The 67,715-nt window shown below is 42.7% G+C and overlaps 1 long non-coding RNA gene and 1 pseudogene across 1 annotated transcript; one reads left to right on the forward strand and one right to left on the reverse strand.

Annotated features, from left to right (window-relative positions):
- The first annotated feature begins 37,451 nt into the window (after nucleotides 1-37,451).
- LOC115619136 lies at nucleotides 37,452-44,160 on the forward strand. Its single transcript, XR_003994930.2, has 2 exons — nucleotides 37,452-38,141; nucleotides 43,796-44,160. It is a non-coding gene; the product is annotated as an uncharacterized LOC115619136 (long non-coding RNA).
- Nucleotides 44,161-49,474: 5,314 nt separating this feature from the next.
- Nucleotides 49,475-60,168, reverse strand: LOC115619059 (annotated as a pseudogene).
- Between the last annotated feature and the right edge of the window lie 7,547 nt (nucleotides 60,169-67,715).

Genomic DNA, 67,715 nt, shown 5'->3' on the forward strand with positions numbered 1-67,715 from the left:
GTACCACAGGTCCTTAACTAATGAATCTGATGAAACAGAGATGATATTGTCCAATGATAGATATTTTCATGGGTCTAGACTCAAGTAAAGCACACTGACAACATTTGCTTTGGGCAGCCAGGTGTTGTTTATCCAAATGTAATAGAAGTCACGTAAACTGCTTTACCAATGTGCCTCTAGGACATTAGCATTCTACTGAATGCCATTAAGATGAAGTTTCTATTTTTAGCAGTCCAGAAAGCATATTCTGCCAGAATTGCCTTAATATTCAAGCAGTCAGGGAAGCTGAAATTGCATTTGTTAAAATCTAAAGCCTGACAGTACAAATGTCAGATGCTTATAGCGACATGCTGATGATTCTGACAAGTCCTCTCAATCTCCCGTACATAATTTTTGCTTTCATGGTGGAAATGTGTAATACTTACTCAGACCGAGAAATAACACTAGCTAAAAAGGGGCCAAATGAGACAAGTTTCCAGTCCAAAAGCAGTTTAAAAATGAGCAATGAATGATTAAATAAATGAAACAAAAATGAGAATAGAGCCACTAGTGTACAAGGAATGTAAGCATGAAGTATATTTTTAAAATTTTTTCCATCCCCAGAATGGTGCAACACCTTAAATAAGGCAAATGTTTGCTCTGGAACTGAAACAGAGGCTTGTAAGCACCATGTTGATCTTTTCAATTGATGTACAAATGCATCTATATTGACAAAGTTCTGTTAGTCTAATCTGCTCAGTAAACCAGCGATGAGCCATCAGTATCCAATTTGTGGAGATATGAATATATGACTAGGTGTACACATGGATACACATTTCCATTTTGCATGTACCTACAAAAATACACATATTCATGTTCCCATTTCACAAAGATATGACTAGTTAGCCTAGTAAGTACACTCAAGTTGAAATCTGTGATAAGAAAATGCATTCACAACTCCTCTGGCAAACGTATCGCCTCCAAGTTTAAATGAAAAGTCAGGTTATTCAAGTATACCCTAATCTTTTGGATTGCTACCTATTTAGATCAATGGTTTCTTTTTTTGTTTGTGCAGTTGGGAACCCAACAAGGCTTACAACCTCAATTGAGGCATTTGCATATGAAACTAATATAAAAATATTTCTACTACTTCTAATCCTAGTACTTAGCAGGCAAGGTTAGTGTAATAATGGTAAAACAAAGGTTAAACCTGGGAAATTTTCTTCTTGTTTGTATACAACAGAGATAACATTCAGGCTTTGATACATAGTGTCACATGCAAGTAAAAGGCAACAATTTTAAATGGAAATGCTATACATTTAAATAATTTTATTCTTGTAATCAGTTAGGGAAAGAAAACGAGAAATCTCCTTATGAAGTACCTGCTTCAAGAGGCAAAATGTTCTCTTGGAAGCTTTCTCCTCATTTTCAAAATTACTGTTCAGTTCCTTCCACCTCTAGAAATATCACTAATTACATATTTCAGTCCTAAAATGCACAATTGCCCTGAAGATGTGTAGCCATACAGACTGCTAGTAAACACAGCAATTACATTGCTATCCAATCCATCCATCTATTCTGCATATATATGCACTCTAACATTTTTATTTAATGTCATTATTTCCTTGAAAGCTACAGATTTCATACATTTCATGAGAATGTATTTTCTCTCTGAATTGTTTAGTAATAATTTGTATAGTTGTAATACCCCATCTTGCTTCCCCCCCCGGAAGCAGGTGGGGAAAAGAACAGCCATATTAGGTCAAATAATACATTCACTGAGACAAATAACCTGGGAAAATTACAATAGGGCTGCATGTAGAGAGATCGCTGAAGTATATTCTCCAACACCAAGGAATTTGCAAGACTTCATATATGTTTGACTCTATGATCTAAAGGGTCTTTTCCAACCTCTATGATTTCTTTACCAAAAGTACCTGGGACTCCTATTCCACCCATTTAACAAAACTTTAGGTAATTTCATTGCCTCCTACTTGCTGCAGGAAAACAGCATGCACCAAGACCACTGCCACTGCTTAGCTGCAGTGTGGTAGCTGTTATTCTGCTGCTACTTATGTGAGCCATAACACTGTCAGAAGGGCTTCATACAGTGAGAAAGAGATTAAGGACCTAAGTCTAAGGTTACCCTTGCACAAATGACTTGAGGTACTAAGCACTGAGTTAGAAGGAGCATAAGGATTGAAGGTATAATTTACCCTGTAGAACCCCATCATATAACATTAGATCTTGCTCTTTGGTAAAATGAAAAAGCTTCTTTTAATTCACACATAGACTGGTTTCCTGAAGAACTGAAGCTTATGAATCTATGCACTTATGTATTTATATATAGTTACTTGCGCATCTGTCAGTCTCAAAACAAAGCTTTTATCTGGTGGACAATTTCACATGATTTGCAGGGCTGTTACAGAAAAGTAATACTGTTCCTAAGTTAAATTTATGAGGCATGTGTCCAATAGAATAAAAAACATGTAATCCCTGGACACCAGACTGTTCAAACACCATGTATACGGCTTCAGATCAGCTACAGCACATACTGTGTGTAACTCAGCCAGCTGGCCAAAGACAGACAGGTGGAAAACATGGGACAATAGATTGTACTGCAATGAAAAGCTAATGAAGGGTAGCAGAGAACCCTAGAAAACATGAGAAGGATCTGGGGAATTGCAGTGAAGGTTATGGGAATGTAGGAGAGCTGAAGATATGGTGAGATGAGGAGGCTTTGTGTTTATAAACTGATGCCTTTCAGGCCTCCCCAACTGCAATTCAGCACATGCCCTGCAGGTTTCATGAAAATAGATAGCAGAAAAGTAGAGAAAGGACAGATGACTGCCATTTTTTTGGGGTTTATTGTTTTGGGTATTTTTTTTCCTTCCCTTTTTAGTTTTATATTCTCTCCCCTTGTTATTTCCCTTATCATTATTATTAGTAGTAGTGGTTTTGTATTATACCTTAGTTAATGGACTGTTCTTATCTCAACCTCTGGGATTCACATTCTTTTGATTCTCCTCCCCATCCCACCGGGGGGGGGGGAAGCAGGGGAGCGACTGAGTGGCTGTGTGGTTCTGAGTTACCGGCTGGGCTTAAGCCATGAAGGAAAGGTGTCCTGCTAGGGAAAGCATCAGAGATGGAAGGCAGCTGTATGGAGTCCCCTGGGACAAGTTGCAGAAACTGCTGAAGGAGAGGGTGAATCGAGTCAGTTTGCAGAGGTGAAAGCCATCCAGCTGGCCTTGGACATTGCTGAACGAGAAAAATGGCCAGTACTTTATACTGACGTGGATGGTGGCAAATGCCCTGTGGGGGTGGTTGCAGCAATGGAAGCAGAGCAACTGGCAACGCAGAAGTAAAACCATCTGGGGTGCTGCACTGTGGCAAGATATAGCTGCCCGGGTGCAGAACCTGGTGGTGAAGGTACGCCATGTAGATGCTCATGTATCCAAGAGTCAGGCCACTGAGGAACACCAGAATAACCAACAGGTGGATAAAACTGCTAAGATTGAAGTGGCTCAGATGTATTTTGATTGGCAACATAAGGGTGAATTATTTTTAGCCCAGTGGGCCCATGACACCTCAGGCCATCAAGGCAGAGATGCAACATATAGATGGGCTCGTGATCAAGGGGTGGACTTAACAATGGACACTATTGCCCAGGTTATTCACAAATGTGAAATGTGCTGCAATTAAGCAAGCCAAGTGGTTAAAACCTCTCTGGTATGGAGGACGATGGCTGAAGTACAAATATGGGTTTAAACCACAACGAAAGGAAATACCAGCAATAAAAAAGTAAGCAGTCAAAAACAAATAATCAGACATCAAATTACAGTTAGTCGATCCCCAGTGTAAAATCAGATTTACCCAATTGATTTTCTTATCAATTCAGTTTGTTTCTTTCCTGTTAATCTTATTGTGAATAGAAAACATTTACTGGTTAAATGTGAAGGTTCAAAACTCAGTAAACTTTAAATTGTAATCAGCAAAAGCTCCAATTCACCCATTGCATTTTATAAATATAGCAGTTTAAATTTGTTATTTGGAATGTTATTCAGAATGTTATTCAAATGGGAAAGGAAAGAAGGAATTTGAAAATCAATGTAAATAGGCAGATGAAAAATTTAAAAATAGTATGTTAGAAATGTATGAGCCTTGATTAAAAAAAAAAAGCCATCTCCTCAAAATGCATCACAAACTAATTAGATGAAGGTATATGTGCAGCAAATAATTTGATCTACTCTTTAAGTTTCCCAAACCAAGGCAAAGAGTTTACCCACATCTCTTAGTCATTAGGATGGAGAGATATTGTTTTGTCAACCCATTTACAAAAATAAAAAGATTAATTTTGGTTCAGATTTTAGAACAAAGATGGGGATGATAACAAGCAAGGGCTAGCTAATGTCATCAGGATCTGCGAGTACAGGATCAGATCTCCAAAGGGTGTGACAGAAGCCACTCACAATTTGTGCCTCAACTTTTCTGCCTGTTGGCTCTGAATTCCCCCCACATAGGTGGGAGTTCCCCCTCTAAGTCACAGGGTAGCCTGGCAGCCTTCCTCATTCCATCCCACCCACAGATCCTCTCAAAGGGAACACTCCCTGAGCAGCTTCCTTTACCAAGCACACTTACTACAGTTTTTCTGTCAACACACTGTGCCTTTGTGGGTGTAAGGCCTCACACAGGAAATGCTCTGTTGTGTGTTTGCTTGAAGTTGTTCAGAAGTCCTTGCATGGCCCTCACGGATTGTGTAAACTTACAGACCATAGCTATGGTTAAACTTTCCATATGGTGGAGGAAAGGAGTACACATTAAAAAATCCTAGGTTCTTAACTTCAAAAGGTGATGCCTAATATCCACACACAAGAGCTTCTTGGCTCTCACTGGGAATATGTGTCAGTGGAAACTCGCATTTTGTACTTTATGCTTCCCTATGCAGCACACTGGGTGGCCTCATTTCAGACCACATCACTTCAGTCCCAGGAGCTGGTGGAATTAACAGAATGCCCTTGCCATCTTAGCAGAGATGACAGAAACTAAGGAGCTGCAGGACTGTGACAGAGGCAGCTGGGTGCAGTACGCAGGCTGTGCTGTCCTTACTCAGCAGTGATACAGGAACTCTTGATCTCTAGAGTCCTCCTTACAACAACTTTAGCCAACAGTCAATGTTTACTGTGTAAAAAAACATTAGTCAAATTTTGGATGCTCCAGGTCTTTGGTCAAGATGCTTCTAAGCAGTATTCCAGAAATAGCACTAGCTTTTATTTACTGTGTAGCAGTCCACATTAATTTGACAAGTGCCATTACATAACAGCAATTAACTACATTATTTCTTCATTACTAGCTGTGAGCATAGACTGTTTCCACAATGTGCTGAAATGTATTCAGTAGCTCTGAAGGGAAGATAAATGAGGACAAGCAGAGTGCCTAGATTAATAACAAATGATAAATCCAGGCCCCTTCATTGTAGTCAAATTAAATATTCTGTTGTAGGCCTTGACCTAATTCCAGCTACTCATTATTTTTCTTGTAGTCTTTAATTAAACAGATTTTTTTTAAATATCTGGGTGTGCCATGTGAATAGGCTACACACTTCCTTTAGACATATGTACCTTCAGAAATTATTCTTGCAAGCTATGGGTAATTTCAGATGGCTTCAAAAGTTGCCACTAATTTTGCTGGAACCAGAATTTAATTCTCTATCTAAAAAGAAAAACTCATGTTAAGAACAGTGACCTTGGTTTTACTATTACAAGCTATATCTGTTTGCAAACAACTCCAAATATTACTCTCAGGACAGGATTCTTAGTTTTAATCTTAAAAAACAAACAAACAAAAAACAACCTTCCTTTGCTTCCTTTTTAATTTTTTTTTTGTTGTTATTCCTACATTTTATTATACTCAGGTGTCCAGAAGACATGTGTAAGCTAGTGTGTTGTATACTATGCTAACATATATACTATATGTACTATACTGATTCATTGGAATTGTACTACCTTTCAAGCACTTGTAAATAGCAGCCAACACTGTATTGAATCACTTAGAAGTATTTAATTAATTTAATCTGGTCTGGTTTTGCAGCCTTAAAATCTCTTGAATTTATTTTTTTAGAACTCTTTCATATCTCTCTACATCTTCCCTGTAAAAACTGACCTCACTGTCCCTAGGATTCAGCCTCCTGTATTAGAAAAGTCTCCTGTGTCTCCTATCTCATAGCTTCAAAAGCAACCCTAAACTACACTGACCTATTTTACCACTGTATCATTGTCAGAGAGGAGATTTGCCAGATGTCTTAGATGTTTCATTATTCCCTCAAGGAATCTGACCTATCCTGGAATAAAACTGAGATTGCACAGGAAGGATCAAATTGAGTTTTTGGGGACAATGAATTTACTGGGTGGCATGGTTTAAGCCCAGCCAGTAACTCAGAACCACGCAGCCTCTCGCTCACTCCCTGCCTTCTTCCCTCCCCCCCACTCCTGGAGGGATGGGGAGGAGAATCGAAAGAATGTAAAACCCACAGGTTGAGATAAGAACAGTCCAATAACTAAGGTACCATACAAAACTACTACTACCACCACTAATAATAATAACACTAAGGGAAATAATAAGGGGAGAGAATATAAAACTAAAAGGGGAAAGGGAAAAAAAACCCAATAAACACAAGTGATGCACAATGCACAATCAGCCCTGATTATCTTCTCTTCCATATCACAGTTTATTTCTCTTGTGTAGCCCATATCTTTTGGCTTTGACTGGTCCCCCAGCTGATTTTATGTTCAGAAGGAATTCCTTTCTCTTCTTTGGCCCTGACCATCACAGCCATGTGCACCTTGCAAGCCACCACTGCCACCTGATCACTCTTGTTGCTCTGCTTTGCTGCGCTTGCTGACTCCACATGTACTGAGGAGCTCAGGGAAAAAACAATTCTACAGCTAAAGCCAGGATACAAAGATGTTTCAAACTATCAAAACATAACTTACTGCTCTGTTGTTTGTCAATATTAATTCCTCAGTTCAACTCAAAAGAAATAATGATGTGTACAGAAATAAGAGAAAGTGCATTTTTCATCCTCCCTACCATCTGTAAGCTTCTATGGGTATGTAACTTTTTTTTACTGATCTGAGTTAATAACAGAAGATACACAGATAAGGTAAGTGACAGGACAGGCTTGAAGGCAGAATAACCTGATCTTTCTCCAAGATGGCAACTCTAGCAAAGCTTTTAGCATAGGGCCTGACAACAAAGGGAAGCTTACCCTAATTATTCTTCTTTCATACAAGTTATTAATATGACACCCAATACAATTTACCCATCTAATATAATGATAAACAAAAAATCAGTTCATAGGTGTCGTGGTTTGAGCCCAGCCGGTAACTCAGAACCACACAGCCGCTCGCTCACTCCCCCCCCCACCCCTTCTTCCTCCCCCCGCTCCCGGAGGGATGGGGAGGAGAATGGGAAGAATGTAACTCCCACGGGTTGAGATAAGAGCAGTCCCGCAACTAAGGTATAATACAAAACCACTACTGCTACCACCAATGATAATAACGATTAGTGAATTAACAAGGGGAGAGGATACAATTGCTCACCACCCGCCGACCGATACCCAGCCCGACCCGAGCAGTGATCAGGCCTTCCAGGTAACTCCCCCCGGTTTATATACTGGGCATGACGTGCTGTGGTATGGAATACCCCTTTGGCTAGTTTGGGTCAGGTGTCCTGTCTCTGCTTCCTCCCGGCTTCCCCTCCTCCCTGGCAAAGCATGAGACTGAGAAAGTCCTTGGTTGGAATAAACATTACTTAGCAACAACTAAAAACATCAGTGTTATCAGCGTTGTTCCCAGGCTGAAAGTTAAAAAACACAGCACTGCACCAGCTACTAAGAGGAGAAAAATGACTGCTATAGCTGAACCCAGGACAGTATCCACCCCTTATTCCATACCATTCACGTCATGCTCAGATCCCACATCTCTCAGCACACCATCACCCCTGTCCCATATATATACACACATATATATACACCCACACCCACACACAGAGAAAGATATCATTCCCTAGTCCATGGACCAATCCCTGTAAAATTGCTGAACTCATCCAGTCCATGATGTCAGGCTCCATCTCTTGTAATAGTCTTTCAGGGCAGGAGGGACGGTACGTAGTGTTGGGTTGTTGCCTGCTGATGATACCGCCAAACTCGTCTGGTCACTGCTGAGCTCGTCTGGTTTCCTCAAAATTCATTCTTTGTTGAGGTGATGATCGGAGGGAAGTCAGGGTCAATGGCTGGCAACCTGAAGATATCTAGCTGGTGGGCTATAAAAGTGTTATAGGGCAGGCAACAGCGTACAATTGAGTTCATTGGCTGTTTTCCCCCAAAATCAAATCCCCTTGAGGTACACATCGGACTTCCCCATCTTCCCGCATTACCCACCAAGTATATCCAGGTCCCTGAGCAAAAGCAACCCCACGAGTGGGTTTGCCTTTACCTGAAGCAGGAATAACCCAGACTGTCTTCCCCAACAAATTCTTTATGTGCACCACAGGAACTTTATCCCCCTCTACGGTACGTAAAAGTTCTGATTGGGCTGGGCCAGCCCTGTTGGCAGATCCCCTACTGTTGACCAACCAGGTGGCTTTTGGTAAATGTGTATCCCAGTGTTTGAAAGTCCCACCACCCATTGCTCTCAGTGTAGTTTTTAACAGCCCATTGTACCGTTCGATTTTCCCAGAGGCTGGTGCATGGTAGGGGATGTGATATACCCACTCAATGCCATGCTCGTTGGCCCAAGTGTCTATGAGGTTGTTCCGGAAATGAGTCCCATTGTCTGACTCAATTCTCTCTGGAGTGCTGTGTGGCCACAAGACTTGTTTCTCAAGGCCCAGGATAGTGTTCCGGGCAGTGGCATGGGACACAGCGTATGTTTCCAGCCAGCCGGTGGTTGCTTCCACCATGGTAAGCACATAGCGCTTGCCTTGGCAGGTTGGTGGGAGTGTGATATAGTCAATCTGCCAGGCCTCCCCATACTTGTACTTCAGCCATCGTCCTCCATACCAGAGAGGCTTTAACTGCTTGGCTTGCTTAATTGCAGCACATGTTTCACATTCGTGAATAACCTGGGCAATAGTGTCTATCGTTAAGTCCACCCCTCGATCACGAGCCCATCTATATGTTGCATCTCTGCCTTGATGGCCTGAGGTGTCATGGGCCCACCGGGCTAAAAATAATTCACCCTTATGTTGCCAATCCAAGTCCATTTGAGCCACTTTAATCTTAGCAGCTTTATCCACTTGCTGGTTGTTCTGGTGTTCCTCAGTGGCCCGACTCTTGGGTACATGAGCATCTACGTGGCGTACCTTCACCACCAGGTTCTGCACCCGAGCAGCGATATCTTGCCACAATGCAGCAGCCCAGATGGGTTTACTTCTGCGTTGCCAGTTGCTCTGCTTCCATTGCTGCAACCACCCCCACAGGGCATTTGCCACCATCCATGAGTCAGTAGAGAGGTAAAGTACTGGCCATTTTTCTCGTTCAGCAATGTCCAAGGCCAGCTGGATGGCTTTCACCTCTGCAAACTGACTCCATTCACCCTCTCCCTCAGCAGTTTCTGCAACTTGTCGCAGGGGACTCCACACAGCTGCCTTCCATCTCTGATGCTTTCCCACAATACAGCAGGACCCATCAGTAAACAAGGCATATTGCTTTTCACTCTCTGACAGTTCATTATATGGTGGGGCCTCTTCAGCACGCGTCACCTCCTCTTCTGGTGACATCCCAAAATCTTTGCCCTCTGGCCAGTCCATGATGACTTCTAGAATTCCTGGACGACTGGGATTTCCTATTCGAGCTCGTTGTGTAATTAGTGCGGCCCACTTACTCCATGTAGCATCCGTTGCATGATGTGTAGAGGAGACCCTGCCTTTGAACATCCAGCCCAGCACAGGCAACCGGGGTGCCAGGAGGAGCTGCGCTTCAGTTCCAATCACTTCTGAGGCAGCTCGAACCCCTTCATAGGCTGCCAGTATCTCTTTTTCAGTGGGAGTGTAGCTGGCCTCGGATCCTTTATATCCCCGACTCCAAAAGCCAAGGGGTCGACCTCGAGTCTCCCCTGGAGCTTTCTGCCAGAGGCTCCAGGTAGGACCATTCTCCCCAGCTGCGGTATAGAGCACGTTTTTCACATCTGGCCCGGCCAGGACTGGTCCAAGGGCTACTGCATGAACTATTTCTCGTTTAATTTGTTCAAAGGCTTGTTGTTGCTCAGGGCCCCATTTGAAATCATTCTTCTTCCGGGTCACGTGGTAGAGAGGGCTTACAATCAGGCTGTAATTTGGGATGTGCATTCTCCAGAACCCCACAACACCTAAGAAAGCTTGTGTTTCTTTCTTGTTAGTTGGTGGAGACATTGCTGTTGTCTTGTTGATCACGTCTGTGGGGATCTGGCGGCGTCCATCTTGCCATTTTATTCCCAAAAATTGAATCTCCTGTGCAGGTCCCTTGACCTTATTCCATTTTATGGCAAAACCGGCCTTCAGCAGGATTTGGATTATCTTCCTCCCTTTCTCAAAAACTTCTTCCGCTGTATCACCCCACACGATGATGTCATCAATGTATTGCAGGTGTTCTGGAGCTTGCCCCTGTTCCAGTGCAGTCTGGATCAATCCATGGCAGATGGTAGGGCTGTGTTTCCACCCCTGGGGCAGTCGGTTCCAAGTGTACTGGACGCCCCTCCAAGTGAAAGCAAACTGTGGCCTGCATTCTGCTGCCAAAGGGATTGAGAAAAATGCATTGGCAATGTCAATTGTGGCATCCCACTTGGCTGCCTTTGACTCCAGTTCATACTGAAGTTCTAACATGTCCGGTACGGCAGCACTCAATGGTGGTGTGACTTCGTTCAGGCCACGATAGTCTACTGTTAATCTCCACTCTCCATTAGACTTTTGCACTGGCCATATGGGGCTATTAAAGGGTGAGCGGGTCCTGCTGATCACTCCTTGGCTCTCCAGTCTGCGGATCAGCTTATGGATGGGAATCAAGGAGTCTCGGTTGGTGCGATATTGCCGCCGGTGCACTGTTGTGGTCGCAATTGGCACTTGTTGTTCTTCGACCTTCAGCAACCCCACAACAGAAGGATCCTCTGAGAGACCGGGTAAGGTGGACAGCTGCTTAATTTCCTCTGTCTCCAAGGCAGCGATACCAAAAGCCCATCTATACCCTTTTGGGTCTTTGAAGTACCCTCTCCTGAGATAGCCTATGCCAAGGATGCATGGAGCCCCTGGACCAGTTACAATGGGGTGCTTTTGCCACTTCCTCCCAGTCAGGCTGATTTCAGCTTCCAGCATAGTTAACGCTTGGGATCCTCCTGTCACTCCAGAAATATAAATGGGTTTCACCCCTTGATACCTTGATGGCATCAGAGTACACTGCGCACCGGTATCTACTAGAGCCTTATACTTCTGTGGGACTGATGTGCCAGGCCATCTGATCCACACAGTCCAGTAAACCCGATTATCCCTCTCCTCCACCTGGCTGGAGGCAGGGCCCCTCTAATAGTGATCACAAAATTCTCCACTTCTGTCTTGTAGAAAGGGATTAGTATTCCTTATCACAGGAGCTGGAGTAAAATCAGCTCTTTCGCTCCATCTGGGAAACTGCTCGCCAGAGACTGGAGCAGCAGCTTTCCTGGGAGGATCATCCTTGACCATTGTTCTCCTCTTCAGTTCACGCACCCGTTGCTCCAGAGCTGAAGTAGGTTTTCCATCCCACTTTCTCATGTCTTCTCCGTGATCCCGCAGGTAAAACCATAGGGTGGCCCGTGGCGTGTACCTCCTATATTTTCTTTCTCGAGCAGTAGGGCGCCTTCTGTTAATAGCTGAGACATGGGTTGGTACGCGTGGGGAGCTGGATAGATCGGATAAATCGTCTCTCAATTGTTTGAACTCCTGGGAGAGTTTTTCCACAGCTGAAATGATGGAAGGGGTGAGATTGTCTTCAAACTCTCGGAGTTGACGAATCAGGCAATCCACTGTTGGTGATATTCCGTCATTCCAGGTCATTGATGCCAATGTGTGGGCATATGATGATGGCACACTCCGTGTAAGTTTCCGCCACATGGGTCGTGTACATTCGACTTCATCTGGATCTACGGATGTGTTCCTGGAATCCGGCCTACGATAGATCATCTCTAGAATGGCTGATTCCCTCAGGGACTGGATGCCTTTCTCTATCGTGGTCCAGTTGGCTGAGCGATTCGTAATATCGTCTTTGTAGGGAAACCTTTCCTTCACAGCTGCCAGGAGCCGCCTCCAAAGACTGAGGGATCGCTTCTCTCTTGCAATCGCTTTGTCAATTCCTCCTGCCTTAGCAAGTGATCCCAGCTGCTTGGCTTCCCTACCTTCTAGTTCGTGACCGTCGGCCCCATTGTCCCAGCACCGGAGCAACCAGGTGACAATGTGCTCCCCTGGAAGACGGGTGAAATCTTTTCGCATATTCCACAGTTCGGTTGAGGTCCGGGGTCGAGAAGTGACCTCTTCTTCTTCTTCCTCTTCCTCTGACCCACGTAGTAGTAACTCTTGTTCAGATGCTGTTGCATGTAGTAATGGCACTGGGTCTTCATCTTTCTTCGCTTCGCGGGTTGCTCTTTGTGCCTTTCGTCTGCTTTTGCTTACAGGGGCAACAGACATTGTCACAAACTGGCCATTTGGTTTAGCTGCAGTGTTTGTCACTGTGGTTGGAGTGGCTGCAGTGTCTGCCACTAGGATTGGAGTGGTTGCAATGTCTATTGCTGGGGTTGGTGCAGCTGTTGTGCTTGGGAGTTGAGTAACACCAACAGCTGCATTGTCTGTTGCTGTCGGGGTTTGAGTAGCTACTGTGCTTGTCACTGGGGTTGGTGTAGCTGTGGTGCTTGGAGTAGCTATATTGTCTGTTGCTGTCGGGGTTTGAGTAGCTACTGTTTGTCACTGGGGTTGATGTAGCTGCTGTACTTGGAGTAGCTGTGTTGTCTGTTGTGGTCAGGGTCTGAGTAGCTGGTGTGCTTGTAGTTGGCATAGCTGCGTTGTCTGTTGCTTTGCCATCAGATCCAGAGACATTTTTTTCCCTTTGAAGGTGCTGGATAGTGTTGAGCAGGGCTCTGTAGGCATAGGCCAAGCCCCAGCACGTTGCCAAGATTTGTCCCTCTCTGGTATAACCAGGACGACAGCACACCTCGTTTAAGTGTTTTACTAGTTTTTCCGGATGTTGCACTTGTTCAGTGGTGAAGTTCCAAAGCACTGGAGGGGCCCACTGGCCTAGGTACTTGCCCATACTATCCCACACACCCTGCCACTCATGACTGTCCAGCCTCAGGGAAAATCTCCTGGTGGTCCTCCTATATCGTCGTCTAACCCTAGACCAGATTCGAACCTGATACTGCTGAATTTTTGAGATTAAACGAAATAGGATGTTCCTACGACGGGATGGCCGTGGGTAAAACACACTCCGTATGTTTGCCAACATGCTGATCCCCAGCACAATCAGCAGGCAGGTTTCAAGGGTACTCAAAGGCCATCTAAAACCTTCAGAACTCTCAATTGCTGTTGCAAATAGGCTGGTGGGGGAACAGGGGGTGAAAGAGAATGCTTCCTTCGTAAGTTTACCCCCCGAGGAGAAAAAAAAAGATATGCAATTGCTAAAATATTTCATTATATACCTCCCAATGTATAGTGGTGATGGCCACGCTGGAAGCACAAACCAGACCAGTTTCATGATCAATGAGTCTATTGTATTACAAGTCATTACCATGAAGTACAGTGAAACAAGAACCTTAGCCCAGGCCCTCCAGCCGATAAACACTAAAACAGCAAATAGTGGCTGTAAGTAAGGTACAACATGCTGAAATTCTGAGATCAAGCGCAACTAGTCTGAGAGCCAAATAATCACCATTGTGATGAGTAGTAACAATGAATGCTTATCACAAATATGATTAAACACACTCTGGTCAGATCTGTCGTTATCTCAACCTTTCGTGCCCCACGTTGGGCGCCAAAAAGAACTGTCGTGGTTTGAGCCCAGCCGGTAACTCAGAACCACACAGCCGCTCGCTCACCCCCCCCCCCCCCTTCTTCCTCCCCCCGCTCCCGGAGGGATGGGGAGGAGAATGGGAAGAATGTAACTCCCACGGGTTGAGATAAGAGCAGTCCCGCAACTAAGGTATAATACAAAACCACTACTGCTACCACCAATGATAATAATGATAAGTGAAATAACAAGGGGAGAGGATACAATTGCTCACCACCCGCCGACCGATACCCAGCCCGACCCGAGCAGTGATCAGGCCTTCCGGGTAACTCCCCCCGGTTTATATACTGGGCATGACGTGCTGTGGTATGGAACACCCCTTTGGCTAGTTTGGGTCAGGTGTCCTGTCTCTGCTTCCGCCCGGCTTCCCCTCCTCCCTGGCAAAGCATGAGACTGAGAAAGTCCTTGGTTGGAATAAACATTACTTAGCAACAACTAAAAACATCGGTGTTATCAGCGTTGTTCCCAGGCTGAAAGTTAAAAAACACAGCACTGCACCAGCTACTAAGAGGAGAAAAATGACTGCTATAGCTGAACCCAAGACAATAGGTAAAAGCATGTTTTTAGGCATGCTTGCAGTAAGCAATTTACAAAGTGCTAACTAGATTTCCAGGAATGGAAATAAATATAATCAGATCAGAGTTAGTAGGTCTAGAGCCCAAATAGAACAGTAACTGTAATCTCTAACTATTCCCTGTGGAAAACTTGGGGGTATATTAATTTGACGTGTCAGTATTGAAAGGAAGAATCCTCTGACTTATGACAGTAATGAATGCATAGTCCATAGTCATAAGGTCTGAAAAATCTGTCCACTGCTTGTGGGGAAAGGAGATACCACTAATACATTTCCTCTGAAGGAACCTCTCAAGATAAAAAAGGAAGCCCTGCTCTGCTCTGTAAGTGAATGGGCAGAAGTGGTATTATTCAGAAGAGAAATCAAAGCTGGGGAATCTGAATGAACAGAAGATCCTCCTGACTGAAGAGAATAAAATTTCTTGCAACTCAGAGTGTAAGATCCAGCTTGTATCCACTACTTCCCTAGAAAACAGCACACAACTTCCTGCTCAGTATGCGAGTCTCCAGATCCCTTCTGCTTGCTCTTCCAAATTCTCCTGTAGCACTGGATTATGAAGTCTACTCCTGAGAACAAGCACTTAAACTTTAGGAATAGATCTGTTACATGAATCCTTCAAGGCTAGTCATAATTCCACACAGGTTGAAGCTCTCGTAGAATATCCGATAAAGTACTATCATTTGATAACTTGCTCACCTGTTTCCATAAGACTTCATAATGAGTTGGGTAAGACTCGGTAGAAATAAGCAGTGTCTCAGGTTGTGTTATAACGCCACCATTTCTGCTGTTACTGGTTTGCAGATGTCAGATAGAAGAGGGGTTGTCCAAGCAAAGCTACTGTTTCTTTCATGCTTCACTCATGTACTAATCCCATAATGCTACATATGTATAAAAGTCAAGGGACATAGATCCAAATGAGTCATTCCCTGTCCCAGATAGAATATAATTGCAGTTTATATTCTGCAATATATAGGAGAATATAGTATATATCTCCTAGGATATATTCTCATAGGAGCTTATCTTGTTTAAAATAGCTAAAAAATGATCCAGATTTATTCATGCTATAAACAGAAGTAAATTGTAAATCTCTCCACTGATTCAATTTTGTCTGCAAGTAAGGACAGCAATTAAAGATGCTATTAGCCTAGTGATGGGTATGTTTCTGTCCTCCATGTGACTCTTACTTGAGCATCTGTGTTCTTGTGAGCAACCCTGTGATTAAATTCATGATCTCCATAAAGATAATCTCCTAATTTCTGCTTGCTTATTTTCTCTGAAAAATTATGTTTGTCTGTAACCTGACGACCATAAAATTAAGTATCTGTAGCTTAATGTAAAGCCACTTTTTCAAAATTATATAAATTGTTCCATTGAGTGATGTTGTTGATCCAAAAGAGATTTTTGTTAGGATGGGCCAAAGAGATTTTCAAAATGTTATTGCTTCAGCTCTGTAGGACAAAAGGAAATGCTTCCTATATCTGCATTATAAGAAATCTGAATAATAGCAGTAAAAACATTTTCCAGAGCAGAATCTCCTGGAATAGGAGCTGTTCTTTGTATCAGTGTTTGGCAGTATAACCATGTAGGCTTAAATTTTAAATTAATAATAGTGTGTGTGCCTTTAACATAGTAGAATAGGCCAAACTGCTCTAACTTACTAACACGTAGAGAGAAAGGAACGTTTGGCTGATGGGGGAAGGAGCATCATGGGACTGATAACAACTAAGGAGACAATAAATAAGACCAAGGATGCCAGCCTTCAAGATAGCAGAGTGGCGCCCAGCGTGGAGCGAGACTGGAACAGAACAGAAGCAAGGACATACCAACCGCTAACTCGGCACTAGGACCTTGCAAGCATGCACAAGCACTGAGGTCATTCAGTAAACACAGTGAGGAAGACTACTGGCGACCACCAGAGAGCCCCCACTCAACAAGAAAAGGCATGCTTAATTAGGATGCAAATACTATAATTAGTTCCTGGGAAATCTCATGAATATGCAAATAGTTTCTTGAAAAAGCTGTGCATATGCATGAGTATGCTAAATATATAGCTGCTGCTGGCAAGTAATGGGTGCACTCACCTTTGCGAAACGATTCATGTGTGCGCCCAGCGCTGCAATAAAGAATGACTGCTTTCTAAAACTCCAAATTGAGTCTTAGAGAGTTTCTCTGACTGACTTTTACAGTAACAACCACACACTGCTTGTAAAACAAAAAATCTAAGGGAAGTCTCAGCACTTTTCTTGGAAGAGGTCAACAAATGGTAGCTCTAGAGAAGACTGAAGTGTTTACTGTCTTTTTTCATCACCCTTTTAGAAAAGATCATTTGCAAGAGCATGGGCCTAACACAATTAGTACCATAAGGGAGGGATAAGATCTTAACCTAGAAGAGGAAAAATACAGATTACAGAGTTTTCATATCAACTGGGCCCAACGAACTTTGTCATCCTAGGGTATTTGAAAAAAGTAACTGAAGCAGTTCTGCAGCTCATAATAGCTCTTTTTAAAAACTGGTACACAAAGGTACCAAGTGAAAAAGGAAAAAGAAATGTAGTTCATATTCTAAGAAAAAGTGAAGCAGTTAGCAGCTGGGGAATTATAAATCACACCTCTTAATTAAAATTCCTGGAAAAATACTGAAATATTTTCCAACACATTATACAAGCACATGGGAAGCCTCAAAGATTCACAGACATCATGTATTTATTTATTGAGAACAAATTCTGTCAAGACAATCTAATTCCCTTCTGTCAAATTTAACTGGCCCTGTGAATGGAGAAGAAGCAGTAGGAGTCAAATGTCTGGGGTCCAGTAAAGCCTTGGCCATTGTCTCATATAGATAACATACACAGAAAGAAGTGTCCTCTGGATGAAGCTGCTGTAGGATGGGTGCAGGACTGCTTGGAAACTATATTGAGATTGCAATCATCAATGATTCCAAATGAAAACTGAAGGACTGGATTCTGCAGCAGTCTGTCCTGTACAAGTGCTGCTCACTGTTCTCAGTAGTGTCTTGGAAGATGGAATAGAGACTGTTCTTATTAAATTTGCAATTGCTAGCAAGCTGGGAGAGACTGCAAGTGCATAGTACAAATTTGGAAAGCAGTCTGAAAAGACACGCAGGTCGATGGGGATAAGTGATATAATGTTCCAAACAGAAATAGCCAACTGCAGAAATAAAAGATGGGGAATAAATGATAAGGCAACATGAATGCTGAACCTGGGAGTCTCAGTGACTCACAAGCCGGACATGAGTCAATATTGTTAATGCAGTCACAAAAAATGGAAGATAGCACGATGAGAGGTTTAAATTGAAGCGTAGTATAGAAGACAAGATATACATAAAGTAACCTTTTACTCTGCAATGGTGCAACTTTGGCCCAAATGAAGAAATTAAGAAAATTCAGAGGAGGGCCACATGAGGCTTCTTTTAATTTCTATGCAAGAATGAACAAAATGGTATTGTATTGCTTAAAGCATTGAAAACTGGGAAAGCAGTGAAATCCTGCCCAGGATGGACAGGAAAAGAAAAAAAAAGTAGTTCAGGTTAGACATTAGAAGAGCTTTCCAATGGTAATAGTGAAACTCCAGAACAGTTGACCTGCATGCCACTGCAGGGCCAGGCATGCCAGGCAAGCCTACCAGCCTTGTTAAGCTGCTGGGCACACTTGAATAAGTCGTGTCCCTGTGTGATTCAGAGGGTGCCTGACAGTCATACCTGTGGGCTGATCGTTGGCATAGTCAGTGAGTTTGGTCTAGATGGTGCTGTTGGGCCACCCTGGAAAGAATAGCATTGATCTGCTATGGCCAATGAGTATTATCTTTGTGCTTTCACAAGAAACATTGAAAGCCATTTCCTACCTCCCTCCAGACAATTTTTGCATCTGATTTCCGTGCTGTTATAAACTGCAAAGTTTCACCCATCTACCATTCCTTAACACTTAATGTTCTGTTAAAGACAAAATCTCTTCCTAATGCCTTTATTTAAAATGTATTATCTTTCATTACAATCTTTATCTAATTTCAGGATGATGGATAAGAATTATCCAATATATTGATTGTAAAAAACATAAATTACCTTTCATAATGCAACAAAGTGGACATAAACTCAATAGAGCTGCGTGCAAAGATACTTGGACATAAATATGTTGTGGAATTTAAACAGACACAAAGAGCAAGTTGTATAAATGCTTTAAAGAAATAAATCCTTGTTATTTAGGTGAGAAGAAAAATGCTGCAACATTTCTGTTTATGTTATGAGTGAGTTTACTTGAAACATACTCTCCTTGAGCTAATAATCTCAGAAATGGATCAAGCCTCAAGTGGCAGAGCTTTTCCCTGAAGTCAAAACTGGCAACTTCCCCTTATATTATGCAAACCAGATAAAAGCAGTGTTGCAGCTGCACAAAATATTCTTTGAAAACTTCACTTCTAAATAACACCAGAAAAAAAAGTTGAAAAGGTTTATACTAGTACAATATCCCTCAAAAAAACTTTCTACGTGTTAGATACCTTCTTGAATTTAACCTGAAATTATTTCATTTGCTCTTTCCTATCAGCTAGGAATTTGCAATAAAGACAGTGACATAGAATCATAGAATCATAGAATAGTTAGAGTTGGAAAGGACCTTAAGATCATCTAGTTCCAACCCCCCTGCCATGGGCAGGGACACCTTGCACTAAACCATGTCACCCAAGACTCCATCCAACCTGGCCTTGAACACTGCCAGGGATGGAGCATTTATCACTTCTTTGGGCAACCTGTTCCAGTGCCTCACCACCCTCACTGTAAAGAACTTCTTCCTTATATCTAACCTGAACTTCCCCTGTTTAAGTTTAAACCCATTACCCCTTGTCCTATCACATCTATGTATAAATGGACCATATAACAACTTAATAGTTCATTTCCAGTATAAAATTATTTCTATCAGAAACACTGATTTAACAAAGTAAACTCTTCCTGTTGTTTATTTTTCAAAGGAATCTTTCAGAAAACCAGAAATCTATTAATTATAAAATGGTCTATTTACGTGCTTATTATATGTTTACCTCTATTTGTCATGGTTTAAGCCCAGCTGTTACAGCTGAACCCAGGACACTATCATATCTGATAGCCTCATAAATTGCCTATTAATCTAGATTCTCATCTTGTCTGAAAGTCACATGCACTCACAAGTAAGCGATTACTCCCCTACTACTCACATTTCTCCATATCTACTTCATAGCTGCCTTCTGCTATGTGATAGTACACATGTATATTACAAATATCACTGATAATTTAGTGTTACTAGCCACTTTTCATACACTCCCTCCAAAATTATAACAGTAGAAAATATTATATGAAAGTCAAATAAGAGTTGTTAAGAAAAAACAATGTACAAATCGAGACTGTTAAAAGGCACAGGATTTTGTTTTTGACTTCTCATGTGCATTAGAGATTTCTGTTAACTCCCAAATTCTTCTGAAAAATCAAATAAAATGGTTGTTTATGATCTGCTCATGGGTCTAAGCACAGACAACTGGAGGAAATACTGGGTTACTAATCAAGGATAGAATCATAGAATCATAGAATAGTTCCAACCCCCCTGCCATGGGCAGAGACACCTCGCACTAAACCATGTTGCTCAAGGCTCTGTCCAACCTGGCCTTGAACACCGCCAGGGATGGAGCATTCACAACTTCCTTAGGCAACCCATTCCAGTGCCTCACCACCCACACTGGCTTTTCTTTCTCAGTACTAGCCAAGCAATAATTCTGAAGAAAACAGTAGCTTCCTAGCAATCATGGCTCATCAATTGAAGTAAGAAATTCACTCTGGCTTGGGCCCTGTTACAAATACAACGTGAATGAACTACAATGTAAACACAGCCAGAACTGATAAAGAACACAGTCTTTGCTGTCACCATTGCCAAAGACCCTCAGCAAAATACAAAAATACTCAGTGTACAATGAATGTGATGAGAACGTCCAAAGCTGGGTACAATAACATTAAAAAGAAAGACTTAGTTTCAATAACCCTGATTAACTCTCATCTCTTTTAGCAATAATGAATTTTTAGTACCCATTCCTGCTTCATGTGGGAAATCTCTCTTTTGGTTACAGCAACCAACTGACCTTCTTTGAAAAATTATATACAGGATAAAATGGAAAAGAATATGTTCTACTTAGATATCAGCCTCTTGTCAGCCACATGCTATTTTGGGAATCACACTTCCAATACTGTAAGTCAAGTCAAGATATTGGCTTCTGTCAAGGATACAGCTTTATATGAGTTTATAAGGACTTCAGGTTTTCTAACAAGATCTTAAAAAACTATTACTGTAAAGCTATTTGAATCAAGATTATAGTAATTTAGTAGATTAATTATTCTTTAGTGAATAATATTATGTGTGTCTTTTTACGGTATTTGGATATAGTTCAGCAAGGTACTTAAACAATTGTTTACTGCTAGTTTATGCTTCAGTTTATACTCATGCCTTGCTGAAGTAAAACTTAAATTACTAAAGATAATCTTCAGGGTAAAATTTTCAAAAGCCGCTTTTCATTTCATTGTTTGACCAAATTAATTTATTGCTAAGAGCCAAAGCATAACACTAGGGGAGAATTCCAGCATCTTTTCAGGTCTCCAAATTTCGTAAGGCTCTGCTGTTTAAAGACAAACTCGTCTTTGAGCACTGGAAATAATGAGAGGCCTGCTTTCTATCAATTTGTGTTCTTTATCTCCACAAATGCTTACAAATACACATCATTGTATTAACAACTTCTCTCTCTGCATGTCTAAAACATCCTCAGACAGCACTTGCCTGTAGATTGGCTAGCTGGCCTCTGCTAAACAGAGTATGTGTACCTCTGCTTCCCTCAGTGATGGCACTAGTGCAGATTTTCTCTTCTGTCCAGCCTTCAGTTTTATTGAAACTTAATTATGAATTAGACTTCCTTTTTTTTGTTTTGTTTTGGTCAAATTTGGCTAAAATTATCCCAGGGGTATCTTCAGGGAGACAGGACTGTATTATTGCTAATAATATGATAGTATACATCTCATTTTCATAAGAAGCTAAGCTATAAAGAAAATGACTGTCAGCATTAAATAAATGTTCTTTTAGGAGAAAGTCCTTTCCCAGAAAGGAAACAGGCTAAGAGAGTAGTTCTCAACATTTTATTTATTTATTTACTTATTTATTTATTGGGTATTTGATTATGGAGACTATATTCTCAGTGGACAAAACCTGCTGTGATTAGAACTTCTCTGTGCTCAGTGGAGTTCAAGGAGTTCAGCTGATTCCTCCTCTCAGAAAGCAAATCTAGGAGTAGCCTAATTTCTTTCTTTGGCTGAGAATATCCAGTGATTGAAGTCACTGTCCTCGAAGAGAGCATTTTTACCATCTTGCCTAACAAATTCCAGAGACAGTGACCTCCAGAGTGTAAGATGTTTCTGCTGTCTGTAGATTTTCCAGAGGCACTGACAAAAGACAGATGGAAGGGAAAAGTTTAGTGTGTACCATGGGAAGGTCTGGTGAAGATTTTCTGGATCCAGCTCATGTTTTCTTTTTACTTTTTTACCTTTCATGGATATTGGTGGGAAAACAGATTAAAAGTCCCCAGAAAATGTGTGGTTAGATATAAAAACTGAACAGTCCCTGACACTAGAAAGTGTCAAACAAGTAAGTGCTTGTTGTTTGCTATTTTTACTGGACTCCTCAAAAATGTCTTACAATTAGCATTTGTGTCCTACCCAGTAGCTTACTTTCATAAATGGAAACAGACTTTGTTCTTATCTCTTCTTAGAGTTTAACAGTGTTATGACTTATTTTTACTAATCCCCTGAATGACCCAAACTGCACATTAATGTCACATTTCTTCCTCTTTGGCCTCACAGGAAATATTTTTTCCATATGTGATTCAATGCAGTATGCAGTATGTCAGGGGTTCTCACAAGCCTTTCCAGTTTTGTTTCAGATATAGCTTGTAGGTAGAATGGAAGTCCAGGCAGCTGAGGTTTACTGCACACAACCAGTGAATTTCCTTTCTCGGTACCTCAGCCTGCCCTTTTTGTACCGTGGGGAATGTTTTCCTGCCTCTCAAAGGGGCTGTGAGACTTTTGAAAGAGCATGAGCTCATCAAAGAAGATACACTGGGAAGGTCCAGCTGCACGAAGTGCTACCATATGTGAGGTTTCAGAACAGCGAAGGGAACTGAAAATGTTAGAGCCCCTCTGCGATTTAGGTATTTCTCTTTTCTAAGTTCAGCTGGAACTCCAAATTCCATTATTAAAACACCTCAACATTTTTATTCCTTTTTACTTTGGATCAAATTCAAAGCATTATACCAATGAGTAAGAGAGTAATCTACCTAGTCACTTACTAAAAGCAAAAAGAAGAAAAGTTTCTGACACTAGAGTCCCCATCTGATTTTTTTTAAATGCAAATGACAGAAAATTACTAGAATTAGTAAGAAAAGAATAATAAGAGGTTCCAAGAACATAGTTTGTTTGAGGTTATATTTTACAATAACTTTATGACCACACAGAATGGGATAATGCAACATCACTAGGATTTTCTGATTTGAACAGGCTAGATCTAAAGAACAGGGCTGACAGTCCTGGCTCTACAAATGTTTCTTGGGGCTTCCAAACCTTCAAAATAGTCAAGTATTTCACTGATTTATTTTTCAAAATTGTAAATCATACTCAATTTAGAGGCAAACTTTTACATCTTTTACTCTAGTGACTCTTTCATAGTAGCTTAGAATTGTGCTTTACGTACAAGCTCTTCTTTCTAGAGGTGGGATTTTTACAAGACTCATTTGAAATTGGTGGCTGATTCTGAGTTGCATGCGACCGAAACAATACCAAGCTGTAAAAAATACCAAAATTCCTCCTAGTTGCAACCATGTGTCTGGAAACTGTTTCCAAACATATTTATGGAGTTTATCCATATCTTGTAACATCATTCCAGAATACCGCTGTAGTCTAGCTCACATATGAGCAGTTTTGCAGAAAAGGTCTTATGTTCCCTCTGGAGTTGGACATTGCTCAAGTGCACCCAAGAACAGGGTGTAGTAGGGTAAGATTTGCTTTCAGTAATGCCAACTGCCAGTAAACTTAAGAGGACTATTAAAAACAGAAATTAAGACAAGTGGTGTAGCCACACAAAATTTTCCTGGTTTTCCATCTTGTCGTGGTTTGAGCCCAGCCGGTAACTCAGAACCACACAGCCGCTCGCTCACTCCCCCCCCTTCTTCCTCCCCCCGCTCCCGGAGGGATGGGGAGGAGAATGGGAATAATGTAACTCCCACGGGTTGAGATAAGAGCAGTCCCACAACTAAGGTATAATACAAACCACTACTGCTACCACCAATGATAATAATGATGAGTGAAACAACAAGGGGAGAGGATACAATTGCTCACCACCCGCCGACCGATACCCAGCCCGACCCGAGCAGTGATCTGGCACTTCCGGGTAACTCCCCCCGGTTTATATACTGGGCATGACGTGCTGTGGTATGGAATACCCCTTTGGCTAGTTTGGGTCAGGTGTCCTGTCTCTGCTTCCTCCCGGCTTCCCCTCCTCCCTGGCAAAGCATGAGACTGAGAAAGTCCTTGGTTGGAATAAACATTACTTAGCAACAACTAAAAACATCGGTGTTATCAGCGTTGTTCCCAGGCTGAAAGTTAAAAAACACAGCACTGCACCAGCTACTAAGAAGGAGAAAAATGACTGCTATAGCTGAACCCAGGACAGTATCCACCCCTTATTCCATACCATTCACGTCATGCTCAGATCCCACATCTCTCAGCACACCATCACCCCTGTCCCATATATACACATATATATACACCCACACCCCCACACAGAGAAAGATATCATTCCCTAGTCCATGGACCAATCCCTGTAAAATTGCTGAACTCATCCAGTCCATGATGTCAGACTCCATCTCTCGTAATAGTCTTTCAGGGCAGGAGGGACGGTATGTAGTGTTGGGTTGTTGCCTGCTGATGATACCGCCAAACTCGTCTGGTCACTGCTGAGCTCGTCTGGTTTCCTCAAAATTCATTCTTTGTTGAGGTGATGATCGGAGGGAAGTCAGGGTCAATTGCTGGCAACCTGAAGATGTCTAGCTGGTGGGCTATAAAAGTGTTATAGGGCAGGCAACAGCATACAATTGAGTTCATTGGCTGTTTTCCCCCAAAATCAAATCCCCTTGAGGTACACATCGGACTTCCCCATCTTCCCGCATTACCCACCAAGTATATCCAGGTCCCTGAGCAAAAGCAACCCCACGAGTGGGTTTGCCTTTACCTGAAGCAGGAATAACCCAGACTGTCTTCCCCAACAAATTCTTTATGTGCACCACAGGAACTTTATCCCCCTCTACAGGACGTAAAAGTTCTGATTGGGCTGGGCCAGCCCTGTTGGCAGATCCCCTACTGTTGACCAACCAGGTGGCTTTTGGTAAATGTGTATCCCAGTGTTTGAAAGTCCCACCACCCATTGCTCTCAGTGTAGTTTTTAACAGCCCATTGTACCGTTCGAATTTCCCAGAGGCTGGTGCATGGTAGGGGATGTGATATACCCACTCAATGCCATGCTCTTTGGCCCAAGTGTCTATGAGGTTGTTCCGGAAATGAGTCCCATTGTCTGACTCAATTCTCTCTGGGGTGCCGTGTTGCCACAAGACTTGTTTCTCAAGGCCCAGGATAGTGTTCTGGGCAGTGGCGTGGGACACAGCATATGTTTCCAGCCAGCCGGTGGTTGCTTCCACCATGGTAAGCACATAGCGCTTGCCTTGGCGGGTTGGTGGGAGTGTGATATAGTCAATCTGCCAGGCCTCCCCATACTTGTACTTCAGCCATCGTCCTCCATACCAGAGAGGCTTTAACTGCTTGGCTTGCTTAATTGCAGCACATGTTTCACATTCGTGAATAACCTGGGCAATAGTGTCCATCGTTAAGTCCACCCCTCGATCACGAGCCCATCTATATGTTGCATCTCTGCCTTGATGGCCTGAAGTGTCATGGGCCCACTGGGCTAAAAATAATTCACCCTTATGTTGCCAATCCAAGTCCATCTGAGCCACTTTAATCTTAGCAGCTTTATCCACTTGCTGGTTGTTCTGGTGTTCCTCAGTGGCCCGACTCTTGGGTACATGAGCATCTACGTGGCGTACCTTCACCACCAGGTTCTGCACCTGAGCAGCGATATCTTGCCACAATGCAGCAGCCCAGATGGGTTTACTTCTGCGTTGCCAGTTGCTCTGCTTCCATTGCTGCAACCACCCCCACAGGGCATTTGCCACCATCCATGAGTCAGTATAGAGATAAAGTACTGGCCATTTTTCTCGTTCAGCAATGTCCAAGGCCAGCTGGATGGCTTTCACCTCTGCAAACTGACTCGATTCACATCTGGCCCGGCCCGGACTGGTCCAAGGGCTACTGCATGAACTATTTCTCGTTTAATTTGTTCAAAGGCTTGTTGTTGCTCAGGGCCCCATTTGAAATCATTCTTCTTCCGGGTCACGTGGTAGAGAGGGCTTACAATCAGACTGTAATTTGGGATGTGCATTCTCCAGAACCCCACAACACCTAAGAAAGCTTGTGTTTCTTTCTTGTTAGTTGGTGGAGACATTGCTGTTATCTTGTTGATCACGTCTGTGGGGATCTGGCGGCGTCCATCTTGCCATTTTATTCCCAAAAATTGAATCTCCTGTGCAGGTCCCTTGACCTTATTCCATTTTATGGCAAAACCGGCCTTCAGCAGGATTTGGATTATCTTCCTCCCTTTCTCAAAAACTTCTTCCGCTGTATCACCCCACACGACGATGTCATCAATGTAGTGCAGGTGTTATGGGGCTTGCCCCTGTTCCAGTGCAGTCTGGATCAATCCATGGCAGATGGTAGGGCTGTGTTTCCACCCCTGGGGCAGTCGGTTCCAAGTGTACTGGACGCCCCTCCAAGTGAAAGCAAACTGTGGCCTGCATTCTGCTGCCAAAGGGATTGAGAAAAATGCATTGGCAATGTCAATTGTGGCATCCCACTTGGCTGCCTTTGACTCCAGTTCATACTGAAGTTCTAACATGTCCGGTACGGCAGCACTCAATGGTGGTGTGACTTCGTTCAGGCCACGATAGTCTACTGTTAATCTCCACTCTCCATTAGACTTTTGCACTGGCCATATGGGGCTATTAAAGGGTGAGCGGGTCCTGCTGATCACTCCTTGGCTCTCCAGTCTGCGGATCAGCTTATGGATGGGAATCAAGGAGTCTCGGTTGGTGCGATATTGCCGCCGGTGCACTGTTGTGGCACTTGTTGTTCTTCGACCTTCAGCAACCCCACAACAGAAGGATCCTCTGAGAGACCAGGCAAGGTGGACAGCTGCTTAATTTCCTCTGTCTCCAAGGCAGCGATACCAAAAGCCCATCTATACCCTTTTGGGTCTTTGAAGTACCCTCTCCTGAGATAGTCTATGCCAAGGATGCATGGAGCCCCTGGACCAGTCACAATGGGGTGTTTTTGCCACTTCCTCCCAGTCAGGCTGATTTCAGCTTCCAGCATAGTTAACGCTTGGGATCCTCCTGTCACTCCAGAAATATAAATGGGTTTCACCCCTTGATACCTTGATGGCATCAGAGTACACTGCGCACCGGTATCTACTAGAGCCTTATACTTCTGTGGGACTGATGTGCCAGGCCATCTGATCCACACAGTCCAGTAAACCCGATTATCCCTCTCCTCCACCTGGCTGGAGGCAGGGCCCCTCTAATAGTGATCACAAAATTCTCCACTTCTGTCTTGTAGAAAGGGATTAGTATTCCTTATCACAGGAGCTGGAGTAAAATCAGCTCTTTCACTCCATCTGGGAAACTGCTCGCCAGAGACTGGAGCAGCAGCTTTCCTGGGAGGATCATCCTTGACCATTGTTCTCCTCTTCAGTTCACGCACCCGTTGCTCCAGAACTGAGGTAGGTTTTCCATCCCACTTTCTCATGTCTTCTCCGTGATCCCGCAGGTAAAACCATAGGGTGGCCCGTGGCGTGTACCTCCTATATTTTCTTTCTCGAGCAGTAGGGCGCCTTCTGTTAATAGCTGAAACATGGGTTGGTAAGCGTGGGGAGCTGGATAGATCGGATAAATCGTCTCTCAATTGTTTGAACTCCTGGGACAGTTTTTCCACAGCTGAAATGATGGAAGGGGTGAGATTGTCTTCGAACTCTTGGAGTTGACGACTCAGGTAATCCACTGTTGGTGATACTCCATCATTCCAGGTCATTGATGCCAATGTGTGGGCATATGATGATGGCGCACTCAGTGTAAGTTTCCGCCACATGAGTCATGTACATTCGACTTCATCTGGATCTACGGATGTGTTCCTGGCATCCGGCCTACGATAGATCATCTCTAGAATGGCTGATTCCCTCAGGGACTGGATGCCTTTCTCTATCGTGGTCCAGTTGGCTGAGCGACTCGTAATATCGTCTTTGTAGGGAAACCTTTCCTTCACAGCTGCCAGGAGCCGCCTCCAAAGACTGAGGGATCGCTTCTCTCTTGCAATCGCTTTGTCAATTCCTCCTGCCTTAGCAAGTGATCCCAGCTGCTTGGCTTCCCTACCTTCTAGTTCGTGACCGTCGGCCCCATTGTCCCAGCACCGGAGCAACCAGGTGACAATGTGCTCCCCTGGAAGACGGGTGAAATCTTTTCGCATATTCCGCAGTTCGGTTGAGGTCCGGGGTCGAGAAGTGACCTCTTCTTCCTCTTCCTCTGACCCACGTAGTAGTAACTCTTGTTCAGATGCTGTTGCATGTAGTAATGGCATTGGGTCTTCAACTTTCTTCACTTCGCTGGTTGCTCTTTGTCTGCTTTTGCTTACAGGGGCAACAGACATTGTCACAAACTGGCCATTTGGTTTAGCTGCAGTGTTTGTCACTGTGGTTGGAGTGGCTGCAGTGTCTGCCACTAGGATTGGAGTGGTTGCAATGTCTATTGCTGGGGTTGGTGCAGCTGTTGTGCTTGGGAGTTGAGTAACACCAACAGCTGCATTGTCTGTTGCTGTCGGGGTTTGAATAGCTACTGTGTATGTCACTGGGGTTGGTGTAGCTGCGGTGCTTGGAGTAGCTATATTGTCTGTTGCTGTCGGGGTTTGAGTAGCTACTGTGCTTGTCACTGGGGTTGGTGTAGCTGCGGTGCTTGGAGTAGCTATATTGTCTGTTGCTATCGGGGTTTGAGTAGCTACTGTGCTTGTCACTGGGGTTGGCATGGCTGCGGTGCTTGGTGTAGCCACATTGTCGGTTGCTGTTGGGGTTTGAGTAGCTGTTGTTGTGCTTGTCACTGGGGTTGGTGTAACTGCTGTATTTGAAGTTGGAGTAGTTGCGTTGTCTGTTGTGGTCAGGGTTTGAGTAGCTGTTGTGCTTGTCACTGGGGTTGATGTAGCTGCTGTACTTGGAGTAGCTGTGTTGTCTGTTGTGGTCAGGGTCTGAGTAGCTGCTGTGCTTGCAGTTGGCATAGCTGCGTTGTCTGTTGCTTTGCCATCAGATCCAGAGACATTTTTTTCCCTTTGAAGGTGCTGGATAGTGTTGAGCAGGGCTCTGTAGGCGTAGGCCAAGCCCCAGCACGTTGCCAAAATTTGTCCCTCTCTGGTATAACCAGGACGACAGCACACCTCGTTTAAGTGTTTTACTAGTTTTTCCGGATGTTGCACTTGTTCAGTGGTGAAGTTGCAAAGCACTGGAGGGGCCCACTGGCCTAGATACTTGCCCATACTATCCCACACACCCTGCCACTCATAGCTGTCCAGCCTCAGGGAAAATCTCCTGGTGGTCCTCCTATATCGTCGTCTAACCCTAGACCAGATTCGAACCTGATACTGCTGAATTTTTGACATTAAACGAAATAGGATGTTCCTATGACGGGATGGCTGTGGGTAAAACACACTCCGTATGTTTGCCAACATGCTGATCCCCAGCACAATCAGCAGGCAGGTTTCAAGGGTACTCAAAGGCCATCTAAAACCTTCAGAACTCTCAACTGCTGTTGCAAATAGGCTGGTGGGGGAACGGGGGGTGAAAGAGAATGCTTCCTTCGTAAGTTTACCCCCCAAGGAGAAAAAAAAAGATATGCAATTGCTAAAATATTTCATTATATACCTCCCAATGCATAGAGGTGATGGCCACGCTGGAAGCACAAACCAGACCAGTTTCATGATCAATGAGTCTATTGTATTACAAGTCATTACCATGAAGTACAGTGAAACAAGAACCTTAGCCCAGGCCCCCCAGCCGATAAACACTAAAACAGCAAATAGTGGCTGTAAGTAAGGTACAACATGCTGAAACTCTGAGATCAAGCGCAACAAGTCTGAGAGCCAAATAATCACCATTGTGACGAGTAGTAACAATGAATGCTTATCACAAATATGATTAAACACACTCTGGTCAGATCTGTCGTTATCTCAACCTTTCGGGCCCCACGTTGGGTGCCAAAAAGGACTGTCGTGGTTTGAGCCCAGCCGGTAACTCAGAACCACACAGCCGCTCGCTCACTCCCTCCCTTCTTCCTCCCCCCGCTCCCGGAGGGATGGGGAGGAGAATGGGAAGAATGTAACTCCCACGGGTTGAGATAAGAGCAGTCCCACAACTAAGGTATAATACAAACCACTACTGCTACCACCAATGATAATAATGATTAGTGAAATAACAAGGGGAGAGGATACAATTGCTCACCACCCGCCGACCGATACCCAGCCCGACCCGAGCAGTGATCTGGGCCTTCCGGGTAACTCCCCCCGGTTTATATACTGGGCATGACCTGCTGTGGGATGGAATACCCCCCCTTTGGCTAGTTTGGGTCAGGTGTCCTGTCTCTGCTTCCTCCCGGCTTCCCCTCCTCCCTGGCAAAGCATGAGACTGAGAAAGTCCTTGGTCAGAGTAAACATTACTTAGCAACAACTAAAAACATCGGTGTTATCAGCGTTGTTCCCAGGCTGAAAGTTAAAAAACACAGCACTGCACCAGCTACTAAGAAGGAGAAAAATGACTGCTATAGCTGAACCCAGGACACATCTCCTTATCATCCTCCAATTTTATTTATACTTCAGCAGTGTTTAAGATTAGGTCTTTTGATACATTGGCGTTTTGGAGAAATTGGATAAGATAGACTGATTTTTTCATTTCAGCTTATTGGGAATGAAGTCTTCACAATTATTTGATGACCTGACTGAGGAGCATTCACAGAAGAGAATGAGAAGGAATCAACTTTCACAAACAGAGGTAGTAGAAAGACAGGAAATAGGTATGTATTTCAGAACTTTCCATAATTACAGCAAAAGCACATTGTTGGTCTGGATTCAGGAAGATTCAAAGGAACAGACCTAAGGAAGACACAAAACATTATGTGATCACAGATCTGAGAAAGTGAATAAGAGCCACCTTCTTCCTCCAAAATGCCCTTCAAACATTGGCACACAAGGAAAAAAGTAGTAAACAAGAAACAATCAACCAGACAGAAATCTGGACTCAGACACTGATTCTTGCATTGCTGTTTTCTCCTCTCCCTGTTCCTAGCAAGCCTAGAGAGGAATGGAGTCCCCTTGCTGGGAGCTTCACCTCCTGTTAGAAACTGGTGCCTTAAGAGGGCTGTAGTGGTCTCCACATGGCTCCTTCCTGTGGAAGACCTAACCACCTCTCCTGTCAGCAGCTGTGAATGGCACACAGAAATAGGGTGAAGGTACAATTGCTCGCTTCTTATGTCCTTTTTACTCTGTGTTGTGAAGGTTCAGCTCTTTTCAGTGGCAGACCTGCTGGTACCAACAGGGACCCAATAAAGACCATAACTCAGTGTCTCACAGACCTTCTTGAACAGTCAGTCTGATCTCACTGTGGGGGAGTATCTCAAACTGGAGATATAAACAGCCTAGTAAAAGGACTGAAACCAGTTACTCAGCAGAAGGGAAACCTCCTTCCTCCCCCACTCCTTCTAGTCTGAAAAGTCACCTTGCACACTGCAGGAAATTTCTTTGCCTATCTGACAACTTGGCAGCCCTGACGAGCAATTTGACTTTGGATTGAAGCTGCATCTGTGGCAAGCATATAGTTACAAAATAAGTCATGCTTTCCTTCCTTTGAGTGCATGTTCTATTTATAGCACATTCCAGATTATGCAAGGATTCCTGGAACACTGCAGATTCTAGTTGAAAATTAGACCTGCAGAGCATGGAGTATATCAAGCAATATTTTAAAAATTCCATTGTTAACAGAATGAGCATCTTGCAGAAAAGCTGGGGTAAATTTAGAAAGATACAGCATGGTAATGAAGAGTAGTTACAGTTCATTTGATTTTGTTTGCCAAATCATTTTGATTAACTGTATCTTTTAAGAAAAGCAAAACAGTAACTGCATAAAAAGCGCCTGAAAAGTCAAGGTAGATAGTTCACTTGACTGAAAAGTGAGATTTTTCTGATGTTTCAGAGAGTATATATTTTAGAAAATATGAAGGAATGTTTTAGAATATGTATGATTTAGGACAAGAATATCTGAATTCTAACAGTTTAATGTCAATGTCCTCTCAAAGTTGTGATAGAATACAGTATTTTTCTATCCATTCAGCCATGGGATAGAAACTTTCAGTGAAAGTTTGGTTTGTGATGCAAATATTACAAATTTCTTAAATTTCCATGTTGAGAATACCAAATAATAAAGTTGGAACTTATAGAATCATAGAATCATAGAATCGTAAGGGTTGGAAAGGACCTTAAGATCATCTAGTTCCAACCCCCCTGCCATGGGCAGGGACACCTTGCCCTAAACCATGTGGCTCAAGGCTCTGTCCAACCTGGCCTTGAACACCGCCAGGGATGGAGCATCCACAACCTCCCTGGGCAACCCATTCCAGTGCCTCACCACCCTCACTGTAAAGAACTTCTTCCTTATATCTAATCTAAACTTCCTCTGTTTAAGTTTGAACCCATTACCCCTTGTCCTACCACTACAGTCCCTAAGGAAGAGTCCCTCCCCAGCATCCTTGTAGACCCCCTTCAGATACTGGAAGGCTGCTATGAGGTCACCACGCAGCCTTCTCTTCTCCAGGCTGAACAGCCCCAACTTTCTCAGCCTGTCTTCATATGGGAGGTGCCCCAGCCCTCTTATCATCCTCGTGGCCCTCCTCTGGACTCGTTCCAACAGCTCCATGTCCTTTTTATGTTGAGGACACCAGAACTGTACGCAGTACTCCAAGTGGGGTCTCACGAGAGCAGAGTAGAGGGGCAGGATCACCTCCTTCGACCTGCTGGTCACGCTTCTTTTGATGCAGCCCAGGATACGGCTGGCTTTCTGGGCTGCAAGTGCACACTGCCGGCTCATGTTAAGCTTTTCGTCAACCAACACCCCCAAGTCCTTTTCTGCAGGGCTGCTCTGAATCTCTTCTCTGCCCAGCCTGTAGCAGTGCCTGGGGTTGCCCTGACCCAGGTGTAGGACCTTGCACTTGGCTTGATTAAACTTCGTAAGGTTGGCATCGGCCCACCTCACAAGCGTGTCAAGGTCCCTCTGGATGGCATCCCTTCCCTCCAGCGTATCTTAAAATATTTCAGTGATATTTAAGAACTTCTAAATTCTCAAGAAAAACAACATAGCAGGAGGCCATGCAGATATAGAAGTACATATACCATTGAACATACCTGTTTTCAGTGCAAATACACTGTAAACAGCTGCATCTACTTAGTTTCCACCAGCTCTTACGTCATGTGAACTTAAAGTACTCTTAGGCTTTGAAATAGGCCAATTGGCAAAGCTTATTCTGAATTTTCAAAGGACTTATCACTCCTAAAGCGTGGATGCAGTGGTTTGAGCCCAGCCGGTAACTCGGAACCATGCAGCCACTCGCTCACTCCCCCCCTTCTTCCTCCCCCTGCTCCCGGAGGGATGGGAGGAGAATCGGAAGAATGTAACTCCCACGGGTTGAGATAAGAGCAGTCCCGCAACTAAGGTATAATACAAAACCACTACTGCTACCACCAATGATAATAATGATAAGGGAAATAACAAGGGGAGAGGATACAATTGCTCACCACCCGCCGACCGATACCCAGCCCAACCCGAGCAGCGATCTAGCCCTTCTGGGTAACTCCCCCCAGTTTATATACTGGCCATGACCTGCTGTGGGATGGAATACCCCTTTGGCCAGTTTGGGTCAGGTGTCCTGTCTCTGCTTCCTCCCGGCTTCCCCTCCTCCCTGGCAAAGCATGAGACTAAGAAAGTCCTTGGTCGGAGTAAACATTACTTAGCAACAACTAAAAACATCGGTGTTATCAGCGTTGTTCCCAGGCTGAAAGTTAAAAAACACAGCATTGTACCAGCTACTAAGAAGGAGAAAAATGACTGCTATAGCTGAACCCAGGACAGTGGAGCAGGAATTTCTGAAAGTCAGACTCAATAACAGCCATTTTGAAAATCTGGCTAAACAGTGAAGATTCATAAATCTATTACAAAGTTTATTATCACTGAGTCATCACAGGTTTTCAGTGAAACATCAAATACAGACAAAGCTTTGGGTCAAAACTATTTAAAAATATCAACAACAAGGACCACTTTCATGCCAGTGCATTCTGTCAGACTTCACAGTCTTGCCTAATTTTAAAAAATGGATTTATTGATTGGATGTCCCAGTCTATTTTAGACAGCAGATTCACTCTAAACTCTGGTAACTAGTGTGCTGGCTAGCTAATCAACCCCAGAACACACCGTACTCTTTCAATATATTTTTTAGTTTACTACACAACTGACAAGCCCTGTTATGAAGTGAACATTGAAGTCTAACAATAAAATACACCTATAAAGAAAGTCTGCAAAGTTCTCTTCAATAATAGGTTAAATTAGCAATACGCCTGGGTTTAACTGTACAATTTTATGAAGTGTTTAATGTGTTACAAAGCAGAGTTTATACAACTAGAATTAAATAGCTGTCCTGGGTTCAGCAGTAGCAGTCATTTTTCTCCTTCTTAATAGCTGGTGAAGTGCTGTGGTTTTGACTTTCAGCCTGGGACCAATGCTGATAACACTGATATTTTTAGTTGTTGCTAAGTAATGTTTATTCCAACCAAGGACTTTCTCAGTCTCATGCTTTGCCAGGGAGGAGGGGAAGCCGGGAGGAAGCAGAGACAGGACACCTGACCCAAACTAGCCAAAGGGGTATTCCATGCCACAGCGCGTCATGCCCAGTATATAAACTGGGGGGAGGTACCCGGAAGGCCCAGATCACTGCTCCGGTCGGGCTGGGTATCAGTAGGCACGTGGTGAGCAATTGAGTCCTCTCCCCTTGTTATTTGCCGTATCATTATTATTATTATTATTATTATTATTATCATCATCAGTGGTAGCAGTAGTAGTTTTGTATTATACCTTAGTTACTGGACTGTTCTTATCTCAGCCCATGGGAGTTACATTCTTTCGATTCTCCTCTCCATCCCTCCGGGAGCGGGGGGAGGAAGAAGGGGTATGTGTGAATGAGTGGCTGCATGGTTCTGAGTTACCGGCTGGGCTTAAACCACGACAATAGCTTACCCTCAAAAGCCCCTTAGAAACTGGGGGTCAACAAAGTAATAATGCTGTTGCCTTTGTTAACACAGCATTCAGGCCTCTGTATCTATGTATTAGATTCTGCAGAGCTTCAGTCCATTAAAAATATAAAATAAATGGGAAGAGGGGAGAGAAGAAAGGGGGGTATCTCTAGACCCCATTGTACTGTGGAAGGGCATTTCTGTGGTATTTTTCTTTAGTGACATCAGCTATACTTCTCATGTCACTTGAATTTTAATCACTGAAGTGCTATTTTTCCATCAACAAACCATGGAAAGAAGGTGATGTGAGCTCCTCAGTTGTCAATCCAATTATTCATCAGTAATGGGCTGAATCACAATGTAAACCTTCATGCGCAACTCTAGAGTCAGAAAAGAGCCAGATTAGACAGTTTTAATTACCCAAGTCATCATTTGAGCTCTCTCTTCTTGTACCCTTTCAGTTTTAAATAAAACCTCTGGTCTCACATGTTAGTTTTTGCACATCATCCACTAGATACTGGAATAATTTACACAAGGTGTGAAGTAGTCTGTTTTTAGCTATCTGTTACAAAGTTAGCAATGTTACTATTCTTACTGGGGACAGTGTGTAAGATATATTCCCACACTAGAAGAGTATTTAATAAGGTCACAAGGATGCCCAGTCCTTATCAAACACATTCCCTGGAAACTTGGCAGGGGTTTCATTTTACAAGAATTCAGGGGCAAATTAATGGTGTTGGGTTTAGACTTATTTAATTTTTTCAGTGTTTGTGCAGAAGAAGATTTATATTACCAACCTGTAACAGAAAATTTGTGGTCAGCGGCATTCAAAGTCAAATTTTGCTTTGAGTAAATTGATTTTAGATTCATTAAATTCATTAACTTCAGTAGAGGTGCTTCACATTTGCACTAGAATCGGGCTGTATTCACACTACTAAGATTTATTTTAGTCTGTTTAATCATTTTATAGGGAAGAAAACCAAGCTTTTCACATAATTTAAAAGATGGTAACATCAAGACTGAAGGCAAACATAGGGTAATATATGCAAGGACTGGATGCAAATATTTTCAATATTTAAAAAGGATTTTATGTAACCCAGAGGAACAGAAGCTCTAAATGGAAACAGAACCCTGCAGAAAGACAGAACTCAGTCAGAGAGGTATGCCTCTACTTCTAATAATCTGTGGGAAAGAGGGAAGTCACACACGCACTTCATTTCTTGACGTTTTTCTGACATTTTCCTTAGCCTCCATCCTGTCGACAGTGTCTGTGCATGGCGGGCTGTCCTGGGTTCAGCTATAGCAGTCATTTTTCTCCTTCTTAGTAGCTGGCGCATGCTGTGTTTTTTAACTTTCAGCCTGGGAACAACGCTGATAACACTGATGTTTTTAGTTGTTGCTAAGTAATGTTTATTCCAACCAAGGACTTTCTCAGTCTCATGCTTTGCCAGGGAGGAGGGGAAGCCGGGAGGAAGCAGAGACAGGACACCTGACCCAAACTAGCCAAAGGGGTATTCCATACCACAGCACGTCATGCCCAGTATATAAACCGGGGGGAGTTACCCAGAAGTGCCAGATCACTGCTCGGGTCGGGCTGGGTATCGGTCGGCGGGTGGTGAGCAATTGTATCCTCTCCCCTTGTTATTTCACTAATCATTATTATCATTGGTGGCAGCAGTACTGGTTTTGTATTATACCTTAGTTACTGGACTGTTCTTATCTCAACCCGTGGGAGCTACATTCTTCCGATTCTCTTCCCCATCCCTCCAGGAGCGGGGGGAGGAAGAAGGGGGGGAGTGAGTGAGCAGCTGCGTGGTTCCGAGTTACCGGCTGGGCTTAAACCACAGCAAACAGACAACGTGGTTACTCCATCTCCGACCACAAGCACAGCAGCCACTCCAACCCCAGTGAAAGACACTGCAGCTGAACCAAAGGACCAATCTGTGCCACTATCAGTTGCCCCTATAAGCAAGATGAAAAGCAAACAAAAAGCAACTCGTAGTGAAGGAATATGAAGACTCAATGCCAGAACTAGAAGAGGCAACACCTGAACGAGAAGAAGAATTAGTACAAGAAACAGAAAGAGGCAGAATAAGAGGTAACTTATCAGTCCCTGTCATTAACTGAGCTGCAAAATATGCAAAAAGATTTCAGCCGTCTTCCAAATGCGCACATCATTACCTGGATGGTCCAATGCTAGGACAATGGGGCCAACAGTCACAAACTAGAAGGTAGGGAAGCCAAGCAGCTAGGATCACTTGCTAGGGAAGGGGGAATTGACAAAGCAACTTGTGAGAAACTATGGACTAGGATATTGTTTATTAAGATTTATGTTAAGCTCAATGTAAAGGTTAGGCAACAAAAGATGTGAAATCGCTTATGCAAACAGCTACCAGACACCGCTTGCGTAAGATAAGATAACCACAATCGCGAGATAACCGCCAGACTTCCAGGAACCGACAGAAACAGGACAAACAACCCCATATAAGGACATATGAATGAGGGGTCAACTATGGGACAAAGGAGGAAGACTTCTTACTTCGGCCTCAACGACCACCAGGAGGCAGAAAACGACCCCCTAACAACAACTGAAGCATGCGCAGAGTACCTCCACTACTTCATGAACACGGAAGTAAAGATGTATAAAAAGGGACTGTTTGAACTGCTCAGAACGGCAGTTGGCGGAGCGCAGACTCCCCTGTCGTCCAGCGCTGTTTTTGCTCATATTCTACTTGCTATAATTAATAAAATTTTAATTGGATTATGATCCGTTGTGGTCTCAATTTATGACAATTTCTGGTGCCGTGACTCGGATAAGGAACGGTGGGCTTTGGTCCTCCGGGGAGGCGCCCCGCGACATTTCGCGGCCCCGCGACCAACAGCTCACTCCAACCTTACCGACGAACCTAAATTCTAGGATATTGAGCAAAAAAAAAAAGACCGGTAAAATCCCATAAAATTCTGTGCACGGGAGTCCGGACGAAGACGCAGGACGCGTAAGTATATTGCGAAGTTGTTCGCGGGTTTGCCGTTCGGGCGGGATTGGGTTTCCTGGATTATAACGAACGAGAGGTTCGATATACTGAACCAAGTGAGTGTGGACCCTTTAGTACTGCGTTTCCCACCTCCCGCGAGGGACTGGGCCAGGAACAAGGGGAGCGAGTGAGTGTGTGTCTGTGGATAATCCAGAAGATGGGGGCGAAGGGCAGCAAGCCTTCGACTCCCATGGGGAGGGTACACACTGTACCTAAGAATACCCCTCTGGCATATATCTTAGACAATTGGAGATATTTCCCTGGAACCCTAGGGAAAGATAAGCAAAAAATGATAGAATATTGTACTAAGATATGGGGAGGGAAGAAGATTTCTAAAAATGTCTTTTGGCCAGTCTATGGGTCAGAAGAAGATTGGGTAAGACAGCAATTAAACCTCTGGGTTAATAATAAAAAACCTCTTAACCCGGAGGAGAGTCAATATGCGGAAGTGTGGCTAGAAAGACCGGGAGCTAGACTCTACCCGCTGAATGAAATAAAAACTAAACAAAAGAAAAAGAAGGAAGAGTTAGATGAAACCCTTCTAACCCCCCCTCCTTACATTCCTCCTCCTGCTCCCGCAGAAGTCCCCAGAGCGCCCACTCCCCCACCAGAGTCGGAACAAGGGTCTCCCCCTCTTCCTAGACGCGTAACTAGAAGTCAAAAAGGGGCAGCTCAGATGTACCCCCTAAGGGAAATACCCATGGGGGGACCTCAACCTGTGATCGGATATATTTCCGTACCCCTAAACTCGGCTGACCTACGAGATTTTAAAAGAACCGAGATGGGAAACTTAATTGAGGACCCACTGGGAGTGGCAGAAAGATTAAATCAATTTTTGGGACCAAACCTTTATACTTGGGATGAGATGCAATCTATCCTTGGTCAATTATTTACTACCGAGGAAAGAGATATGATTAGACGAGCAGGAATGAGACTGTGGGATGCTCAACATGCCCAGGGACCCCAAGCAGATATTAAATGGCCACTTCAAAGACCTAATTGGGATAATCAGGATCCGGTGCATAGAACTCATATGCAGGACCTGAGAACTATAGTAATTCAGGGAATTAGAGAAGCAGTACCCCGTGGCCAGAATATCAATAAAGCATTTAATGAAATGCAAAAGAAAGATGAAAGCCCTACTGAGTGGCTGGAACGACTGAGGAAAGCCCTTCAGCTGTACTCTGGGGTAAATCCAGACGACCCTTTAGGGCAAGCGCTCCTCAAAACTCAGTTTGTGGCAAAATCATGGGAAGATATCAGAAAGAAGATTGAAAAGTTAGAAGACTGGCAGAATAGAGGGTTGGATGAATTATTGAGGGAAGCTCAGAAAGTCTACGTAAGGCGGGAAGAAGAGAGCAGCAAGCAACAAGTAAAAATGATGGTAGCAGCGGTCAGAGAGGATCGCAAAGGACGAACTGGTGAACACAGATCTGCTGGAACGAAACAAGGGAACGTAATAGTAAAGAAGGAGCAGAGATGTTGTTTTTACTGTGGAAAGAAGGGACATATAAAGAAGAATTGCAGAGAAAGGATCAGGGATGAGGAAATATTGAAAACGGAATAGGAGAGTCAGAGGCTCTATATCTTAGGGGACCGGAGTCATCATGAGCCCTTGATAAAATTAAAAATAGGTCCCCATAAACAAGAGTTCACCTTTTTAGTAGACACTGGGGCTGAGAAATCAACTATTAAGCAAATACCTGAGGGATGTAAAGTTTCCCCTGAAAAAGTACAAGTAATTGGGGCAAAAGGAGAACCCTTTAAAGTAAGCAAAATCAAAAATGTGGTATTCGAAACTGAAAATAAATTTGGAATGGGTGAACTCTTGCTCGTCCCTGAAGCAGAATTTAATCTGTTAGGACGAGATTTAATTGTTGAATTGCAATTAGAAATTAAAGTGAAAAATCAAGAGCTAACAGTGTCTGCTTATCCTTTGACCGTGGATGATCAAAAACAAATTAACCCCGATGTCTGGTACTCTCCGGACACAATTAGTAGACTGAAAATCCCACCGATTAAAATCCAACTTTCCGAACCCCACATACCTGTGAGGGTAAGGCAATATCCCATATCCCTAGAAGGACGGAGGGGATTAAAACCAGAAATTGATCGATTGTTAGCACAAGGAATCTTAGAGCCTTGTATGTCACCCTTTAACACCCCCATTCTGCCTGTAAAGAAACCAAATGGGAAATATCGACTCGTACATGATTTAAGGGAAATAAACAAAAGAACTATCACCCGGTTCCCTGTAGTAGCAAATCCATACACACTGCTAAGCAAGCTAGGACCCCATAACTCCTGGTATAGTGTGGCTGATTTAAAGGATGCCTTTTGGGCCTGTCCACTGGCAGAAGAATGCCGTGATTATTTTGCCTTTGAATGGGAAGACATAGAGACAGGCCGTAGACAGCAATTGAGATGGACTGTGCTTCCCCAAGGGTTCACTGAGTCCCCTAATCTGTTTGGACAGGCCCTGGAAGAGCTCTTAAAAGAATACCAGGTACAAACGGGAAACGTGCTGTTACAGTATGTAGATGATCTGCTCATAGCAGGGAATAATAAGGAGGATGTAAGAAAAGAAAGCATTCGACTCCTAAACTTTCTTGCACAAAAGGGACTACGGGTATCACAAGAAAAGTTACAATTTGTGGAGGAAAAAGTGAAGTATTTGGGGCATTATTTGTTTAACGGCAAGAAGATATTGGATCCAGAGCGCATTAAAGGAATTCTGGAATTACCTATGCCCGTCACTAAGAGGCAAATTCGGCAGGCATTAGGGCTATTTGGGTATTGTAGGCAATGGATAGAGAACTACAGCTTTAAAGTTAAATTTTTATATGAACAACTGTCTAAAGACAAAATACCCAAGTGGACCCCTCAGGATCAAGAGCAGTTTGTCAGTCTCAAAAGGGAGCTAAGTCAAGCACCGGTTTTAAGCCTACCAGATTTAAAGCGGCCATTCCATTTATTTGTTAACATACATGAAGGAACGGCATTCGGAGTATTAACTCAGGAATGGGCCGGACAAAAGAAACCGGTGGCATACCTATCAAAGCTGTTGGACCCTGTGAGCAGGGGTTGGCCGAGTTGTTTACAAATCATTGTTGCTGCTGCCTTATTACTTGAGGAAACGAATCGCATTACCTTTAATGGAGAAGTTGTCTTATATGTGCCTCATAACATCAGGGGAGTGTTACAACAAAAAGCAGAAAAATGGCTTACAGATAGCCGATTATTAAAGTATGAGGGAATACTTATAGAATCCCCTAATCTACCTTTGAAAACTATTGGAGCAGTTAACCCCGCTGAATTTTTGTACCCAGGAGAAGGTAATGAACTATTGCACAATTGTTTTCAAACAATTGAACAGCAGACACGCATTAGGCCAGACTTAGAAGAAGAAGAACTACAATGTGGAGAAGTATTATTTATAGATGGGTCATCACGAATAGTGGAAGGTAAACGATTGTCCGGATATGCCATCGTTAAGTTGGAAAAAGGAGAATTTAAGACAATAGAATCAGGCCCCCTGAGTGCCAGCTGGTCGGCTCAAGCCTGTGAGCTGTATGCATTGTGGAAAGCATTAGTGTCACTGAAGGGAAAGGATGGAACTATATATACAGACTCACGCTATGCGTTCGGAGTAGTACACACTTTTGGAAAAATATGGGAGGAAAGAGGATTTGTTAACTCACAGGGAAAAGAACTGATACACCCGGAATTAATTCGGCGAGTTCTGGGGGCATTGAAAATGCCGAATAAAATAGCAGTTGTACATATAAAGGGACACCAGCGAGGTACAAGTTATCAAGTTAGGGGAAATAATGCAGCTGATACAGAAGCAAAACGAGTGGCAGGCAATTATAGTATGATTTTGACTATGCAACAAGTACCTGTTAGTAAAAATTTGAGTTTTGAGTCTGCAGAAAAGGAAAAACTAGAACAAATGGGAGCTAAGGAACAAGATGGTAAGTACATATTGCCAGATGGGAGAGAAGTCTTGCCGAAGGGCATAGCACTCGAGATATTTTCAAAAATACACAGTAGAACACACTGGGGAACCCAGGCGTTAGTTGATCATTTCAATCAACAGTTTGCCAGTATAGGCGTATATAACATAGCAAAGACAGTCACGGCAGCCTGCGAGACCTGTCAAAAGGTTAATCGAAGCAACATGAGACAAAAACCTCTTGGAGGACGTTCCCCAGCATACAGACCTTTCTCACACATACAAGTGGATTTTACTGAACTACCCAGGGTAGGGCGTTACAAACATTTATTAGTAATGGTGGATCATTTAACACATTATGTTGAGGCTTTTCCTACCTCCAAGGCAACTGCTAACCAGGTTACTAAAGTGTTACTTGAACACATTATACCTCGATATGGAGTACCTGAAGTAATCGACTCGGACAGAGGAACACACTTTGTGTCAAAAATTGTTAAAGATCTAGCTGAAAGCTTGGGGATTAAGTGGGAATACCATACACCATGGCATCCACAAAGTTCGGGAAAAGTTGAAAGGATAAATGGAGAAATCAAAACTATTTTGACTAAATTAATGATAGAAACCAAATTATCATGGATTAAGTGCCTACCCATGGCACTATTAATTCTCAGAACCAGACCCCGAGCAGATGTAGGAATATCAGCGTTTGAAATGGTGTATGGAATGTCTTATAGAATTGAAAGTCCACAAACAAATGTTTTAATTCGAGACCGTGTGATTAATGAATATGTTTCACAATTAGCAGAACATCGTAACAAGCTTTGGGAACATGGACTGATTGTACAACGACCCCCGTTGGACTTAAAAATTCACAATGTTAAACCTGGGGATTGGATATTGATTAAAGTGTGGAAGGAAGAAACCCTAAAACCCAATTGGGAGGGACCTTATCTTGTTTTGCTTACAACAGAAACAGCTGTCCGAACTGCTGAGCGTGGATGGACTCATGCCAGTCGCATTAAAGGCCCAGTGACGAGACCCCACTGGAAAGTAATCAGTACTCCAGGTGACACCAAGATAACCCTGAAAAGATAACGTAATGATAAAGACTTTATTTGATTATTTTGCCGCATTACCTTTCGGTATAAAAGTGTGTATTGCTGTTTATATTTGCTATAATTATTTCTCTTTTTTTCTATTATATATGGAAGCGTACAAAGTGTGTTGAAGGAAATTGCTAAACTTATGCAACCTCACAATATTAAATATAGAAGATATGTTGATGTAAATAATATATGCACTCTAGATATACGAATTAGGTGTAATGATTTGAACTGCAATTGTTATCCATTTGCTTGTTTTAGGTGTAAGGTATGCCAGGATAAATGGTGGGCACATTGTGAATGTGGATACCCTCCAATAGGAGTTTGCACACAGTGTTGGAAAATCCAAAGAACTCTCACGGAGTGGAAATTAAAACAATTAGAATCTAAACAAGAAATTACTCGGGAATCCCATGAGTGGTGGGAAATTTTTGCCAAAGGAATAAACCCTCAATATTATTGTTACCACTCCAACGAACCAGTTCCATTTGTAGCTGAAATTTTGGTTATAAAGTGCAGAAGGGAAGTACTGACCGTGTCTTGCTTTGCCCCATTAGTTAAAGCTGCAAAGTGGGAAGCCTATATAAACAGGCAGAAAGCCCGAAACAGCTGTTCTCCTGAAGAATTCCCTTGCTGCCGAGAAGATGGTACACCCCGTGGCTCGAAGCAACCGAGTCGACGGGCGAGGCAGAGGAGGAACAAACTGTGGAGAAAAGAACCAGAACGATGGGACACAAAAGCAGCAATGGCCGAACTTCCCCAGGACTGGTAAAAACATACTTAAATTGGCAAAATTGACAGACACCCTTTTTTCTGGTATACCGTTAGTTTTGTTATTGATAATAACCCAAGCAAATGGAAACCCTCATGAACCTATGGCTTGGAAATTATATAATTTACCAGAGTCAAAATTAATTCAAACTCAGATCGGTCCAGGGAAGTGGAATTTCTCCGTGCATCTATATTCCCTGATACCTATAGAACAAGACTCCCCTGTTTTTACCCCAGATCTAGCAAAGCTTCAGGCCCAATGCAAGGCATTTTATATATGTCCAGCAAGTGACCCTGGCAGAGGTTATTGTAATTATCCAGGTCATTTTTACTGTGGCTATTGGGGTTGTGAAACTTGCTTCAGATTGGAAAACGCGAGGAGATAAATATATAGATGTAGCTTGGGGACCCCCGGGCTGCACTCCCCCAAAGCATGATTTTGATGGACACCCTACAAAACCCTGTGGCAGTGTGTCCTGTAACAGAATTGAAATCATTATAAAAGAACCCCAAGATGACACATGGTTAGTTGGCCGTATCTGGGGAATTAGATATTGGGAATCAGGAACAGATAGGGGAAGTTACTTTAGAATAGTTAAAGAAAAGCTTCCTCATGATCCTTTGTCAATAGGACCAAACCTGGTCCTGAATCCACCCACTTTCTCTGAAGAAAAGGTTGCCCCCGCAAGCGTCGCAACCACTTCTCCAAACTCCCTTTCGGAAACAACTAATGACATTGTGACTGAATTCTCCTCATCCAGGGATCGAGAGTTGTCAGAATCCAAAGACCCCTTATGGAATCTAATGCAAGCCTCTTATCGTGCCCTTAATGAAAGCAAACCAAATTTAACTGAAGAATGTTGGTTATAATGTTAGACCACCATATTTTGAGGCAATTGGAAAACCAGGTAGGATTCAATGGTCTAATGGTTCAAACCCACGAGAATGCCCATGGGATGACCAGAGGAACCATACGCAAGGAATTACTATTCAATTAGTAACAGGTCAAGGAAAATGTATAGGTACAGTGCCCAAAAAATATCAGCCTTTGTGCAACCGAACAGTCACTAACACCAATATAGAGAAACACAAGAATCAAAATGACAAATGGGCTATTCCGACACCAGGAGCTAAATGGGTTTGTTCAGACATCGGAGTAACGCCTTGCCTATCCCTAAACGTGTTTAATCAATCTCAGTTTTGCGTACAGGCGATTATTGTTCCTCGTCTAATCTATCACACCTCTGAGGAGGTGTTACGCCACTTTGAAGGAGACCTGAATAGACAAAAACGAGAGCCAATTACAGTAGTAACCCTAGCTACCCTGCTGATAGCGGGCGGAGTTGGAGCAGGTACAGGCATAGCCTCCCTAGTAAAAGGTCAGGAATTACAAAGTTTGCAGATGGCTGTAGATGAAGATTTAGCAAAAATAGAACAATCTATCCAAAATTTAGCCACTTCAGTAAAGTCTTTATCAGAAGTAGTACTGCAAAATAGAAGAGGATTAGATCTATTGTTTTTAAAGGAAGGAGGGTTATGTGTAGCTCTCAATGAAGAATGTTGCTCTTTTGCTGACCATACGGGAGTAGTCCAGGACACCATGTCTGAACTCCGGAAAAGGTTAGATCAACGTAAGAAAGATCGTGAGGCGGGCAGGTCATGGTATGAAAACTGGTTTAATGTTTCACCTTGGCTAACCACTTTGTTGTCCGCCTTAGCAGGACCGCTTATCATGTTGATTTTGGGACTCATATTTGGGCCTTGTATATTACGTTATATTTTACACTTTATTAAAGAACGGTTTGACATAGCTAAACTGCTTATTTTAACTACGAGGTCTGGGGCAAAATATAAGAGTGTATCTATTAATGAGGATGAAGATTGTTGTGAATGTGTTATGCCACGTGAGAACTATGCCTTTTGTAATTGTGAGGTATTACCTTGTGAGTGTTATGATAAATGTTGGGATTGTGGAAAAAGGTTTGTTCGCAGTGCCGAAAATGAAAGTAGCGTCTAATAAACAATAATAGGATAAAAAGAAAAAGGGGGGATTGTGAGAAACTATGGACTAGGATATTGTTTATTAAGATTTATGTTAAGCTCAATGTAAAGGTTAGGCAACAAAAGATGTGAAATCGCTTATGCAAACAGCTACCAGACACCGCTTGCGTAAGATAAGATAACCACAATCGCGAGATAACCGCCAGACTTCCAGGAACCGACAGAAACAGGACAAACAACCCCATATAAGGACATATGAATGAGGGGTCAACTATGGGACAAAGGAGGAAGACTTCTTACTTCGGCCTCAACGACCACCAGGAGGCAGAAAACGACCCCCTAACAACAACTGAAGCATGCGCAGAGTACCTCCACTACTTCATGAACACGGAAGTAAAGATGTATAAAAAGGGACTGTTTGAACTGCTCAGAACGGCAGTTGGCGGAGCGCAGACTCCCCTGTCGTCCAGCGCTGTTTTTGCTCATATTCTACTTGCTATAATTAATAAAATTTTAATTGGATTATGATCCGTTGTGGTCTCAATTTATGACAAACTGCACAAGAGAAAGGAGTCCTTGGCCTCTGGAGGTGGCTCTTGGCAGCTGTGAAGGAAAGGTGTCCCTACAAGGACAATGTTATGTGTCACCCAGGCAAGTGGATCGAGATAGAGAAAGGCCTCCAGTACCTGAGGGAAGTAGCTGTACTAGAGATTATCTATCATAGGCCAGATGCCGGGGATACACCCGTAGATCCAGATGAAGTCAAATGTACACGACCTGTGTGGCCGAAATTTACACAGAGTGTGCCATCATCATATACCAACTCATTGGCAACAATGAGCTGGAAGGAAGCAGCAGTATCAACAGTGGATGAAGCGAGTCATCAACTCTGGGAGTTTGTCAGGGTCCAACTGGGGGAAAAACCCAGTGCCAGACCCATTTCGTTCATGATCCCAAGAGTGAAATTAAGATGCAAACGAGGTCAAGTACCATAAGTGATCAGTCGGCTTATTACAAAAAGATAATTATAAAAAGGAAATTATTATAGAAGAGAGAGCGTGATAGGACAGATCAGGGGAAAAAAAAAAAAGATAGAAATGAAGCAAGAATGCAGAGTGCAGAGAGAGATAGTCACCACTGTGGATCCAGCGGTGTCCTGGGGGTCCATAATCATCATCCTCAATGGTGGGAGTCCTCCAGGGTCTGTAGTTGGTATCGGAGGTTGTGGGAGTCCTCCAGGGTCCGTAGTCAGTATTGGAGCAGAGTGTCCCCAGGAGTCTGTAGTAGTCATCAAAGGTGGGTGTCCCCGTGGAGGTGTCCTCTCTGGCAATTACCTTTTCCCCCTTTTATTATGAGTTGGGGGAAGTACCTCTGTTCTTAATGTCAGGTACTACACATTCCTGGTGGATCAGTTTCACTGGTCTTGCAGCCAGCTCTTCTAACTGCAGATTTCTTGGGATAATGGGCAGCAATTCCTCACACCAATCCTGGAGATAATGGACAGAAGAGTCTTATCTCAGCTCCTCCCACCCATCTCTCAGGCAATGAACCCTGGAGTCCCATTTCAGTTCCTTACACCCTTCTCTCAGGCAATGGATGTTGGGGTCTTATCTCAGCTCCTCCCACCCATCTCAGACAATAGATGGTGGAATCCCATCTCAGCTTCCCATACCAATCTTTGAGACAATGGACAGTGGAGTCTGATTTCAGCTCAGTCTCTCACGAAGTTTGAAGACAATCTTGCTCCTTCCATCATTTCAGCTGTGGAAAAATTCCTGTCCCAGGGGTTCAAGCAATTGAGAGATGATCTATGCAGCTCCCCACGTGTACAGACCCACATCTCAGCTATTAACAGAAGGTGCTCTATTGCTCAAGAGGGAAGATATAGGAGGTACACGCTACAGGACACCCTGTGGTTTTACCTGCAGGATCATGGAGAAGACATGAGAAAGTGGGATAGAAAAACCTACCTCGGTTCTGGAGGAATGGGTATACAGATTGAAAAGAAGAGTAAACTGAAGAACGGGAAGATTTAAGTCAGTGTACCAGAGAAACTGTAAAAGAGTTCATTCTAGAATTCTTGTCTTCCATTCCTTGTACTGTGCTTCACATCTAGTGTCTTTCTCCCTTTTTGAGAAGGGGGAACAGCCCATAGTAGCTGTTATTGACTGCCCCCCCCCCCCCCCCAGCTTCCCTTTACATTGTATACCTTTGATGATTTATCCATCTAAGCTGATGGAAATTGATAAATAGCAGCAATTTCTATCTATCTGAACTATACAGATGAAGTAGAACATTTGAAGCTTGGAATTAAAGTAACTGAAATTAGGCTGTGGGTAGTTACAGATAACATCACTGTATTTAGTACCAGAGACACAAGTCTGAATTTGCCACTAAGCTGCAGAAGCAGCAATGCTAACACATGGCTTTTCTAAAGCAACTTTCTTTCAAAGAGGTAAAAGGACTCAGGCCTGATGAAACCTCATATCTGAAGGGAGTATCCCTGACAGACAGCCATAATGAGGGGATGATTTGTGCAGCAATGTACATTCAGTGCACTCATGGTCTATCCATGTTAGGTCCTTATAGCAAACAGAATTCCTACTTCTCTAGGGCAGACAGTGGAGGAGCTCATATTGCAGAGCAAATCACATAACTGAGATAGATAGAATCTGAACAATTGAGAACCACAGAACACATACCTGAATTGCTAGGGATGTTCTTTAAAAGAAAACTGACAAGGGCATTATAGTAATGTATGCTGCATGGGCTAAAAAAAAGTGTCTGAACAACACTGTGCAATAAAGTGGCCTGCTTTTAAACAAAGCATTTATATTGTTATTTTAAGTTAGTTATAAAATAGCATATTAGAACGGTAACTTAAAAATATATATGTAGTTTTCATACTAGTGCCTACTTGAGGTGAGTAAAGAACTTTTTGCTAGTGCTACTTGTGTGCACTATATGCATTGACAGACAGCAAGAATACAGCGAAAGCAATCTTGAAATTAAACAGAGCTCAGGAAATGCTAACAAGAGATCAGTAAGGAAAACTTAAGTCCAATTTGCCCAAAATTCTTGGCTGTTTCATCATGTATTAAAGGAGACAACTGGAAGTTGTGGCCATTGGTACTACATCACTACATAATTTCCCATTTTATATTAAGCGGGATTTGAATTTCATCTTAATTTTTAGAGTTTCGGGTCTTGGAGAACACTGTAGTTTACTCAACTATTCCTTATATTAAAAAGTGATCATTAATAAGATCCCATTTCTCAAAAGAATGAGTGATTTAAATAAAAAAAAAATAAAAAATATTAGAAGATTGCCCCCCTCCAAGTTGAGTGTTCATGGAAATAGTTATCATCTTGTGTTCCACAAGTGATCTGAAGACTAGAGTTCCTGTTTATAGTAGCTCAGATGCAGAAGCTCTTTGATATCTCAGGGCCATTATCGGTTTTCTTCAGGCCTTGAAGGAAGCTCAAACTACTCTCCCCTTAAGAGAGTGAGGGGGGAGAAAATTATTCACTATTTGGATCCTCTGGTCTTCCTCACTGGTGAAGAGGAGCATGCAGAATTTTTCCAGCTGTAAATTCAAGCAAAATAATTTACTGCTTAAGAGGGCAATCAGTATTAAATTTTTTCTTTAAAAAAAACAAACAAAAAAAAAAAGGACTAAAGCAAAGTATTCAGTACATTTTAATCTTTTAATAGAACAGGCTTAAGCAAAGATCCTAGAAAATATTAACAGAAAAATCAAAAGCCCTGCTTATTGAGCAGCCTGATTATTCACAGGCTAATGGTCTTTCAACTTAGCCCCACTGCAAATCTAATCAGTCACTGCCTGTTTATCCAGCCTTGAGTCCTACAAAAGCTGAGAGAGTATCAAAAGTTTACCTGTTTCTCAGAAATGCTGATGGGTTCTTTCAGCACTACCCATGTTACACTCTCATTAAGGGGTGGTGTTGTCAAAGAACCAAGGTATGTCCAATAATCTAGACTCAATGGCAGGAGACATTTGGGGTTGAAGCTTCTAAATTGAGCTTTTGTTCCCTGGAAAAAAAGATACTTTATCTTTTTACTCTTAAGTGCAGGTTAAAGAATTTTTTAAAGATAAGAAATGCTAAAGTAGCATTAAAAAGCAGCAGAAAGGAAAAGTCTATAAAGCTTTGGCTGCCTTATAAGAAGTTATCCAAGAGTAGCATGGCAAGTGTGATTCCTGCTGTTGGCTTACTGGACTTCCAGTTCTTGCCCCATTGCTTCTAACAAAGTTCAGCTCTTGTCACAAAAGGTCTAAAAATAATGCAGGAAGTGTATTCAGTATGTGTTCAGTGTGAGCTCTAGATAGTATCATGGCAGAATTCCTTGTCTCATTATTTGCTATTTTCTATTCTTCCCCATCTATTTTGGTAGAAAATATAAACTATGGAATTACTTGGCCCCAAACAGTCATTGTCTGCTAGGACAAATATTGCCTTTAAAAATCCAATGTTCAAGTCTAAAATTAGAGACAGGTGGGTGAACTTAAAGACCAGTAGAAATAGGAGTTACTGTCTGAAGTAGCGATTGCCTTAATTACCATAGTCTAGGGCAAGATTTTTCAGCCTATAGGAATATCTGAAAGGTACTTGGTCACTAAAAAAGCACTGTCCAATTGTCTGTAAAATTGCTTATAAGGAACAAAATAATCAGCTTGTTTCCAGTGACAAACCTTCAGACCTTCCATCACTACAGCTGATGGATAACTATTTCTTTCCTGCAAGTGGAAGAAATCACTTAAAGTATCATTAGTTTGTCTGCAGCCTACATACTTCTGTGTAACTGCCTTCATTTCTTGTCTTTCATAAGCATTATACAGAGAAGCAATAATACGCCTACTCAAGTATTAGATATAATTTTGCATAATAGAACTTATGCACATTACAGAATGCATTAACCTCATGTAAATCCAGAAAGGATAACATTTGTAGTGGTCTGATCAGTCTGCACTTGAGAAAGCACAGCAGGTATCAGTCTTTAAAGCTCTCGGGTATATCTGGTTAAAGACCACCTTCAGGTATCACTGCAAGATTAGACAGGCTCAGGACCTCATAAGATTGTCCCCTAAGAGAGCTTTGCAGCAGAAGATAGACAGCCAACTTCAACTTGTTCAAGGCGAAGCTCAATGGAAAAGGATTATTTTGCTGAGTCTAAGAGCTGAGCCTGAAGGGCACCTGAGATTAGGCAAATAAGTTGAACTTTAGAGGGGAAGAGGAGAATACAATTACAGTGATGTTGTAATGATGGGAGGATTTATGGTGGGTGTTTTTCCAGTTTTGTCTCAAACATGTACAAGAGCCTGATTTTTGAAGGATATCCCAGAAACAAATATGAAGAGCTTAAGACTTAAAATTTTACCATGTACAAAGCATCAGTGAGTCTGTTCATATTGGCACATTCTTACCCAATCTAAAATAATGAAATAGACAAATTAAACAAGAATGACTGTAATTATGCTTTGAATAGGAGTCATTTTCTTATCCGAATCTCAACATTCCTACTAAAGTAAGTTTAACAGCAGTTTGCTATGAGTTACTGCCTCCAATAAGTCATCTGTTTTCCTTAAACACTTCTTAAATATGTAGCTTGGTTCTCAAACACTTGACAGCATAATGCTTTTCATCATATAAGCACGCTCTTTTTGCAATTCTTGCCTCCAAGAAAAGACCAACTACTGCCAAGCCATCTGGAGCTGCTGCTGCTTCTCCAGATGTTGCATAGTTCACTGGAATGCCAGAAAATAGGTGGAGCTTTAAAGAAAAATAACAAATAGGAATTAAACAAATTAGTAATGAAAGGCGTGAACATAGTTTGTCTCATGTGAACAGGCACTAATAGTCATTTATAACATAATGTAGGTTTTACTCCAAAGGCATCTTTGGAAAGATTAGCAAGTTCTATCTTTTTGACCAGTCCATAAGCACAGACAGATACTAAAAGTTGCTGTATATCAACCTGTATTGGGTTTGCATGGCAAGGTCTTGGTAGCAGGTGGGCTACAGGGGTTGCTTCTGTGAGAGGCTGCTGGAAGCTTCCCCTACGTCCAATAGAGCTAATGCCAGCCAGCTCCAAGACAGACCCCACCACTGGCCAAGGCTGTGCCTATCACTGATGGTGATAGCACCTCTGGGACAACATATTTAAGAGGAAAAAAAACCCCATGCAACTTCAGCTAGAGAGAGAAGTGAGAATACATGAGAGAAACAGCTCTGCAGACACCAAGGTCAGTGCAAAAGGAGAGGAGGGGCTCCAAGTACTGTAGCAGAGATTCCCCTATAGCCCATGGTGAGGCAGGCTGTGCCCCTGCAGCCCATAGAGATCCATTGTGGAGCAGATACACACCTGCAGCCCGGAGAGGGCCCCACACCAGAGAAGGGGGATGCCCAAAGGAAGATGTGACCCTGTGGGAAGCCCACACTGGAGTGGGTTTTCTGACAGGACTTGTGACCCTACAGGGGACCCATGCTGGAGCAGTCTGTGCCTGAAGGACTGAACCCTACACAAGGGACTTGCATCGGAACAGTTCATGAAGAACTGCAGCCCATGGGAAGGGTTCATGTTAGAGAAGTTCATGGAGGACTGTCTCCCATGGGAGGGACCCCACGCTGGAGCAGGGGAAGAGTATGAAGAATCCTCCCCTGAGAAGGAAGAGAACTTGTGATGAACTGACCGCAACCCCTATTCCCCACCCCCCTGTGCCAGTGGGAGGGAAGGAGATAGAGAAAAAAATCAGGAGTAAGTTTAAGCCTGGGAAGGTGGTGTTTTTCAAAGATTTGGTTTTATTTCTCATTATCCTACTCTGATTTGTTCAGTAATAAATTAATTTTCCCCAAGTCAAGTCTGTTTTGCCTGTGACTAATTGGCAAGTGATCACTCCCTGCCCTGATCTTGACCCATGAGCCTTTTATTGTATTTTCTCTCCCCTGCCCAGCTGAGGAGGGGACTGATAGAGCAGCTTTGGTGGGCACCTGACATCCATCCAGAGTCAACCCACCACACAGCTTTAATTGAACCAATTCAGGCATTAACCTGTGACCTAACTTCCCTGGTATAGGCCTTCATCCCATGAAGCACTATGCTCTGGTACTCACTGGTAGACTCCAGGATGCCATGCTACTGTATTATTTGGGATAGACTGAGCTGGGAAAGGTCTGTGTCTTGCCCTAGCTTTGCAAAACTTTCTCAAGAGCCCTCAGACAGAGACATTTCTAAGCTCATTAAAGTCTGTGCTGACCTAACCATGGTGAGTAAGCAATCAGAATCTTAAGGGACATCCAGTCCTCACTGCAAAGTCATTTGTCAACAGCATTTGCATAAATTAATCCCATCTGTAAAAAACCACATTGTTACCTCACAGGGAAAACGTTTGCCAACAACTGTGTGCTCCGATCCCTAGCTGGGATTTGTCCCCCAGTGAAAGTGAAACTGCTTTAGCTGAAATAGATTCTCAAAGGGACCACCACTGATAGCGAGGGGGAGGAGAGAAGAAAAAAAAAAAAAAAGCGCTCAAGAATTCTGCCTTTTTAGTTCCTGTTAAAGACTGTCATGGTTTAAGCCCAGTCGGTAACTCAGAACCACGCAGCCTCTCGCTCACTCCCCTCCTTCTTCCTCCCCCCACTACCGGAGGGATGGGGAGGAGAATCTAAAGAATGGAACTCCCACAGGTTCAGGTAAGAACAGTCCAGTAACTAAGGTATAATACAAAACCACTACTGCTACCACCAAAGTTAATAACGATAAAGGAAATAACAAGGGGACAGAATACAATTGCTCACCACCTGCCAACTGATACCCAGCCTGACCCAAGCAGTGATCTCGGCCTTCCGGGTAACTCCCCCAGTTTATATACTGGGCATGACGTGCTGTGGTATGGAATACCCCTTTGGCTAGTTTGGGTCAGGTGTCCTGTCTCTGCTTCCTCCCGGCTTCCCCTCCTCCCTGGGAGAGCATGAGACTGAGAAAGTCCTTGGTCAGAGTAAACATTACTTAGCAACAACTAAAACCATCGGTGTTATCAGCATGGTTCCCAAGCTCAAAGTCAAAAACAGAGCACTGCACCAGCTACTAAGAAGGAGAAAAATGACTGCTACAGCTGAACCCAGGACAGTATCCACCCCTTATTCCATACCATTCATGTCATGTTCAGATCCCACATTTTAAAATATAGCATCGCTTTTGTCTCATATATATATATATGCATATATATACACACACACACAAAGAGAGAGATATCATTCCCTAGTCCATGGACCAATCCCTATAAAGTTGCTGAATTAATCCAGTCTGTGATGTCAGGCTCCATCTCTTGCAATAGTCTTTCAGGGCAGGAGGGATGGTGTGTAGTGTTGGGTTGTTGTCTGCTGATGACACCATCAAACTCATCTGGTTTCGTCAAAATTCATTCTTTGTTAGGGTGATGATTGGAGGGAAGTCAGGGTCAGTTGCTGCTGACCTGAAGACATCTAACTGGTGGGCTATAAAAGTGTTATAGAGCAGGCAACAACGTACAATTGAGTTCATTGGCTGTTTTCCCCCCAAATTAAATCCCCTTGACGTACACACCGGACTTCCTCATCTTCCCGCATTACCCACCAAGTATATTCAGGTCCCTGAGCAAAAGCAACCCCACGAGTGGGTTTGCCTTTACCTGAAGCAGGAATAACCCAGACTGTCTTCCCCAACAAATTCTTTATGTGCACCACAGGAACTTTATCCCCCTCTGCAGTATGTAAAAGTTCTGACTGGGCTGGGCCAGCCCTGTTGGCAGATCCCCTACTGTTGACCAACCAGGTGGCTTTTGGTAAATGTGTATCCCAGTGTTTGAAAGTCCCACCACCCATTGCTCTCAGTGTAGTTTTTAACAGCCCATTGTACCGTTCGATTTTCCCAGAGGCTGGTGCATGGTAGGGGATGCGATATCCCACTCAATGCCATGCTCTTTGTCCCAAGTGTCTATAAGGTTGTCCCTGAAATGAGTCCCATTGTACTAACTAACCGTTAGTTAGACTAAGTTAGACAAAGACTAACTGTTTTTGGCACAATAGTGGAAAATAAAACCAGCAGCATTTCCTATTTGCCAATATGAAAAAGGTGCATCATCCAGACATTTAGAAGGGTTGGATTCCTTAATGGAAAGCACCTGAATTCACGTAAAAAATTAAATTTAAAAGATTTAGTGGCTATTTGTGCAGAATTTGGTTTTTTTTTTTCATAGGGCTTATTTGATATATGAAGATGTGGTAGCCATAGTCATGGTTATGCCTTTCCTGTTAAACACAATAAATCCAAGTTGAATATTAAAAAAATAGCAATTTGAAACTCATGTACCTAAAGTATTTTTGACACGGCTACTTGAGATTTTGTACAAAAGAGTGTAGATACCTTAAATATCAGGTAGGAAATTCAGCTAAGAATTTCCTTTTTAGAGTATCTGTACTTCCAGTGGAGGTTATTTATATTGTTTCCTTTAAAAACCTGTCATGGTTTAAGCCCAGCTGATAACTCAGAACCACGTAGCCTCTCACTCACTCCCCCACTTCCGGAGGGATGGGGAGGAGAATTAAAAGAATGTAACTCCCACAGGTTGAGGTAAGAACAGTCCAGTAACTAAGGTATAATACAAAACTACCACTGCTACCACCAATAATGATAAGGGAAATAACAAGGGGAGAGAATACAATTGCTCACCACCTGCTGACCGATACCCAGCCTGACCCAAGCAGTGATCTGGGCCTTCTGGGTAACTCCCCCTGGTTTATATACTGGGCATGATGTGTTGTGGTATGAAATACCCCTTTGGCTAGTTTGGGTCAGGTGTCCTGTGTCTGTTTCATCCCGACTACCTCTCCTCCCTGGCAGAGCATGAGACTGAGAAAGCCCTTGATTGGAGTAAACATTACTTAACAACAGCTAAAAACATCCGTGTGTTATCAGGACTGTTCCCAGACTAAAGTCAAAAAAAACAGCACTGCACCAGCTACTAAGAAGGAGAAAAATGACTGCTACTGCTGAACCCAGGACAAAACCTGATCCCATAAAAGAGGTAATATAATAGGTTGTACTTCACACAACACCATTCAGAATCTCAAATTGCCTTTTAAAAGTGAGGAAATGCCACAGACAAACTTCACACATCACTTAGTAATAACACTTAAGAACTGGTGAACATTTAAGATGCCACCTATAGAAGATACTTTATCAACAGCATCAGTCATCCTCCTGTAATCTTATATGGCACTAGATCAAATGAATTTTTTTCAGACAGACATGAAAACCTGATCAAAGTCTTACTTCAAGAAAATTAAAATGACATTTTGTTTCTGTAAAGCACTCATCCTTGGTGTAGTCAGTAATATTTTATTTAAAAACTTAAAGCTGGGGCTTGCTCAGAGCTACCACATGTGACTAGTTCCAGCCGGCCTTTATGCAGGAAACTGTTGTTGCCAAATCAAAGGATTTAGTATTAATTAAGAATCTAATTATCTCCTCATAGATTTTTCTGAACTTGGCAATAGAATGCATCACCTGTCTCAAATATTATTTTAAGAAATCTAGCTATGATGGCTTACTGTCAAAGTTCTGTTGTGCCATTTATGCAGAGCTGCGAGTCACTAGATTTATTTCAACACAACTAAAACCACTTTAAAACATGTTTTCCTCTCCTAGCAGTCTTCTTCCTTGAAAGCATTATTAAAACAAGGCATGTGCTTATCATAGTAAGGGCAGAGGTCTTCATTTCTACATGCGCTCTGGGTCTATATCTCTTAATGCAGACTAATAGATGTTCTCAAGCTTCTAAAGCTGCATGAAGTTCACTGTTATGTAGATAAAGTTCAGATTTGAATTGCATGAAAGTAGTTAGCAAGCTAAGATAATACTTCCACATATATTTTACAAATTCTTTTTTGTAGGGTGGCATGCTTAATGGATCTGTGTAGTAAGATTTTTGGGGAAATGCACATCCAGTCATCTTTTCAAACTCAGTAATGATGCTTGAAAATCTGATCATTCAGTTGGGTGGTTTCTTAGATTCATTCCAGAAGAGAAATTTTAAACTAGAATGGCTGGAATTTTAACCCCCAGCCCTTATTTCAAAGGGTTACCAGCACAGACAAGTCACTTAGTCAAAACAAGTTACTGTCTCTGATCTAGGATATCCTATTTAGCTAGAATCAATAAACACACCCGAATTAAATCAGCTGATAGGTTTAAAAGTTATCTCCATTTGAATGCTCCTCTCCTACACTGCAGATGCAAAAGCAAGGTCTACCATGGAAGTAGGATTAACAGAAGTAATTGATCACTTAAGCATATATATTCTCTGCCAAGAGCTAAGAGACAAGAATAATACACAACTGCAGATAGTCCAACATCTACAAGCTGCTGCCAACTCAGAACTGGCTGAAGATTTTATAATTTCTGAAGAAATTGAACTGCTATGAGGCAGGGAGGAAAAGAAAACACCACAAGGTAACAGCAACTGGTCCAGATACAACTTGGTGTAGTGACTATGATTATGATAACCTGATCTCTGCTAATGCTCTTCTCTTCCCTACCCCATTGATGGAAACTGGGCAGAGCGCCAGACAGGGCTGGCATGTCTGTTAGCATCTTTGATTGGAATGATCATGGAAAGAGGGTAGTGAGGAGCATAGATACCTACTCCACATGCTGATGTGGTCTAGGAGCACTGGAGAGATGCATGGATTCCTCGCCTAAGAAATTGACAACCCCCATTTGAAAGGGAAGCACTGCAAACAAACTTCCGATTTCCCTGATGCAAGAGCTTTTCCTAACAGAGTTCTGCTGTGCAATATTGTATTGCTAGCGGCTCAAGTGAAGACAAGAAACATGGGGCTCAAAATGACAAAATATAAAGGGTTTTTGTCATATGCCTTGTTCTAAGCTGAAATTATGTATCATAAATACATCACACAGAACATACTTTTTTCCCCTAAGTTACAAAACAATATTCCAAGTTAGTTGGCTGTGTGTTAGTCTCACCTGTCTTGTTATTAGTATCTTCAAACTCAACCATAACCAAATGGCCATTGTTGGAGATGTTAAGACATGCATGGTTCATAGGAGATAAGTAGTGGCTTCAGATTAGGGTCAAACTGCTCTTGCAGAAACTATATCAATAGGTGACTGGAAGTTCCCTTGGGCAATAGGATAAGATTTGTGCCACTCTGAAGGTCCTTCAAAAGGAAGGAAAGCACCATTATTCTCTTCCTACTATACACAAAATAATCATTGCAGATTTTCATGAAGCTTGAAGTAAAGCTTGGTGAGCAGGAGCGACTCAAAAGTTTGGCCTCCAAGAAGTTAATTTAAATTCTAAGCTGGTGTGTTTTTATTAGCACAAATAGGCTGCAGCAAGATGGGCAATTCAAGTATCTTGTACAAAACACACTGAGGAAGCCACAGAACATCTGCAGACTGCTGTATCTTCAGTTACTTGTGCCACTCATTCTTTGTGGAGTTTGTAATTACATTGCTAAGATATCTGAAGACCATCCAAGGTGGGTGCAGGTATAAACTCACTTGCATGCACACATGCACTCCCCAAAGAAACAGCATTTAACTCTTCCTGGGAAAGATAGTCCAAAAGCTCCAGTGATTCAAATTAGATGCAGATGACTCAATCTCTTAGCTACTGACTATGCAGTCATTTTAAAAATTACTTTATGACTGCAATAAATCTTTGAGGCAGCTTCATTCTTTACTCATGCCCATTATGGTATCTCTATACCCTGAGTGTGATAATTAACATTTTTGGACTTGCTGACCTCAATAGAGTTGTAAGAAAGACCAATTTAATAACAGCTCTCTGCTGCCAGAGCTGGGACATTCTTATGCTGTTTGAGATAACCTTATCTGTATCAAAGAATTACTTATGACTTTTTTCTACTTTGGTATGGTAATGCAAGAAGAAATTAGATTCTTGTACTGCTTATGTTCATAAAGTATTAAGAGTAACAATTTTACTTTAAGACTCCCTCATACCTTCACAAGCAGAAGCTTTTTAAAATCAAGCACACGTATTTACCCTCCCTGAGTTTATATAACAACTGATCTATTATGCTCTTGTCTTTGACATTTTCTGAAAAGCTAAGCTGATAAAATAGTATATTTTCTCAGACTGACTATACAGCAGATTCAGGATTTAAATGCTGTTACACAAGCTTAGGCAATATAATTTGTCTCTTAAGCTTTGTAAGATTGGCTTTATTACTACAACCTATATGCCCAAACACACTGTCTACTAGTACTAACCAGCTTCACTTAGCATTCAAACTTGCTTTTGGACTCACAGAAACTAAAATAATTGCTGTTAAGAGAGACTGGCTCCTGAAGGTTATACAAAAGATTGTCTTATTGGACAACATCAGTCACTCATCCATCCTTTTCTATAAAGGATAGAGATGTTATAAAACACTATTGTAGGAATCTCTCAGAAGCTCCATGTATCCTCTCACTCTGTGACATACATTCTTGGAGGTGGGAAGCAAAGGAGGATGACTAAATTAAAAACTGTCAAATCAGAAAGCATAAATTATTCTATAGAGATCTCTGAAACTCATCTGTACAATTTACTGATGCTCTAGAAATATATAACATATACCTTATTTTATTCACATCTGTGGAAGCCTAGATATCACATTTCAACTGCTGCACAGGATCAGAAGATCTATTACTGCTCTACTAAACCTTCTTTACTTAAAAGAATTGCTTTTAGTGAGACAGACACGGTTAATCCTTTTCATAACAGCTTTTTAGAAAGGGACCCATATGTAATAACTGTAGCCTGAAAAAAGAAACAAAACTCAGTACTGCTTCCCTCAGTTTAGGGACACCAATTGCAACAATGAAAGGCAGCAGGCATACATTTGTGCCTCTTTCAGGGCCACTTTCTGGGTGCTATTTGTTATCAACAAAGTAATTAATTACCTGCTGTATATACTTGGTACTTGCAGACATCAAAATGCAGGCAGCTCTGCAGGGCTCAGGCAACAGTTCTAGAAAGAAAACAAGTGGGGGGAAAAAGAGAAATGCAGCACAGAAATGCTAAAACCTTCAATCATCCTGCCCATATCCCAAACTGTAGTGGCCAATCATTACAAGGGAACTGCACCCCACCTCACTATCAGCTCTAATTATGGCACTGCTGCTTACCTGCCTTTATAATGGCTCACCGTGGGATAGGGTCAGCCCCTTAAAGATACAGAGCACCAAAGCAGCTCCTGCAGGATGGGGAAAGTACCTGTGTTTCTTGTGCTCCCAACTTTGCTGCTTCTGCTCCCTCTATTTGCTAACTCAGCATAGGAGAAGGAAAATGTAAAACTGAGATAACTGAAGTCCCAGGACGTAGAGAAGAACAAAGACTGTTCAGCTGGCATACAGGTCAAATTTAGGAAATAGTGGTAATATTTTCCCATTCTACACCACAAGGAAGCAAAAGCCATAATCCACTCTGAGCATTAGGGCACAGTAATGTGTGCACATTGTAATGGGAACTGCCCTTCTTGCTTTTATGTTCTGCAGGGAGAAACATCACTGCCTCTCTTTTCTTCAACACTCTTTCCAGCTGCAAAAAAAATAATGATGTTTCCACCTGATTTGTAATTAAAACTTCAGAATTGGTGCTTAGGTGAAAAGGAGAACATTCAAATCTTGGAAAAGATTACTTGTGCTACTTTAAATAAGGTAAAAATCACACCAATTAAGGATAAATTTGCAATTTTTTTTTCTTTGTAACTAAAGAAACTTTTCAAAAAGACAAAAAAAAATAATCTGGTTGCATTAGGGAACAGAACACAGCAGACTAGGGAAAGGAGCTGATTTGCAAAGTCTCAGTTATCTGATACGATCCAGTAATTGCCTGCACCCTGCTAAACCCGTGAAGAGGCTACAATGAGATACCCAATCTGTAGCTGTAAAATGTCTTAAGACATCTTTGTGGCAAGAAAAACAGCTCCTTGGTAGGAATTTTGTTAGATCTGAGGAAAGGCTGTCAGTCAAGGCAACATTTTATAAACATATTGATTTTCACAAAGACAATAGCACACAGAAATAGGGATTCTTCTATTACGCAATCAATAAAATGGAAGAAAAAAAATCAATGAAAGCATTTTATGCAATTTTGATATTGTGGTACTCTCTTGTAAGAATTAATTTCCTTTTCCATAGGAACTTTCCATAGGAGTCAGCTATAAAAATTTTGAGATTCACTGATGCAAGCCAAATTACTCAATAAGGGATGTAAACCACTGTAAAAGTGTCCACAGGATAGTTCTACGGTAACTCATTCAGGCCAACTTCATTTATTTCTGTTCAACTTCTGTGATTGACTCAGGTCCCTGTAGACCTGACACATGCACCAGGCACTGACACTGCAGGTATGTCTGTGGCCAAATAGTCTGCACACACAGGTCCTTGCTTGTGGGGCACAGTCCCACTGGATTGGCCCTACGTGCATTTGACACCATTCACCACTTCAGCTAAACATTCAAAACCGCATAGATGTCTACATAGGTGGACTGCAAAGGCAGGGCACAGGAAGAACTCTAAGACAAGGGAAAAAATGCTGAAGACATGGCAGGAAGTGGACTCCACAAAAAGGAAATTTAATTGGTTGGATTTAGAAAAAGTGAAAAAGGAGGCATGACAATACATGAAAGGAAAAAATAGCTTGAATAAAATTTTAGCTATAAATGATAGCCAGTGTGTATATGACAGTTTAATGTACTCCCCCACCCATTCAGCTTTTTTTCTTTTTGAGGAAAATCGTAAGTTTTCCTTAAAGTGAGAGTAATATGGCTGCTTATACAAATATCTCATTATTCTGTAACCCTGATGCCTCTTGATAGTGGCTGCCTCTAAGAAAGGATTTTCACTGATTCTGTCCTGAAATTATCATTTATCACTTCAAAGGTTGTGGTAGCAATCTAATTCTGATTTCAATTTTACTAGCTTGAATCAAGGATAATTACATCACACTCATGAACTTCTGGAAGTAAGAACAGAGTGGTAGGTGCTTCAAGGGTGGATTTCTCCAGTGCTGAGCTAAAAGTTTCCTTTCCTTTCCTTTCCTTTCCTTTCCTTTCCTTTCCTTTCCTTTCCTTTCCTTTCCTTTCCTTTCCTTTCCTTTCCTTTCCTTTCCTTTCCTTCCCTTCCCTTCCCTTCCCTTCCCTTCCCTTCCCTTCCCTTCCCTTTTCTTTCCTTCACATTCCTTTCCTTTCCTTTCTTTTCCTTTCCTTCCTTTTCCTTTTCATTTCCCATTCCCTTCCCTATCCCTTCCCTTCCCTTTCCTTTCCTTTCCTTTCCTTTCCTTTCCTTTCCTTTCCTTTCTTTTCCTTCCCTTCCCTTCCCTTCCCTTCCCTTCCCTTCCCTTCCCTTCCCTTCCCTTCCCTATCCCTTTCCTTTCCTTTCCTTTCCTTTCCTTTCCTTTCCTTTCCTTTCCTTTCCTTTCCTTTCCTTTCCTTTCCTTCCCTTCCCTTCCCTTCCCATTTCTTTCCTTCACTTTCTTTTCCTTTCCTTTCTTTTCCTTTCCTTCCTTTTCCTTTCCTTCCCTTCCCTTCCCTTCCCTTCCCTTCCCTTCCCTTCCCTTCCCTTCCCATTTCTTTCCTTCACTTTCTTTTCCTTTCCTTTCTTTTCCTTTCCTTCCTTTTCCTTTCCTTCCTTTTCCTTTTCATTTCCCATTCCCTTCCCTATCCCTTCCCTTCCCTTTCCTTTCCTTACCTTACCTTTCCTTTCCTTTCCTTTCCTTTCCTTTCCTTTCCTTTCCTTTTCTTTCCTTTCCTTTCCTGCCTTGCCTTGCCTTTCCCTTTGCTTTACTTTCAGTTTCACAAACATTTCCTTCTTTCATCGTGTTTGGCCTCCTTTCCTTTCCTTTCCTTTCCTTTCCTTTCCTTTCCTTTCCTTTCCTTTCCTTTCCTTTCCTTTCCTTTCCTTTCCTTTCCTTTCCTTTCCTTTCCTTTCCTTTCCTTTCCTTTCCTTCCCTTCCCTTTCCTTTCCTTCCCTTCCCTTTCCTTCCCTTTTCTTTCCTTCCCTTTCCTTTCCTTTTCTTCATTTCCTTTCTTTTCATTTCTTTTCCTTTCCTTCCTTTCCCTTTTCCTTTCCCATTCCCTTCCCTTTCCCTTCCATTTCTGTTCCATTCCCTTCCCTTTCCTTCCCTTTCCTTTTCCTTTCTTTCATTTCCATTCTTTTCCTTTGCTTTCCTTCCTTTCCCTTTTCCTTTTACTTTTCCATTCCCTTTCCTGTTTCCTTTTCCCTTCCCTTCCCTTCCCTTCCCTTCCCTTCCCTTCCCTTCCCTTTCCTTCCCTTTCCTTTCCTTTGTTTTCCTTTCCTTCCTTTCCCTTTTCCTTTCCCATTCCCTTCCCTTCCCTTCCCTTCCCTTCCCTTCCCTTTTCGTTCCTTCACATTCCTTTCCTTTCCTTTCTTTTCCTTTCCTTCCTTTTCCTTTTCATTTCCCATTCCCTTCCCTATCCCTTTCCTTTCCTTTCCTTTCCTTTCCTTTCCTTTCCTTTCCTTTCCTTGCCTTGCCTTGCCTTGCCTTGCCTTGCCTTGCCTTGCCTTGCCTTTCCTGCCTTGCCTTTCCCTTTGCTTGCTTTCAATTTCACAAACATCTCCTTCTTTCTTCGTGTTTGGCCTCCTTTCCTTTCCTTTCCTTTCCTTTCCTTTCCTTTCCTTTCCTTTCCTTTCCTTTCCTTTCCTTGCCTTGCCTTGCCTTGCCTTGCCTTGCCTTGCCTTGCCTTGCCTTGCCTTGCCTTGCCTTTCCCTTGCCTTTTCCTTTGCTTGCTTTCAATTTCACAAACATCTCCTTCTTTCTTCGTGTTTGGCCTCCTTTCCTTTCCTTTCCTTTCCTTCTTTCCTTTCCTTTCCTTTCCTTTCCTTTCCTTTCCTTTCTTTCCTTTCCTTTCCTTTCCTTTCCTTTCCTTTCCTTTCCTTTCCTTTCCTTTCCTTTCCTTTCCTTTCCTTTCCTTCCCTTCCCTTCCCTTCCCTTCCCTTCCCTTCCCTTCCCTTCCCTTCCCTTTTCTTTCTTTCACTTTCCTTTCCTTTCCTTTCTTTTCCTTTCCTTCCTTTTCCTTTTCATTTCTCATTCCCTTCCCTATCCCTTTCCTTTCCTTTCCTTTCCTTTCCTTTCCTTTCCTTTCCTTTCCTTTCCTTTCCTTTCCTTTCCTTGCCTTGCCTTGCCTTGCCTTGCCTTGCCTTGCCTTGCCTTGTCTTGCCTTGCCTTTCCTTTCCTTGCCTTTCCCTTTGCTTTACTTTCAATTTCACAAACATTTCCTTCTTTCTTCGTGTTTTTCCTCCTTTCCTTTCCTTTCCTTTCCTTTCCTTTCCTTTCCTTTCCTTTCCTTTCCTTTCCTTTCCTTTCCTTTCCTTTCCTTTCCTTTCCTAACGTTGCCTTGCCTTGCCTTCCCTTGCCTTCCTTTCCCTTCCCTTTTCTTTCTTTCACTTTCCTTTCCTTTCCTTTCTTTTCCTTTTCATTTCCCATTCCCTTCCCTATCCCTTTCCTTTCCTTTCCTTTCCTTTCCTTTCCTTTCCTTTCCTTTCCTAACGTTGCCTTGCCTTGCCTTCCCTTGCCTTCCTTTCCCTTCCCTTTTCTTTCTTTCACTTTCCTTTCCTTTCCTTTCTTTTCCTTTCCTTCCTTTTCCTTTTCATTTCCCATTCCCTTCCCTATCCCTTTCCTTTCCTTTCCTTTCCTTTCCTTTCCTTTCCTTTCCTTTCCTTTCCTTTCCTTTCCTTTCCTTTCCTTTCCCTTCCTTCCCTTCCCTTCCCTTCCCTTCCCTTCCCTTCCCTTTGCCTTGCCTTGCCTTGCCTTGCCTTTCCCTTTGGTTTACTTTCAATTTCACTAACATTTCCTACTTTCTTCCTGTTTGGCCTCCTTTCCTTTCCTTTCCTTTCCTTTCCTTTCCTTTCCTTTCCTTTCCTTTCCTTTCCTTTCCTTTCCTTTCCTTTCCTTTCCTTTCCTTCCCTTCCCTTCCCGTCCCATGCCTTGCGTTGCCTTTCCTTTCCTTTCCTTTCCTTTCCTTTCCTTTCCTTTCCTTTCCTTTCCTTTCCTTTCCTTTCCTTTCCTTTCCTAACTTTGCCTTGCCTAGCCTTCCTTTCCCTTCCCTTTTCTTTCTTTCACTTTCCTTTCCTTTCATTTCTTTTCCTTTCCTTCCTTTTCCTTTCCTTCCTTTTCCTTTTCATTTCCCATTCCCTTCCCTATCCCTTTCCTTTCCTTTCCTTTCCTTTCCTTTCCTTTCCTTTCCTTTCCTTTCCTTTCCTTTCCTTTCCTTTCCTTTCTTTTCCTTTCCTTTACTTTCCCTTTGCTTTACTTTCAATTTCACAAACATTTCCTTCTTTCTTCATGTTTGGCCTCCTTTCCTTTCCTTTCCTTTCCTTTCCTTTCCTTTCCTTTCCTTTCCTTTCCTTTCCTTTCCTTTCCTTTCCTTTCCTTTCCTTTCCTTTCCTTTCCTTTCCCTTGCCTTCCCTTACCTTCCCTTTCCTTCCCTTTACTTCAATTTCCTTTCCTTTCCTTTCTTTTCCTTTCTTTTCCTTTCTTTTCCTTTCCTTCCTTTCCCTTTTCCTTTCCCATTCCCTTCCCTTTCCCTTCCATTTCCTTTCCCTTCCCTTCCCTTTCCTTCCCTTTCTTTTCTTTTCCCTTTCCCATTCCCTTCCCTTTCCCTTTACTTCCTCCATTCCTCTCAGAGTAATTTCCTTGTTTCTTCGTGTTTGGCCCCTTTTCCTTTCCTTTCCTTTCCTTTCCTTTCCTTTCCTTTCCTTTCCTTTCCTTTCCTTTCCTTTCCTTTCCTTTCCCTTTCCTTTCCTTTCCTTCCTTTTCCTTTCCTTTTCCTTCCTTCCCTTCCCTTCCCTTTGCCTTGCCTTGCCTTGCCTTTCCCTTTGGTTTACTTTCAATTTCACTAACATTTCCTACTTTCTTCCTGTTTGGCCTCCTTTCCTTCCCTTCCCTTTCCTTCCCTTCCCTTCCCTTCCCTTCCCTTCCCTTCCCTTCCCTTCCCTTCCCTTCCCGTCCCATGCCTTGCGTTGCCTTTCCTTTCCTTTCCTTTCCTTTCCTTTCCTTTCCTTTCCTTTCCTTTCCTTTCCTTTCCTTCCCTTCCCTTCCCTTCCCGTCCCATGCCTTGCGTTGCCTTTCCTTTCCTTTCCTTTCCTTTCCTTTCCTTTCCTTTCCTTTCCTTTCCTTTCCTTTCCTTTCTCCAAGACTCACAGGCTCATTTCCTTCCTATTTCTGTGCCAGCCTCCTTTCCTTTCCTTTCCTTTCCTTTCCTTTCCTTTCCTTTCCTTTCCTTTCCTTTCCTTTCCTTCCTTTCCTTTCCTTTCCTTTCCTTTCCTTTCCTTTCCTTCCCCTTCCTTTCTCCAAGTCTCACAGACTATATTTTCTTCCTAAATCTCTGCCTCTCTCCTTTCCTTTCCTTTCCTTTCCTTTCCTTTCCTTTCCTTTCCTTTCCTTTCCTTTCCTTTCCTTTCTTCAAGACTGACAGTCTCATTTTCTTCCCATTTTTCTGCCAGCCTCTTCCTTTCCTTTCCTTTCCTTTCCTTTCCTTTCCTTTCCTTTCCTTTCCTTTCCTTTCCTTTCCTTTCCTTTCCTTTCCTTTCCTAACGTTGCCTTGCCTTGCCTTCCCTTGCCTTCCTTTCCCTTCCCTTTTCTTTCTTTCACTTTCCTTTCCTTTCCTTTCTTTTCCTTTCCTTCCTTTTCCTTTTCATTTCCCATTCCCTTCCCTACCCCTTTCCTTCCTTTCCTTTCCTTTCCTTTCCTTTCCTTTCCTTTCCTTTCCTTTCCTTTCCTTTCCTTTCCTTTCCTTTCCTTTCCTTTCCTTTCCTTTCCTTTCCTTTCCTTTCCTTTCCTTTCCTTTCCTTTCCTTTCCTTTTGTCGTGGTTTAAGCCCAGCCGGTAACTCAGAACCACACAGCCACTCGCTCACTCCCCCCCCGCCTTCTTCCTCCCCCCGCTCCCGGAGGGATGGGGAGGAGAATGGGAAGAATGCAACTCCCACGGGTTGAGATAAGAGCAGTCCCGCAACTAAGGTATAACACAAAACCACTACTGCTACCACCAATGATAATAACGATTAGTGAAATAACAAGGGGAGAGGATACAATTGCTCACCACCCGCCGACCGATACTCAGCCCGACCCGAGCAGTGATCTGGGCCTTCCGGGTAACTCCCCCCGGTTTATATACTGGGCATGACGTGCTGTGGTATGGAATACCCCTTTGGCTAGTTTGGGTCAGGTATCCTGTCTCTGCTTCCTCCCGGCTTCCCCTCCTCCCTGGCAATGCATGAGACTGAGAAAGTCCTTGGTTGGAATAAACATTACTTAGCAACAACTAAAATCATCGGTGTTATCAGCGTTGTTCCCAGGCTGAAAGTTAAAAAACACAGCACTGCACCAGCTACTAAGAAGGAGAAAAATGACTGCTATAGCTGAACCCAGGACAGTATCCACCCCTTATTCCATACCATTCACGTCATGCTCAGATCCCACATCTCTCAGCACACCATCACCCCTGTCCCATATATACACATATATATACACCCACACCCCCACACAGAGAAAGATATCATTCCCTAGTCCATGGACCAATCCCTGTTAAAATTGCTGAACTCATCCCAGTCCATGATGTCAGGCTCCATCTCTTGTAATAGTCTTTCAGGGCAG

Source organism: Strigops habroptila, chromosome W (assembly GCF_004027225.2).
Source record: "Strigops habroptila isolate Jane chromosome W, bStrHab1.2.pri, whole genome shotgun sequence".
NCBI classification, from domain to species: domain Eukaryota; kingdom Metazoa; phylum Chordata; class Aves; order Psittaciformes; family Psittacidae; genus Strigops; species Strigops habroptila.